The sequence below is a fragment of the Delphinus delphis genome, chromosome 14 (genome assembly GCF_949987515.2).
Source record: "Delphinus delphis chromosome 14, mDelDel1.2, whole genome shotgun sequence".
Taxonomy (NCBI): domain Eukaryota; kingdom Metazoa; phylum Chordata; class Mammalia; order Artiodactyla; family Delphinidae; genus Delphinus; species Delphinus delphis.
In genome coordinates, this window is record NC_082696.1 from 84716032 (window position 1) to 84788120 (window position 72089).

A 72089-nucleotide genomic window follows, 5' to 3' on the forward strand; every position below is an offset into this window, starting at 1 on the left:
AGGTCTTAAGGTCAGAGTTTAGGTTTTATTCATGCCCATATCCCCAGATCCAAAGAGAGTGCATGAAAAAGACAAATGAATGAATGAATAAATGAATGAGATGCTCAAATGAGAGTAGACATTCTTGGTTCTCATAGATTGTTTCTCCAAATTATTGTGTGGCTTTTTCCCCCACATATAAAGTTATTCCAGCTGCTATATGTTGTATTTTACATTTTTCTACAAAATTTATTAAAATAAATTCCCAAAATTTTCAGATGAAAAGATAGCAAAGCAAAAGTTCTTGAGGGGCTTCCATGGTGGGGTAGTGGTTGAGAGTCTGCCTGCCAATGCAGGGGGCATGGGTTCGTGCCCTGGTCCGGGAAGATCCCACATGCCGCGGAGCGGCTGGGCCCGTGAGCCATGGCCACTGAGACTGTGCGTCCAGAGCCTGTGCTCTGCAAAGGGAGAGGCCACAACAGTGAGAGGCCCGCGTACCGCAAGAAAAAAAAAAAATTCTTGAGGATGTTGCTAATACATTGCAGTTGGATGCTTCTATAATGAAAATTTTCAAAAGGTGGTCTGTCTTAATAGAGAAGGTTTATGTATGCAATGAAGCTTAAGTAAATTACCCTATATCAATGTGCACTTAACATGTTGGTGGAATATCATTCTATTTCATAGGTTCCAATTTTATCTGTGTAAATAAAAATGAGTAAGCACAAGTTATGAATGAAAGCCCTTTGTCCTATAGCATTAGCTTTCTTCTGATGTTGGTGTCTTACTCACCTTCCTCCTTTATTAAGGTGACTAAGTTGGTCAATTACAGTGCATTGCAGTCTTTAGTTTTATGTCTCTCCTTGTCCTTGGAATTCTCTTTGCCTCTTTATGGTAATGAGGTTAATTCTCTCTTCAATGGGCTCCTGTGGGTATGTAGCATCAAGACTTTCAATAAAAAGCTGAACAGTTCAATAATTTTTATTGACTATTGATTGAACAGTCCTTAGGGAGCTAAACACAGAAAAGAAGAGGTGGAGAAAGTAGTCGAGAAATGTAATAGCCTCGGTCTAAGTATCTAAAGCACCCATCCATCAGACCTGGCTATGCCTACAATTTAACAGCTTAGCATCACTGCACATCTCCCAGTGCCAAACAAAGAGGCACAGAGAGCTGAAATAAAAGTGACATTGAAGTTACATTTTTCTTTTCTTTTCATTGTGAAACACCTGAAATTACAGAAGAATTGTGAATGGTTAAAAGTCAATGTTTGTTTATTTCTTTTCAGTGAAATATTAATTTTCAAAAAATAAGAAACCATGTGACATAATAGAGATTGGAAAATCTTCTGGTATTGCTGAAGTTTTTTCACCACCTCTTGGCTTTTCTCAGGCCCTTCCAGTCCTGCATACTTCCTCTGTCCAGGTGAATGAGAAAAAAATAACATGGAAATGAAATAGAGTGGTTCCACCCACAGAAGAGGAAAGAAAGCTATAAAGGTGGACATAATTCTCAAAAAAATGTTTCCAGTAGTTATTAGACAGCAGAATCTGGAAACTAGCAATATTCATTATTCCTTGAGGAGTCAAAAGGAAACAGGTTGAGGGCTTTTGTTTGTTTGCTGTTGTTCCCTAAGATATATATGTTGTATAAAGCTGTTAAGTAAAACAGTTCTCTATGGTCGAATAACTTGGTGGAACACTGAGAGGAAAAATATAATACTGAGTGTTATAAAAATTTACATGGTGTTGTAAATTTTTAAGCAAGGAAAAATATAAAACATTTCCCAAATTTTGTGTTTTCTCCTCAAATATTTTAAAGGTAGAGCATTGAAAAATGTAGAGAATGGAAAGTTAGATTTATCTCAAATAACTCATTAAAAAGCACAATATGTTCCTATTATATTATTAACATATATATATATTGTTAACTTAATTTTAATATATCTATATTATTAACATAATTTTAATAATGGTCTTGTGAATGAAATCAGACAATTATTATGCACCCTATGATATAGTATTTATTTCTAAAAGATGAGGAAACTGAGGCTAAGAAAAGTGACCAAATAAATGGTATCATTGTATCAAAAACAAAAGTATAAACATATTTAGATTTCTTCCTTTGATTTCAAGTTTCCAGGAGAAACAACTCTTAGAGTTCCATTGGAGGATAAGTCCCCTAGGGATTTATTCTTTTGACAATTCCAGATTGGCGCTGTCTTTCCTCAATATATGTATAAGGTATCACTCAATTCCTCTGCCTAGAGAGTGACACCAATGTCTCTACACCTGGGGATCTACACTCTATTAAATCAGAAATACTGAGTCCGAATGTTAACCTTACACACATATACACACACATACACTCACACACATTTTATATATATATATGCTGGCAGGAACTTGGGTCACCTTGTTCAGATATCAGAGTTAAGGCAGCACACAGAATAAGTTGGCAGGGCAGGTCCCCCATGACAAACACCCTGCAGGTGGTGTGATGAGAGCTGGATATCATTAACTACAGGTACCGTATGGAAGGATCACACACTCTAGGAGAGTGACATAGAAATATGAATGTCTTCACATACATGGGAGTGGAAATGTCACCCTCCTAAGAGAGGGGGAAGATACATTTCTGCTCGGGAAAGATGAGACTGTCTCCGAGTTTGCAATTCAAGATGCTCTCCCTTTTGAAATTGTTATGTTCTATATTCTTGAAGGTCTGTGAGCTATTCAGCCATCTTTCCTCTTAACTCAATATTTTAAAAATATATAGGCATGTGAAAAAAAAGAACCCCACATTAAATTAGGTCTTTTTCTCTAGTCATATAGTGAGTCCATACTCACTCTTTCTTATCTGAGGGAAATTGCAAGGGGATAAATATAAAATGTCTAGTTAATAATAGATTGGAAAGTACAAAATAATCCCTGTGGGTGCCATACAGAAAATGCCATGGCATTGACAATCTAATTGAAATAATTATTGATGAATCAGACACAAGATGGCCATGTTGTTTTCAATCAGTTTTGTATCCAACTGAGAGTAAATACAATTTATGTCAATGGCATACCCAGGGGACTCAAAAAGATATTCAGTACTTTCTCCTGTGACACAGGAAGAAGAAGCTGCCAATTGATTTAAAACAATAAAGTGGAACAATTATCCTGTCGTGACTCCCTGGGTTTTGGTGTGTCATTAGGAACAACAATTACAAGCAAATTTAGGTTGACCTGCTGAAGCCTCTCACACAAATTATGGGGTAAGAGAGTCTGCATCTGGTCCTAAGTGCAAGGAAGACACAAAACCATTCTGGATGAGCATGAAGGATGTCATAAAATGCCTTTCACGGAATATACATTGATATGTAAAATAGATCAATAAACTCTAAGATCAGAAAGTAGGATATTTTTCTTTTCTTTTAAAAAAAGCAATATTTTTTTCTATTTTTATAAATTTATTTATTTATTTATTTATTTTTGGCTGTGTTAGGTCTTCGTTGCTCTGTGCGGGCTCTCTCTAGTTGCGGCGAGCGGGGGATACTCTTCGTTGCTGTCCACAGGTTTCTCATTGCTTTGGCTTCTTTTGTTGTGGAGCACAGGCTCTAGGCACATGGGCTTCAGTAGTTATGGCATGCAGGCTCAGTAGTTGTGGCACACGGGCTTAGTTGCTCCACGGCATGTGGGATCTTCTCAGACCAGGGCTCGAACACGTGTCCCCTGCATTGGCAGGCGGATTCTTAACCACTGTGCCACCAGGGAAATCACAGTAGGATATTTTTCAGTTAAGAAAAGGTAAGTTCATGAATAAAGGAGATAAAATGCTAGTTCTTTTGTTTGTTTGATGTGTACCATTTAATTTGATTTTTAAAATTATCAATTGAAAAGTAACTTCACTGCATCTTCTTCTTTATTTCTTCCTATGCAAAGTGAGAGCAAGAGATATTATTAAAAATACAGAAATTGAAAAAAATAAGAGAATAATGAGAAAGGAACATTCATTCATTTTCTTTCACCATTTCAAATTTTCTTACCTTTAGAAATGGAAGAAAATAATTGAATTATTCTTGTCTAAGCTCCTAAACAGTACTTAGACATTTTGTCAGATCTTTACGAAATTACATTAGGGGACTACAAATCCAGGAAAGTCAGTCAGCCAAGCAGGGGATTAAACACTTGAAAGATTCTTGTATATAGTTTTATTACAGTAATATATTGGGTTCAACATTATCCAGACATCCAAGGGTATCAAATGTCCGTTCATCTTTATTTCTTGCTAATGCCACAATGACACGGAGTCTTATATTTTTCTCTCTTTTTTCTCTTGTTGATAATATTTTTCTTGGCTTTTCAGAGAGAGCAATCCAAATTATAAATCTGAAGTCTAGTTTACAACACATGAGATGAAATAGAATAAGTTAAATTATATTTCTGCTTAAATTAGAACAAGGTTATTCCAAAGCATTCATTGTAATCCAAGTAGCTATCTATGAGAAATATATTGATTTATATTGACTTTTAAATCTTTTAAATTAAATTCACAGTTTTGAATTTATGGAGATTCATGTGAGATCAAAATCTAATTCATCTTATGGATGGAAAGCCAAGCAAACTGGAACTAATGAAAACTTGTTACAGGAAGTTCAAACTTGGTACACTTTTTTTCCATTTTGTCTTATTTTACAGATGTTTAACTTTCGTCCTCTCATCTCCTTACAAATCACAATCATGGATATTAAGGTACAAGTTAATGTTTCCACATAAACAATTCTCAAATTTTCGTACCAAAGATGTGAAAGTTTCAATAGTGGTGTTCCATTTCTGAATTTAATTTTAATGTTCAAGAAAATTAAAATTAAGGTAAAAGTTATGAAAAAAAACTTGATATATTTTAAGTGGTTGTGCCTCCTTTACCTGGACATATTTGGGGGCTGGACATTGGATCTGACTGGGGAATTATTCCTGTGAAACAGAAGGCATGTAAACCTGACCTTCAAGCACGAGTATTTGGGCATGCTAAATGGAGACCGGTAAGTTTGTCTTAGATCACACAGTGTGGAATAGAAACTGATGTGGACAAATTCTCTGTTTCATAGCCTTACGTGGACATAGACTGGTGCCTATGAAAAAAGCCCAAGGACACCTCCAAAGACAACAACTGGGATTTGGACTAGAAATTTACCATTTGAGGGGCAATTTCTAGCTTGATATCAGACATTAATTAAAACTGCCCTTATGACTTAAAGTCATAAAACAATTTTGAAAACTAAACCCTCCTGATATCTTGGAAGATAAACATTCAGAAAAACATTCTAATGGGGAAGGCAAGGCCCAGAAGAATTCCCCAATAAAGTGGAAGTAGTTTATGTAAGGTCATGCTACTGCAGGAGTGCAAGGAAAAGATACTTATGAGTATGGAACCTCTTTTCCCCTAGGGCTGACTTTGGAACTGCATGAGGAGTTGCCAGATTCTAGCATCACTTGGAAAGGACCCTATAAACATCTTTCAACTGACTAAGAAAGAGCTATTTGGTTTGTGGACAGCAGCTCTGAGGTAAATGGACAACAAAATTTTTGGAAGGCCACTACTATGATTAAACAACGTGAAAATAAATCAGCTCAGTGGGCTGAACTGAATGTTTCTTGACATGATGTTTCATTTTTTACCAGCTCATGGTAAGTGGCCAAGGACCTGGACATATAGTCAGGCAGAAGGTCAATGGAAACCTTGCCTATTAAACTGATGTCCATGTAGAACACAACTCAATGGAAATCATTATGGAGATTTGAAGGGGGGATTAAAGTAAGATATGTCAACATCCATCAAGAACCCCTTCCAGCATTGGAAGGTGATTGGAATGATACAAATTATAGTTAGTATATAAACAGTTCCCAAATTTATGTACCAAACATATGAAAGTTTTGATAGTAATATTCCATTTCTGAATTTAGTTTCAATATTCAAAAAAATTAAATTATCATGTTTAAGCATTAATTTCGTTCTAAATGTATACCTCTACATTGATTGATTTGTAAGCAATTGGCTATAGAGATATAAATACGGAGACAAGAGACACATCAGAGGGCTAATAAAGTACTTCAGTTATGAGTCTCAAGGTAGCCTCAGGAGGAAAGCAAGGTTTAGGAAAACTAAGCAATTTCATATTATGTACCAGGCACCATTCTTGGCACTAGTGACTCATCATTAAATAAAGAATATTATTTTCCTAGAGCTTACACTGTAGTGAGAAAGATTTTAAAAATTAAGAAATAAGGAAGTGACAAAGAGCTGTATACAGCAAAGGAGTTTTTTTCAGAGATTGGAGAGGGGTTGTAATTTGAATGGCATGGTCAAAAAAGTTCTCATTCAAAATATTTGAGTAAGGACACAAAGAGCCGAGGGAATAAATCCTGCAGATATCTAAAGGGAGAGCATTCCAAACTGAGGAAACAGTGCAAAGGCCCAGAGGCAGAAATATACCTTAGGTTTTCATAAACAGTGGCCAATGTGTGAGCCTGGAGAAGAGTAAAGAAAGAGTAACAGAAGAAGTCAGAAAGGTCACAAAGAGACAGATTGGCTGTGGTAAGTTTTAGATTTTATAATTAGTGATATGGTGTGCAACTGGGGAGACTTCAGTAGAGGGGTTAGTTATGTCTTTTGTAATAAGACCATGCTAGCTACTAGTTTATGAAAAACATATATGAGGAAAGTAAGAGAAGCAAGAGGCTATTCCAATAGTCTTGACACAGGACAATTGGACCACAGTGGTATCCATGGATAGAACAAGTGCTTTGAAGGAATTCCCTGGCAGTCCAGTGGTTAGGACTCCACACTTTACTGCTGAGGGCACGAGTTCCATCCCTGGTCAGGGAACTAACATCCCACAAGCTGTGTGGCATGGCTGAAAAAAAATCAGAAAGGTTTTTTAATCCTGGAATTTAAAAACTAAATAAATAAAGCTGACCCTATTTCCTGACTAATTCACTGTAGGATTGAAGATAAATTTTCATTTTAATTCAACATTTTTTGAGTACCTACATTAAGCATCTTTCTATATCTTACAGATACATTGGTGAATAAAAGAGACCAAATTTCTGCCCTGTTGGAGCTTATATTCTAGAACAAGAGGATCGATTTTAACTTACGAGCTATTTGTCCCGAGTAACAGGATATGGGGAAGCTCTGCTAAGTGAAACTAGGGAGGTTGTAGGTAGAGATCATTTGGAGAAGAAGCTTGGGCTCTTGTTTTCCGATTTAATAATTCTGAGATGCTATGAGATGAGGAAGAGGCAGTTCAGTATAAACGCTAGAATCTTGAGTTCAGGAAAGAAGACTAAGTAAAAGATTTAAAGTCATGGATCATTAACTGTCATCTATGCAAATAAGCCCATCGACCAGACTACAAACACCAAGGAAGTGCATATAGAAAGAGAAAAGAGGTTAATTCACTGAGCCATGAGAAACTGCAAATCAGAAGTCTGGAAATGAGGATTCACTGGTAAAAAGGGAAAGAAAGAAAGAGCAGTGGTAGCAGAAAGAATAGGAGAGTGCTAGTTCCTAGTAGCCAAAGGAAGATAATTTTTCAGGAAGATGAGTGATGAAATGTATGAAATGTATCTGTGAAGTTAAGTAAAATGATGACAATATGGAGTGAATGGGTTTCAGAGAAAATGGGAAGAGAGGAATTACAGCTAATGAGAATAGACAATTCTTTCAAACAGTTTTGTGGTAAAATATATTAGGTGGATTGAAGGGGAAGCAGGAACAAGACAGTCCTTGACTTACCTTTATTTTGTATCATGTTTTAAAGATGAAATGTTAAGATATTGTAAAGGAAATAATCCAGTAAAAAGGGAAAACATGATGATACACAGGAAAGATGGGAGGATTGCTGTCAATCACGTATTATTTGTTGTCCGTTCTAGACTGTTTCTCAGAGTAATCCCCTCTCTCCCTAAGGATGCTGTTTTAATTGAGAGCCTTGCATTTCTCACAAGGGTTGCTAAGAAAGGCTCTTAAATTGTTTAAATGATTCCAATTGTTTAAATGATTCCCTCCAACTCACTGTCTAAACCTCTGCCCTGTTCTCCTGGTCACATGTACACCTCTCCAGGATTTTTCCTCATTTATAATACTCTTCATAACCTCCCTAAATAATTCATTGCCTTCTGGAGCTTATCACAATCCATCCACTGCACATTTCTCTGGTTTCATGTCTTGCTATCCAATCCCACCACACCCCAGGCCACCCTCACCATCAGCATTTCATGTACTACGGTCAACAAAATTATTAGCAAGTGCCTGGTGTTTTCATTCCTCAATGTACTTGCTCATACTGTTTTTTTCAACAAAAATATTATTTCTCTCCCTTTCTGTATTAGACTAACTCAGCTTCAGTTTTTCAGAATAGTTTAAGAACAGGTAATATTCTCAGCCTCTTAATATTAGATTTCTTCTAATGTAAGGTTATAACACCCCATGCATATTTCAAAATAATGAAACTTTCCCTCTGGGTTTAACATCTCTTAGTAAATCATGGATTCATTAATGAACATGACAATAATTGTTTGATGAATGGATGAATGAGGAGAGCTAAAAATTACTGAAGAAATCATTCCAGAAAGAATCTGGACCTCTGACTACCCTAAAACCTTAATGATATGCCCCAGAGCAGGAGAGATGGACTTTGACAGAATTCAAGGTCAGTGAGAATAAGTTATATGAAACAACACATATATGTATATACAGACATACCTATATAATTTTCAACATTCTATGCATATTTTACTAAAGAGTTATGATCAATAGAAGAAAAAGACAATAGATCAGAACTGTAATGTGTACCTTAAAATGTACATAGTAGGAAGACTGGAACAGAACTTAGATTACAAATGTAGTAGTTCAGTGGGAAAAAGTAGGATTTTATTTAAACTGAGACAAAATTTTCCAGACAGATTAATAATCTGGTGATATTCAGAACCAGTATTTTTTCCAGCAAAATTTTGATTTTTGTTTACATAGCTTACTTTTGCTCCTTTTGAAGTTTCCCCAAATGTCAATGCGTTAAATTGCAAAATAAAATATTTAAAAATTTTAAAAGAAAATAAATCACTCATTTACAGTAAACATCATTAACCTATGAAATATTCTATACCTGAATTATGGGGAACTGGGAGCTATAAGCTCTCAAGCTTCTTGGGACTTCTTATAATTACACCAAACTTTAGCATAGGTGATGAGAAATTATTGGGGGCTTTTGTGACTGTTATTATTGTTTTTAATTTTAGAATACATTGCTTCTTTCAGTAGCATCAAGCAAACATAGAAATTTTTAGTCATGTGAGGATCTGTATGTTGTAACCTGAGAGTACCTTAAACTTGCTCCTTGTTCTTATCATTGTTTTTGAGGGCTGTCTCCTATCTCAACACCTCAGGCAACTACCTGTCTTGCCCAGAATGAAATGTTTTAAAAAGGAATTATAATCAAATATTAGACAATAAATAAGTGGAAAGCACAATGTCTGCAGAGCAAAGAGGGCTGAAACGTTGATGAGAAAAAGAAAAGAAAGTTAGAGAAAATCAAAGCGTAAGGGGAAACGGTATACATTTGAAAAAGAGAAAAAGAGTGAGAGTAGATTTCTTTCAAAATGGCCTAGGCCTAGGGCTTCTGGGATTCCATCCCTTTTGTAATAGGTTGTGTTTCAAGTGTGAAGATCCCTGGAAGGACTTGAAACAACTTGGGTGAGATTAAAAGGACTATCAACCTTTTAAGAGGGAATTTTTAATATAAAAATATTGATTTATAAAGCATTATTCAAGTAATACATTTTATTGTAAAATACACAACACTTTAGAGAGGAATAAAGAACAAAATTTACACATTAGCATTTTGATATATAATGTCGAACTACTGTGTTAACTCAGATGAGAAGAAGAAATATGAATACAAATATATTCAGCTTTATTTTTAAAAGATTAAAATAATTAAAAGACTATACACCATATAACCTTGTATTAGATAAAAGTTATTTTCTTCAACTTAATTAAGTTTATCTCTTCAGAATAATATATGAGAAAAAATTCTATCTTCCAATTTAGTGTATGGAATTGGCTTAGAGCAACTGCCCATCTAGTGTTGTAACCCCATCTTTCATCTGAAACAACTGAGAGTAATTAACATGTAGAAATCCATAAGCATGTGTTAGATTATGCAATAGCTGTGTTAACACTGGTATGCTTCTCTTTTCTGGTTAAAGGATATGTCAGGTCTCAGTATGTAGCTCATGATGCACAAAAATAGAGAAAGGAGTGTGTACGGGACCCTTGAACACCCCCTTGTTATCCCCTGGGTGATGAATGCAGTGCTGGCCCGAATATCCCATGTCCTCAATAGCATCTGTAAGCATAATTATCAGTTAATTTTTCAGATCTGTGCAAGCTACACATAAGTAATATGCCATAAATTTATCTTTCTTCTTCAGAAGGATTAATCTCCTTGAGATAAAACCCACAGTGACCCATGGCAAAATAGGCTTTCTGTAGTAAAATAACCCCAAACCATGGCTCTTTTATGCAGTTGCATTCATTCAGAAAAGGCCAGTGTCCTCTGATCATCCATCAGAGGGAAAATAAAGATGTTAAAATTACTTGTATCAACAATGAGCGCATTTGATTTACTGCCTGTGATATGTGTGGCTGAGAGGCTGGGCACTCACTGGTGCTGGACTCAAGACGTTTCCTCAAGTGTGAGGTTCTAAACAGACAGGCAGGAAGGATTCTGAAGACAGGAGGGAACAATCAGTGTCTTTTTTGCGTACATTTATTGTGCCTGTCAGTGAGAGATGAAGAGAGTAATCAGAGAGCAAATTAGCTTGTAACTCTCTCTGCCATTTGTCCATTTGTTCTATATTCTATGTATATCTATCAATAAGCGTCTATCATCATCTATCATCTATCCATCTATCTATCTGTCTATCATCTATTTATCGTCTATTATCTACATATACTATCTAAAAAACCTATAATCATCTATTTATCTATTTATCATCTATTATCTACCATCTATATCTATCTGTCATCTACCTATCTATCATGTATCATCTAGCTATCAACTGTTATCATATGTATCCTGCTGTCTCTTTTTTCCCATCCCAATTTTCTCCCTTTTCATTTTTCCCTTTGTATATATCTTAATATGACATCATACTAAATGTGACTAGGTGGTCTAGGATTCACTATAAGTCCTATTGTAATACATATGTTTCATTGTGTAAGTTACCTAACTTCATTCCCCCTGGTTTTCTTTCCTTTAAATTGGTACTACACTGCTATATTTAAAATAGAAAACCAACAAAGACCAACTGTATAGCATAGAGGACAATGCTCAATACTCTGTAATAACCTAAATGAGAAAAGAATTTTAAAAAAGAATAGATAGGGCTCACAAGTAAAACAGTTAACAAAAAAAAAGTTGTGTAGGGCTTCCCTGGTGGTGCAGTGGTTGAGAGTCCACCTGTCGATGCAGGCGACATGGGTTCTTGCCCCGGACTGGGAAGATACCACATGCCACAGAGCAGCTGGGCCTGTGAGCAATGGCTGCTGAGCCTGTGCATCGAGAGCCTGTGCTCCGCAACGGGAGAGGTCACAGCAGTGAGAGACCCACATACAGAAAAAAAAAAAAAAGTGTGTAAATTGTGCAGCAGCTCTTTGAATGAAGGAACCATGAGAGGCTGGAAGCTCATAATTTGAGTTTGTTGATGCACAACTGCAGAAACACAGCTAATCATTTATTAAGACTGCATTGACCTTTCTTTCAGCTCAGTGATAAACCCTGGTTATACAAAGTCCCACCTGATGCCCTTGACACACATCTCACTGGACAGAGGAACTAGGAACCATGCCTTTGAAATATAATCATCAAGGAAGGTAGCACCCATATTTCCCAGTTTCTGTGACAGACCAACCATGACCAAGTTGGAAAACTACCACCTGTCCTAGAGCCATGTGGATTACAGGCTCTTGGTTCTGCAGCCAGGCATCAGGGCTGTGCCTCTGAGGTGGGAGAGCCAAGTTCAGGACATTGGCCCAACAGAGACCTCCCAGCTCCACATAATATCAAATGGTGAAAATCTTTCAGAGATCTCCATCTCATTGTCAAGACCCAGCTCTGCTCAACAACCAGCAAGATACAGTGCTGGACACCCTACACCAAACAACTAGCAAGACAGGAACACAACCTAATCCTTTAGTAGAGAGGTTGCATAAAATCATAATAAGGTCACAGATACCCCAAAACACACCACCAGACATGGACCTGCCCACCAGAAAGACAAGATCTAAGATCATCCACCAGAACAGAGGCACTAGTCCCCACTACCAGAAAGCCTACACAACACACTGAACCAACCTTAATCACTGAGGGCAGACACCAAAAACAACGGGAACTACGAACCTGCATCCTGAAAAAGGATACCCCAAACATAGTAAGTAAAGCAAAATGAAAAGACAAAGAAACACACAGCAGATGAAGGAGCAAGGTAAAAACACACCAGACCTAACAAATGAAGAGGAAATAGGCAGTCTATCTGAAAAACAATTCAGAATAATGATAGTAAAGATGATCCAAAATCTTGGAAAGAGAATGGAGAAAATACAAGAAACTTTTAACAAGGACCTAGAAAAACTAAAGAGCAAACAAACAATGATGAGAAACACAATAAATGAAAATAAAAATTCTCTAGAAGTAATCAATAACAGAATAACTGAGGCAGAAAACGGATAAGTGACCTGGAAGGTAAAAATAGTAGAAATAATTATTGCAGAGAAGAATAAAGAAAAAAGAATGAAAAGAATTGAAGACAGTCTCAGAAATCTCTGGGACAATATTAAACACACCAACATTCGAATTGTAGGGGTTCCTGAAAAAGGAGAGAAAAAAAAAAGGACTGAGAAAATATCTGAACAGATTATATTTGAAAACTTCCTTAATATGGGTAAGGAAATAGTTAATCAAGTCCAGGAAGCACAGAGAGTCCCATACAGGATAAGTCCAAGGAGAAACATACCAAGACACATATTAATCAAACTAACAAAAATTAAATACAAAGAAAAATTATTAAAAGCAACAAATACAACAACAAATAACATACAAGGGAGTCCCCATAAGGTTAAGAGATGATCTTTCAGCAGAAACTCTGCAAGCCAGAAGAGAGTGGCAGGACATATTTAAAGTTATGAAAGGGAAAAACCTACAACCAAGATTACTCTATCCAGCAAAGATCTAATTCAGATTTGACAGAGAAATTAAAATCTTTACAGACAAACAAAAGCTAAGAGAATTCAGCACAAATAACCAGCTTTACAACAAATGCTAAAGGAAAATCTCTAGGCAAGAAACACAAGAGAAGGAAAAGACTTACAATAACAAAACAAAAACAATTAAGAAAATGGTAATAGGAACATACATATCAATAATTACCTTAAATGTAAATGGTATAAATGTTCCAACCAAAAGACATAGACTGGCTGAATGGTTACAAAAACAAGACCTGTATATATGTTGTCTACAAGAGACCCACTTCAGACCTAGGAACACAACAAACTGAAAGTGAGGGGATGGAAAAAGATATTCCATGCAAATAGAAATAAAAAAAAGCTAGAGTAGCAATTCTCATATCAGACAAAATAGACTTTAAAATAAAGACTATTACAAGAGACAGACACTACATAATGTTCAAGGGATAAATCCAAGAAGAAGATATAACATTCTAAATATTTATGCACCCAACATAGGAGCACCTCAATATATAAGGCAAATCCTAACAGCCATAAAAGGGGAAATCAACAGTAACAAAATCAGAGTAGGGGACTTTAAAACCCCAATTTCACCAATGGACAGATCATTAAAAATGAAAATAAATAAGGAAACACAAGCTTTAAATGATACATTAAACAAGATGGACTTAATTGATATTAATAGGACATTCCATCCAAAACCAACAGAATAAACGTTTTTCTCAAGTGTTCTTGGAACATTCTCCAGGATAGATCAAATCATGGGTCACAAGTCAAGCCTTGGTAAATTTAAGAAAATTGAAATCATATCAAATATCTTTTCTGACCACAATGTTATGAAACTAGACATCAATTACAGGAAAAAAATCTGTAAAAAATACAAACACATGGAGGCTAAACTATACACTACTTAATAACCAAGATATCACTGAGGAAGTCAAATAGGAAATCAAAAAATACCTAGAAAAAATTGACAATGAAAACACCATGACCCAAAACCTATGAGATTCAGCAAAATCAGTTCCAAGAGGGAAGTTTATAGCAATACAGTGCTACCTTAAGGAACAAGAAACATCTCAAATAAAGACGCTAACCTTACATCTAAAGCAATTAGAGAAAGAAGAAGAAAAATACTCCAAAGTTAGCAGAAGGAAAGAAATAAAGATCAGATCAGAAATAAATGAAAAAGAAATGAAGGAAATGATAGCAAAGATCAATAAAACTAAAAGCTGGTTCTTTGAGAAGATAAACAAACTTGATAAATGTTTAGCCAGACTCATCAAGAAAAAAGGGAGAAGACTCAAATCAACAGAATTAGAAATGAAAAAGGGGAAGTAACAACTGACACTGCAGAAATACAAAGGATCATGAGAGATTATGACAAGCAATTATATGCCAATAAAATGGACAACCTGGAAGAAATGGACAAATTCTTAGAAATGTAAAACCTTCTGAAACAGAAGCAGGAAGAAATAGACAATATGAACAGACCGATCACAAGCACTGAAATTGAAACTGTGATTAAAAATCTTCAACAAACAAAGGCCCAGGACAAGATGGCTTCGCAGGCGAATACTATCAAACATTTAGAGAATAGGTAACACCTATATATTTCCAAAATATAGAAGAGGGAGGAATACTCCCAACCTCAATCTATGAGGCCACAATTATCCTAATACCAAAACCATACAAAGATGCCACAAAAAAAGAAAACCAGAGACCAATACCACTGATGCATATAGAGGCAAAAATCCTCAACTACTAGCAAACAGAACCCAACAGCACATAAAAAGGATCATAGACCATGATCAAGTGGAGTTAATCCCAGGAATGCAAAGACTCTTCAACATATGCAAATCAATCAGTGTGACTCACCATATTAACAAATTGAAGGAGAAAAACCATATGATCATTTCAATAGATGCAGAGAAAACTTTCGACAAATTTCAACACCCATTTAGGATAAAAAAAAACCAGAAAGTAGACATAGAGGGAACTTATCTCAACATAATAAAGGCCATATATGACAAACCCCCAGCCAGCATCATCCTCAATTGTGAAAAACTGAAATCATTTCCACTAATATCAGGAACAAGACAAGGTTGCCACTCTCACCACTATTATTCAACATAGTTTTGGAAGTTTTAGCCACAGCAATCAGAGAAGAAAAAGAAATAAAAGGAATCCAAATTGGAAAAGAAGAAGTAAAGCTGACACTGTTTGCAGATGACATGATACTATACATAGAGAATCCTAAAGATGCTACCAGAAAACTACTAGAGCTAATCAATGAATTTGGTAAAGTAGCAGGATGCAAAATTAAGGCACAGAAATCTCTGGCATTCCTATACACTAATGATGAGAAATCTGAAAGTGAAATCAAAAAAACACTCCCATTTACCATTACAACAAAAAGAATAAAATATCTAGAATAAACCTACCTAGAGACAAAAGACCTGTATGCAGAAAATTATAAGACACTGATGAAAGAAATTAAAGATGATACAAATAGATGAAGAGATATACCATGATCTTGGATTGGAAGAATCAACATTGTGAAAATGACTCTACTACCCAAAGCAATCTACAGATTCAATGCAATCCCTATCATACTACCACTGGCATTTTTCACAGAACTAGAACAAAAAAATTCTCAATTTCTATGGAAACACAAATAACCCAAAATAGCTAAAGCAATCTTGAGAACGAAAAAAGGAGCTGGAGGAATCAGGTTTCATGACTTTGGACTATACTATAAAGCTACAGTAATCAAGACAGTATGGTACTGGCACAAAAACAGAAATATAGATCAATGGAACAGTATAGAAAGCCCAGAGATGAACCCACGCACATATGGTCACAGTGGAGAAAAGACAGCCTCTTCAATTAGTGGTGCTGGGAAAACTGGACAGGTACATGTAAAAGTATGAAATTAGAACACTCTTTAATGCCATACACAAAAATAAACTCAAAATGGATTAAAGACATAAACATAAGGCCAGACACTATCAAACTCTTAGAGGAAAACATAGGCAGAACACTCTATGACATAAATCACAGCAAGATCCTTATTGACCCACTTCCTAGAGAAATGGAAATAAAAACAAAAATAAACAAATGAGACCTAATGAAAGTTAAAAGCTTTTACACAGCAAAGGAAACCATAAACAAGACTAAAAGACAACCCTAAGAATGGTAGAAAATACTTGCAAATGAAGCAACTAACAAAGGATTAATCTCCAAAATTTACAAACAACACATGCAGCTCAATATCAAAAAAACAAACAAACCAATCCAAAAATGGACAGAAGACATAAATAGATATTTCTCCAAAGAAGATATACAGATTGCCAACAAACACATGAAAGAATGCTCGATATCATTAAACATTAGTCAAATGCAAATCAAAACTACAATGAGATATCATCTCACACCAGTCAGAATGGCCATCATCAAAAAATCTAGAAACAATAAATGCTGGAGAGGGTGTGGAGAAAAGGGAACCGTCTTGCACTGTTGGTGGGAATATAAATTGATAAAGTCACTTTGGAGTACAGTATGGAGGTTCTTTAAAAAACTAAAAATAGAATTACCATATGACCCAGCAATCCCACTACTGGGCATATACCCTGAGAAAACCATAATTCAAAAAGAGTCATGTACCACAATGTTCTTTGCAGCTCTATTTACAATAGCCAGGACATGGAAGCAACATAAGTGTCCATCATCAGATGAATGGATAAAGAAGATATGACACATATATACAATGGAAGATTACTCAGCCATAAAAGGAAACGAAATTGAGTTATTTGTAGTGAGGTGAATGGACCTAGAGTCTGTCATACAGAGTGAAGTAAGTCAGAAAAAGAAAAAATACCGTATGCTAACACATATATATGGAATCTAAGAAAAAATAAAAAAGGTCTTGAAGAACCTAGGGGTAAGATGGAAATAAAGACACAGACCTACTAGAGAATGGACTTGAGGATATGGGGAGTGGGAAGGGTAAGCTGTGACAAAGTGAGAGAGTGGCATGGACATATATACACTACCAAACATAAAATAGATAGCTAGTGGGAAGAAGCCACATAGCACAGGGAGACCAGCTCAGTGGTTTGTGATCACCTAGAGGGGTGGGATAGGGAGGGTAGGAGGGAGGGAGACGCAATAGGGAAGAGATATGGGAACATATGTATATGTATAACTGATTCAGTTTGTTATAAAGCAGAAACAACAGACCATTGAAAAGCAAGTATACTCTAATAAAGATGTTTAAAAAACTAAAAGACATTATGGTCCTGGCACAAAAACAGAAATATAGATAAACGGAACAGGATAGAAAACCCAGAGATAAATCCATGCACATATGGTCACCTTACCTTTAATAAAGGAGGCAAGAATATACAATGGAGAAAAGACAGCCTCTTCAATAATAGTTCTGGGAAAACTGGACAGCTACATGTAAAAGAATGAAATTAGAACATTCTATAAAAGCATACACAAAAATAAACTCAAAATGGATTGAAGACCTAAGTGTAAGGCCAGACACTATCAAACTCTTAGAGGAAAACATAGGCAGAACACTCTATGACATAAATCACAGCAAGATCCTTTTTGACCCATCTCCTAGAGAAATGGAAGTAAAAATAAACAAATGAGACCTAATGAAACTTAAAAGCTTTTGCACAGCAAAGAAAACAGTAAACAAGACAAAAAGACAACCCTCAGAATGGGAGAAAATACTTGCAAATGAAGCAACTGACAAAGGATTAATCTCCAAAATTTACAAGCAGCTCATGCAGCTCAATATTAAAAAGACAAACAACCCAATCCAAAAATGGGCAATAGACCTAAATAGACATTTCTCCAAAGAAGATATACAGATTTCCAACAAACACATGAAAGAATGTTCAACATCACTAATCATTAGGGAAATGTAAATTAAAACTACAATGCAATATCATCTCACTGTGATCAGAATGGTCATCATCAAAAAATTTACAAACAACAAATGATGGAGAGAGTGTGGAGAAAAGGGAACCCTCTTGCACTGTTGGTGGTATGTAAATTGATAAGAGCCACTATGGAGAACAGTATGGAGGTTCCTTAAAAAACTAAAAATAGAACTACCATACAACCCAGCAATCCCACTACTGGGCATATACCCTGAGAAAACCATAATTCAAAAAGAGTCATGTACCACAATGTTCACTGCAGCTCTATTTACAATATCCAGGACATGGAAGCAACCTCATTGTCCATCAACAGATGAATGGAGAAAGAAGATGTGGCACATATATACAATGGAATATTACTCAGCCATAAAAAGAAATGATATTGAGTTATTTGTAGTGAGTTGGAATGGCCTAGATTCTGTCATACAGAGTGAAATAAGTCAGAAAGAGAAAAACAAGTACTGTATGCTAACACATATATATGGAATCTAAAAAAGAAAAAAAAAAAGAAAAATTTCATTAAGAACCCAGGGGCAAGATGGGAGTATAGACACAGACGTACAAGAGAATGGACTTGAGGACACGAGGAGGGGGAAGGGTAAGCTGGGACAAAGTGAGAGAGTGGTAGTGTATATATGGACATATAAACACTGCCAAATGTAAAATAGCTAGCTAGCAGGAAGCAGCTGCATAGCACAGGGAGGTCAGCTCAGTGCTTTGTGACCAGCTAGAAGGGTGGGATAGAGAGGGTGGGAGGAAGGGAGACACAAGAGGGAAGAGATATGGGAATACATGTTTATGTGTAACTGATTCACTTTGTTATAAAGCAGGAACTAACACACCATAGTAAAGCAATTATACTCCAATAAAAACGTTAAAAAATAATATATACATGTATATGTATAATTGAATCACTTTACTGTACACCTGAAACTAACACAACATTGTTAATCAACTGTACTCCAGTGTAAAATAAAAATTAAAAAACAATAAATTGGTACTAATTAAGAGATTTAAGTAAACACATTAGATGCTTAGAGTTTTGTTAAGAGCTATAGAAGCATTTGCTAAAATAAAGAGATATAGAAGTGCAAACTAAACTCCAGTACTCATTGATACACCATAAATTATTAGTTCTCTTGTCATTTTGCTATAGTATTATTACAGTAAATTCAACCATTACATATGGAACAAATAATATCAAAATTATTATTAAATATTGAGGACTACAATTTGCAAGTAAAATGATGTATCACTAATAACTTATTTAATTATATGTGAGTTATTATTAGATGTGGATAATTTTGTTTCCATAAAAGACTGTAACCTTTTTTACAAAATTTTAAAAAGAACTTTTTAAGTACAAGAAATAGAATTTAGGAACATAGTAGGATCCACAGTCCTTTTCTTTCTACCCAATTCAATCCGTGGATCCCCAAACCTTGATTTTGCCCCTAGGTAGTCAGTCATCTTTATTGATCTAGTACAAAATTAGGAAGGTTATAAGGAAGGCATATTGAAAAGAAAGGGCAGATATGGAAACAGGTAGAACATCAGGTTCTGCTCTAAATTGCAATTATCAGTGAGTCCATGTAATTAACTCTATCTTTCTCATTCTGTGGTTTATCACCATATATAACACATTCTCTTTTTTTTCTTTTTACTCAAAATTGTTTTTCCCTTAAGCAATTTTATTTTCCGTATATATTTTGTCTTTCTTTAATTATTATGGTATCCCAGATGCATTGAAAAAATATAAAGATGATAACAATAAAGATTATCATAAAATACACTTTTTAAAGAATAAATACATAAAAGGTATATTTTATTATGTTACTCTCTCAATATTTACCTTTAAAATTCCATTGGTAATGTGAGACAGAAACTATTAGAGAAATTTTGATCATCTTTATCTAGGATTTTATTGTTATTATTCCTTTTGTTAAAAACAAGTTACCAAATGGTTTTAGATGTCTTTTACTGTACGAAATAAATAGTTATTTTAATTTATTCTGAAATGTATGACTTCTTGAAAGCAACAATCATATATTAATCACACTTTATGTTTTACATCTGTTACATTTAATTCATCTACTCTATACATACACTAAAGACTGATATGAGAATTCCAGTGTTTACTTAATAGTAATATGTGGTTTAGGATATGTCAAATAAAATTCTGGGGACAAGACATAGAAACAAGCCATGACCTAACACTTTCAAGTTTTGTGCCCTGTTTTGTATTTTCTTTTCTTCCTTCTGCATTACACAGAGATGTAACAAATTCTTCAGCTGTAAACATTAAAGAATCTTGGAAATAAAAACAAGTCAACAAAAATGAAGAAAAGCATGATCAAGCAATGTAATTTTATTCAACATTCATTGCACAATCCAAAGACTATGTATGCACTCGTTTTTTTGTTTATTTCAGTGTCAGAATATATTTGACCAGAGCTGAAAAAGTAAGAACCGGTTATTGAAGCATTAACTAAAAGTGTTTTTTCTTCTTGTTCTTTTATTTGATGATTTGTACTTTAAAAACAGTGATTTTTCCACCAAAGTGAATAAGAAATTTTAGATAAATGATTCTTATTCCTACTCAGAATACTAAAAAAATATAGTTTTTGTTTTTGGTGTTTTTGCAACAGTTTTAGTACATATAAGTTTAGAATATTTATACTTTCTCAGTGAAAAAATTGACTATTGCCATCTGAAAGTGACACCACTGCTTTCATATATAACATACAAGTATGACAGTTTAGATATGCCCTTATTAGATATTCTTTGCTACACAATGAGAATTTGAAACTGAAAATGATTTTTGTTGAAAGGAAAATAAAAATTGTAACTATAGTAACCACCAATGAGATGGCTTTATCCTTTCAGTAGAAAGCCCACTGTGAAGTTAGTAGAGGTAGCTTTTGCTACTTAAGTAGCTCAGACTTTGCTCTTTAAAAACACCTTTTGGCAGAGAATTGTGTAATATTAAGATAAGCTCTAGGTGCTCGTCAACTTTTCTTTTATTCTTTTTTTTTTTTTTTGCAGTACGTGGGCCTCTCACTTTTGTGGCCTCTCCTGTTGCAGAGCACAGGCTCCAGATGCTCAGGCTCAGCAGCCACAGCTCACGGGCCCAGCCGCTCCATGGCAGGTGGGCTCTTCCTGGACTGGGGCATGAACCCCCGTCCCCTGTATCAGCAGGCGGACTCTCAACCACTGAGCCACCAGGGAAGCCCAACTTTTCTTTTTTTTAACTTACTATTCATCTTCTAAAACTATAACTCTGTTATAAGCACATTTTTAATATATATTTTAAAACAACATTGAGTGAAAACTGCTGACATATCAGTTTAGCATATATGATTTATTAGAGTCTGTATATTAGCCCTTAATTAACATATGTGATTTTATTAAGACTATTTCTTATAATTAAATCATCACAACATGATTTTTGAATAAATTTTACTTTATTTTAAAATTTACAACACAATGGCTACACTTTGTAGGCTAACAAATATTGTTTTCTGAATGATAATTTAATAAACTATGTAATCCCTGCATATATTTTAAAAAATCATTAACATTAATCTGTAGCCCCATTAATTAGAAAGATAAGAAATGTAAAGAACTAAAAGTTTTTTTCATGAAATTTTAGTTTATGTGTTATTATGCACATGGATGGAAATAAATAACAATACCAACGTCTTTAGCCAAATCTTTATTAAATCATTGCAACCTGACAACAACTCTGAAATCACTATTTTGTAGACAGCAAAGAATGTAAAAATTTTGTCACACAGATAGGGCAAGCTCAATCAGAATACATCTTGTTCTGAAAACTGTTTGCTGTTGAATTTCTCAGAAGATGGAAGATGAGGTTGTATCTGGCGTGAGACAGAACATAGAGACATCAAGACGAGGGTCTCAGTTTAGTAGACATTGCTCAGACAGTATGAGGTTAACACAGTGTTATGGATGAATAGCTGAGAGATGCTATATACTGAATATTTGTATCTCTCTCCAAATTCATATGTTGAAAGCTAATCAGTAAGATGGTATTCGGAGGTGGACATTTTGGAGGTGATTTGGCCATGAGGTGAGCCTTCCTGATGGGATTAGTGCTCTTATCTTTGAGACCCCAGGGAGCTGGAGTTCTCCCTCTGCCCTCCTCCCTGTGAGGAAACAAGGAGGCCATATGTGGATCAGGAAGTTAGTTCTTATCAGACACCACATCTGACAGCACCTTGATCTTGGACTTTCCAGTCTCCAGAACTTTGAAAAATAAATCCCTGTTATTTAAGCCTCCAAGTCAATGCTACTTTCGTGATAACCGACCAAACTGACTAAGACGGAGCTAAGACTTTCCAAGGCTCAGTGGGGAATTGTTTTTCCTTCAAGGTCTTTCTCAGTCCTGCTTTTTATCCAGCAATGGCTTTAGGGCCAACAAGCTTAAGCAAAGGTCGGAGTCCAGACTTACACTGCTGTAGGATAGTTCTTGGACTGAAAAAGTAATGGGGTCCATAACTTAGGAGACAGTTGAGTTACGAGTGGGATCATTATTTTCTTGTGTGATTTTGTGTGTATGTGTGTGTGTGTTGACTTCATTTATTGAGTTAGTGGGTTTATAAAAGCTTCTAACAGAATACAATATAGGACTAAGATGCCAAAGATAGCAGAAAGGTGATTTGCTAAAAGGCTCTAAAATGCTTCTCTCAGTCACCCACCTACATAATGTGTTCCTAACAAAGAAAATCAAGTCCATCTTTCATATGAATTTCCTAAGCCCAATGACCTAGAGACTGACACAGTGGCCAGTTTTTCCAAGCTTAATTATATTTTTCATCTCAGTCTTCATCCTGTCAGATGTTGACAAAACATCAAGGATTAAACCTTGAAAACCAGATTAAAAGAATTAAAGGTTAAGAAAAAAATCTGAAAGTTTCTATTTTATTCTTGAAAATTAATAGTCTATACATGTAAACAATAGAAAAATTTAAAGATACCTATAGAAGGAAGGAGATAGAGACAAAGAAATCATGTGACACATACTGGCTCTTAATATTGAAGCATCTCTGTCTGGGAATCTTAGATGGAAGCTGGCTGCATATGGGAAACTGCTGCTTAATTTGAAGTTCTTGGGAATGTGTCTTCTTCCTAATGCCATCTGTTTTTGAGAGATCTTCAGTAGTAAATTTTTAAGAAGTGGAGACATTACATCATTGGATCATGTGTGGATCCAGGGATCTATGTTTTTTATAACTCAAACACTTAATACTTGAGAGTTCCTGATATGGTTTATTCCAATACAGTTCAACAGCTGTCTCTCATTAGAGTCATCTCACAAGTCAGTGCTAAGAGCTGATGGCATGCAGGTAGTTTCTGTACTTAAACATGGAACAAGGTGCTTACATCTGCAAAAGAAAAAATTGTGTATGTTGCCTTAATACTTTTTAATAACTCTTTAAATAAACTTGTAATTTGATTTTATGGAATCATTTGTTCTTTCAATTTTTATTAATGACCTACAGTGATAAAAGCAATTCATTTTTGCATGGTGAGTGGTATCTTACAAAGCTTATTGATCATAGTCTCTATCAATAGGCAACTCTCTTACATGATAAGTTAGTTGGTACTGTAGACCTAAATGAAGTAAACTGAAGCAAGCTCAAAGAGATCAGTTTACTCGAGAATTGCAGAGGAATTGAAACCTGGGACATGCAAACTGTAGCCGACTGCAAACGAGTCCACTAAGGTTTTGAGGTAGGCTATATATATGGGCAGAGGATGTAAAGAAGGGAAATTTCAGTTAGAGTCTGTTAAAACAAAACAGGGACCTGCTTTGAAAATTCCTCAAGCACAGAAAACCAGGCAGTCACACAAACAAATCTGAATTCAGGTCACTTTGCAAGATCAACATGACCTAGGTCAATTCTTGCTCACATCTCTAGAAACCATAACCAAAATTTCCAAGGTTGATATGAGGCAACTTCTGGCCACCTCCGCATCACGTAAGAAATTCCAACATTATCAGTTTTCTATAAATCAGGCATTTATGGGAAATCAGTCTCTCGGTCCTTAAGTTTTATTTTCCTGAGGGCACATGCATGAAATTTTCCATTTTGTACCTCCCTGCTTGATTTTAGATTGAAATTATTTCATGGTATAATAAAAATTGGAGACACAAATTCTAGAATATTTTTTAAAATTTTGTTTGCCATGTTTAGTTGTTTCTTTTTCTACTAATTATACAGTTGCTATTTGACAGGGAAAATCTTCTAGCCATTGAGAATATAGACAGACAATGGCAAGAACATTCATGTACATTCGAAGAGGTAACTGTAAAAAAATCCACCTTCAAATGTTTACATAGATTTTAAGGCTTTAGTTCTTACCCATGTCCCACTTATATAGTTTGGTCAGGGTTATGAGTTTGGCACATGGAACTTGAGCTAGAAACATCCTTAGCAAACTTGGGTAAAGTGGGTTTAAATTTGATGTCAATTAATCTCTTCTATAGAGATAAAACTTAACAGTCCTGGACAATAAATTATTTAATCCAAAATTATTAGTATGCAAGTGAGTGGAATGCCCTCATGAGGCCTAACACAGTCAATGTGTAAGGATTGAGTTAATGATTACCTAGAGAGGATATTAGTAATTTTTCAGTTACACCTGATTTATATTGTAAAGCATACCACAATTTTCTCTTATTAATTTACAAGTGCATTAAAATAAAGAAACAGAGACAATATGTAAACAGTTATTGTACTTGCAATTATTTCTTACCTTAATATAAGTATGTATTTTAAATTTAGAAATAGGAAATTATATCTATATGCATAAATTTATTATATATGTATACTGAAACTATGAAGACTGAACTTCCAATATGTCATTTTTATAATTTTTATTTTATTTTGATAAACAAAGAATATTTACAATAGTGACAAATTAATTATAATTTGGTGAATACCACAAAATAATTATTTATTGTCCTTTCTTCTAAAAAATGAAGCTGCAATTATTGTGTTGATTGGTAGCCATTCCATGAAGCACAAAGGCAGTCAGCAAAAAAGACATCTTAATTTTATGATTAGAACTGGAAAAATTAATTTTAGCTTTTTATTTGGAGCTAATTTTAGACTTACAGTAAAGTAACAAAAATAGAGCACAGTGTTCCCGTATAATATTCACCCAGGTTCCCCTTTAGCACTTTACATAACAATAGACTAATTGCTAAAATCAGGAAATTAACCATACTGCAATAAGTAAAAGTAAACAAAAAAATGTATTCAGATTTTACTGGTTTTTCCACAATTTCCTATTTTTATTCCAAGACTGGGGTCTGGATTTCAGTAAAGCAAAGTCAAGAGAAATTCATAGAAAAGATAAGTATAAATAAAAGTAATTATTATTCCAAGTAAAAAAAAAATTAGTTAATAAAAAACTACAGCAATCAAGAACTATTAGTAGAAATATAACTTTAAAAAAAATGAAACATTTTTTATCTGGGCAGGAAATAATTTGCATATTCCTTGGAAATAATCCAGATTCCAATTTTTTAAAATATTTTTATATTTAAATTTTCTTTGTATTTTTGATACAATACTTTGTAAAAAAAAACTTATAAAGCTTGATCTTTATGAATAAATCAATTGACAGTCTAGTTTTTCAAAGTGTAACATTTTGTTATCTCTGATATGTACTTTATTATTCATAAGCTTCAAAATCGTAAAACAATTTATGAGTATGTTGTTAAGGATACATAAATATATACATATAAAAATAGATGGAAATGAAACTTTTTATTTTACCTTGAAATAGAATTAACTTTATAAGTATATTTCACTAAATTTTATTTAGAAATTCCTATCTTAATAAACTGATTACTGATTTCCTTAAGAAATTAACCATATCCATCATTTCATGTATATTCATATATTTCATATATTATACCTTAAGTAATTTCCATCACTTCTACAAATTTTAAGGTAGCAGAAAAATAAATACTATAAAATTAACCAAAGTTTTTGCACATGCTATTAATCTTACCACAAATGATAATGATAAAAATAATGTAAATTAAAACTAAATACCACAAATGATAATGATAAAAATAATGTAAATTAAAACTAAATGACCACAGTTTCTATAATTTTTATACTTTAAAATTGTCCAGGGGGGCTTCTGGGAAGATGGCAGAAGAGTAAGATGCGGAGATCACCTTCCTCCCCAAGATACACCAGAAATACATCTACATGTGGAACAACTCCTACAGAACACTTACTGAACGCTGGCAGAAGACCTCAGACCTCCCAAAAGGCAAGAAACCCCCCACGTGCCTGGGTAGGGCAAAAGAAAAAAGAATAACAGAGACAAAAGGTTAGGGACGGGACCTGCACCAGTTGGAGGGAGCTATGAAAGAGGAAAGGTTTCCATGCACTAGGAAGCCCCTTCGCGGGCAGAGACTGCGGGTGGCAGAGGGGGAAAGCTTCGGAGCTGCGGAGGAGAGCACAGCAACAGGGGTACAGGGGGCAAAGCGGAGAGATTCCCGCACATGGTATCAGGGCCGACCAGCACTCACCAGCCTGAGAGGCTTGTCTGCTCCACCGCCAGGGCGGGTGGGGCAGGGAGCTGAGGCTTGGGCTTCGATCAGAGCGCAGGGAGAGGACTGGGGTTGGTGGTGTGAACACAGCCTGCAAGGGGTTAGTGCACCACGGATAGCCGGGAGGGAGTCCGGAGAAAAGTCTGGACCTGCCGAAGAGGCAAGAGATTTTTTCTTCCCTTTTTGTTTCCTGGTGTGCGAGGAGAGGGGATTAAGAACGCTGCTTAAAGGAGCTCCAGAGACGGGCACGAGCTGCGGCTAAAAGAGCGGACCCCAGAGACAGGCATGAGATGCTAAGGCTGCTGCTGCCGCCACCAAGAATCCTGTGTGCGAGCACAGGTCACTATCCACACCCCCCTTCCAGGGAGCCTGTGCAGCCCGCCACTGCCAGGGTCCCGGGATCCAGGGACAGCTTCCCCGGGAGAACAGCAAGCCTAAGGCTGGTGCAACGTCACGCCGGCCTTTGCCGCTGCAGGTTCGCCCTGCACTCCGTTCCCCTCCCTCACCCCGGCCTGAGTGAGCCGGAGCCCCCGAATCAGCGGCTCCTTTAACCCAGTCCTGTCTGAGCGAAGAACAGACGCCCTCCTCCGGAGACCTACAATCAGAGGCAGGGCCAAATCCAAAGCTGAGCCCCTGGGAGCTGTGAGAACAAAGAAGAAAAAGGGAAATCTCTCGCAGCAGCCGCAGAAGCAACGGATTAAAGCTCCACAATCAACTTGATGTACCATGCATCTGTGGAATACATGAATAGACAATGAATCATCCCAAATTAAGGAGGTGAACTTTGAGAGCAAGATTTATGATTTTTTCCCCTTTTCCTCTTTTTGTGAGTGTGTATGTGTATGCTTCTGTGTGAGATTTTGTCTGTATAGCTTTGCTTCCACCATTTGTAATACGGTTCTATCCATTCGTTTTTTTTCTTAATAATTACTTTTTATTTTAATAACTTTATTTTATTTTACTTTATCTTCTTTCTTTCTTTCCTTCCTTCCTTCCCTCTTTTAGACAACAAATCATCCCAAATTGAGGAGGTGGACTTTGAGAGCAAGATTTATGATTTTTCCCCTTTTCCTCTTTTTGCGAGTGTGTATGTGTATGCTTCTGTGTGAGATTTTGTCTGTATAGCTTTGCTTCCACCATTTGCCCTAGGGTTCTATACGTCAGTTTTTTTTTTCTCTTAATAAATATATTTTTAATAACTTTATTATATTTTACCTTACTTTATCTTCTTTCCTTCTTTTTTCCTTCCTTCCCTACTTCCTTCCTTCCTTCCTTGCTCCCTCCCTAATTCCCTCCTTTCTTTCTTTCTTTCTTTCTTTCTTTCTTTCTTTCTTTCTTTCTTTCTTTCCCTCTTTCTTTCATTCTACTTATACTAATTTTTCTTTCTACTTTTGCTCACTTTTATTCTGACCTGTGTGGATGAAATGCTCTTGGAGCAGCAACCAGGAGTCAGTGCTGTGCTTCTGAGGTGGGAGAGCCAACTTCAGGACACTGGTCTACAAGAAATCTCCCAGCTCTATATAATATCAAATGGCAAAAATCTCCCAGAGATCTCCATCTCAACACCAGCACCCAGCTTCACTCAACGATCAGCAAGCTACAGTGCTGGACACTCTATGACAAACAACTAGCAAAACAGGAACACAACCACACCCATTAGCAGAGAGGCTGCCTAAAATCATAATAAGTCCACAGACACCCCAAAACACACCAACAGACGTGGACCTACCCACCAGAAAGACAAGATCCAGGCTTATCCACCAGAACACAGGCACTAGTCCCCTCCACCAGGAAGCCTACACAACTCACTGAACCAACCTTAGCCACTGGGGACAGATATCAAAAACAACTGGAACTACAAACTTGCAGCCTGCAAAAAGGAGACCCCAAACACAGTAAGATAAACAAAATGAGAAGACATAAAAACACACAGCAGATGAAGGAGCAAGATAAAAACCCACCAGACCTAACAAATGAAGAGGAAATAGGCAGTCTACCTGAAAAAGAATTCAGAATAATGATAGTAAAGATGATCCAAAATCTTGGAAATAGAATAGATAAAATGCAAGAAATACACAAAAAGGACATAGAAGAACTAAAGATGAAACAAATGATGATGAACAACACAACAAATGAAACGAAAAATACTCCAGATGAGATGAAAAGCAGAAAAACTGAGACAGAAGAATGGTTAAATGACCTGGAAGATAAAAATAGCGGAAATAACTACTGCAGAGCAGAATAAAGGAAAAAGAATGAAAAGAACTGAGGGCAGTCTCAGAGACTTCTGGGAAAACATTAAATACACCAACATTCGAATTATAGGGGTTCCAGAAGAAGAAGAGAAAACGAAAGGGACTGAGAAAATATTTGAAGAGATTATAGTTGAAATGTTCCCTAATATGGGAAAGGAAATAGTTAATCAAGTCTAGGAAGCACAGAGAGTCCCATACGCATAAATCCAAGGAGAAATACACCAAGACACATATTGATCAAACTGTCAAAAATTAAATACAGAGAAAGCATATTAAAAGCAGCAAGGGAAAAACAACAAATAGCACACAAGGGAATCCCTATAAGGTTAACAGCTGATCTTTCAGCAGAAACTCTTCAAGCCAGAAGGGACTGGCATGACATATTTAAAGTGATGAAGGAGAAAAACCTGCAACCAAGATTACTCTACCCAGCAAGGATCTCATACAGATTTGATGGAGAAATTAACACCTTTACAGACAAGCAAAAGCTGAAAGAGTTGAGCACCACCAAACCAGCTTTACAACAACTGCTAAAGGAACTTCTCTAGGCAATAAACACAAGAGAAGGAAAAGACCTACAATAACGAACCCACGAGAATTAAGGAAATAGGCATAGGAACATACATATCAATAATTACCTTAAATGTTAGTGGACTAAATGATCCCACCAAAAGACACAGATTGGCTGAATGGATACAAAAACACGACCCATATACTTGCTGTCTACAAAAGACCCACTTTAGACCTGAGACACATACAGACTGAAAGTGAGGGGTTGGAAAAAGATATTCCATGCAAATGGAAATCAAAAGAAAGCTGGAGTAGCAATTCTCATATCAGACAAAATAGACTTTAAAATAAAGACTGTTAGAAGAGACAAAGAAGGACACTACATAATGATCAAGGGATCGATCCAAGAAGAAGATATAAAAATTGTAAATATTTATGCACCCAACATAGGAGCACCTCAATACATAACACAAATACTAACAGCCATAAAAGGGGAAATCGACAATAACATATTCATAGTAGGGGACTTTAACACCCAACTTTCACCAATGGACAGACCATCCAAAATGAAAATAAATAAGGAAACACAAGCTTTAAATGATACATTAAACAAGATGGACTTAATTGATATTTATAGGACACTCCATCCAAAAACAACAGAATACACATTTTTCTCAAGTGCTCATGGAACATTCTCCAGGATAGATCATATCTTGGGTCACAAATCAAGCCTTGGTAAATTTAAGAAAATTGAAATTGTATCAAGTACCTTTTCTGACCAAAACGCTATGAGACTAGATAGCAATTACAGGAAAAGATCTGTAAAAACTACAAACACATGGAGGCTAAACAATACACTATTTAATAACGAAGTGATCACTGAAGAAATCAAAAAGGAAATCAAAATATACCTAGAAACAAATGACAATGGAGACACGACCACCCAAAATCTATGGGATGCAGCAAAAGCAGTTCTAAGAGGGAAGTTTATAGCAATACAATCCTACCTTAAGAAACTGGAAACATCTTAAATAAACAACATAACCTTGGACCTAAAGCAATTAGAGAAAGAAGAACAAAATAAAACCCAAAGTTAGCAGAAGGAAAGGAATCATAAAAATCTGATCAGAAATAAATGAAAAAGAAATGAAGGAAACAATAGCAAAGATCAATAAAACTAAAAGCTGTTTATTTGAGAAGTTAACAAAATTGATAAACCATTAGCCAGACTCATCAAGAAAAAAATGTAGAAGACTCAAATCCATAGAATTAGAAATGAAAAAGGAGAAGTAACAACTGACACTGCAGAAATAAAAAAGATCATGAGAGATTACTACAAGCAACTCTAGGCCAATAAAATGGACAACATGGAAGAATAGAACAAATTCTTAGAAATGCACAACTGCCAAGAGTGAATCAGGAAGAAATAGAAAATATGAACAGACCAATCACAAGCACTGAAATTGAAACTGTGATTAAAAATCTTCCAACAAGGCTTCCCTGGTGGCGCAGTAGTTGGGAGTCCGCCTGCCGATGCAGGGAACATGGGTTCTTGCCCGGGTCTGGGCAGATCCCACATGCCACGGAGTGGCTGGGCCCGTGGGCCATGGCCGCTGAGTCTGCACATCCAGAGCCTCTGCTCCACAATGGGAGAGGCCACAACAGTGAGAAACATGTGTACCTCAAAAAAACAAACAAACAAACAAAACTTCCAACAAACAAAAACCCAGGACCAAATGGCAAATTCTAGCAAACATTTAGAGAAGAGCTATCACCTATCCTTCTTAAACTCTTCCAAAATATAGCAGAGGGAAGAACACTTCCAAACTCATTCTACGAGGACACCATCACTCTGATACCAAAACCAGACAAAGGTGTCACAAAGAAAGAAAACTACAGGCCCATATCATTGATGAACATAGATGCAAAAATCCTCAACAAAATACTAGCAAACAGAATGCAACAGCACATTAAAAGGATCATACACCATGATCAAGTGGGGTTTATTCCAGGAATGCAAGGATTCTTCAATATACACAAATCAATCAATGTGACACACCATATTAACAAAGTGAAGGAGAAAAACCATATGATCGTCTCAATAGATGCAGAGAAACCTTTCGACAAAATTCAACACCCATTTATGATAAAAACAGTGTAGAAAGTAGGCATAGAGGGAACTTTCCTCAACATAATAAAGACCATATATGAAAAACCAACAGCCAACATCTTCCTCAATGGTGAAAAACTGAAAGCATTTCCACTAAGATCAGGAACAAGACAAGGTTGCCATCTCTCTCCACTCTTATTTGACATAGTTCTGGAAGTTTTAGCTCCAGCAATCAGAGAACAAAAGGTAATAAAAGGAATCCAAATTGGAAATGAAGAAGTAATGCTGTCACTGTTTGCAGATGACATGATAGTATACATAGAGAATCCTAAAGATGCTACCAGAAAACTACTAGAGCTAATCAATGAATTTGGTAAAGTAGCAGAATAAAAAAAAATAATGCACAGAAATCTCTTGCATTCTTATACATTAATGATGAGAAATCTGAAAATGAAATTAAGAAAACACTGCCATTTACCATTGCAACAAAAAGAATAAAATATCTAGGAATAAACCTACCTGAGGTGACAAAAGAACTGTATGTAGAAAATTGTAAGACACTGATGAATGTAATTAAAGATAATACAATAGATTGAGAGATATACCATTTTCTTGGATTGGAAGAATCAACATTGTGAAAATGACTCTATTACCCAAAGCAATCTACAGATTCAATGCAATCCCTATCAAATTACCACTGGTATTTTTCACAGAACTAGAAGAAAAAAAATCACAATTTGTATGGAAACACAAAAGACCCCAAATAGCCAAAGCAATCTTGAGAACGAAAAATGGAGCTGAAGGCATCAGGCTCCCTGACTTCAGACTATACTACAAAGCTACAGCAATGAAGACATTATGGTACTGGCACAAAAACAGAAATATAGATCAATGGAACAGAATAGAAAGCCCAGAGGTAAAGCCACGCACATATGGTCACGGTATCTTTGATACAGTAGGCAAGAATATACAGTGGATAAAAGACAGCCTCTTCAATAAGTGGTACAGGAAAACTGGACAGGTATATGTAAAAGTATGAAATTAGAACACTCCGTAACATCATATACAAAAATAAACTCAAAATTGGTTAAAGACCTATATGTAAGGCTAGACACTATCAAACTATTAAAGGAAAAAATAGGCAAATACTCTATCCATAAATCACAGCAAGATCCTTTTTGAGCCCACTCCTAAAGAAATGGAAATAAAACCAAAAATAAACAAGTGAGACCTAATGAAACTTAAAAGCTTGTGCACAGCAAAAGAAACCATAAACAGGACCAAAAGACAACCCTCAGAATGGGAGAAAATATTTGCAAATGAAGCAATTGACAAAGGATTAATCTCCAAAATTTACAAGCAGTAATGCAGCTCAATATCAAAAAAACAAACAACCCAATCCAAAAATGGGCTGAAGACCTAAATAGACATTTCTCCAAAAAAGATATACCGATTGCCAACAAACACATGAAAGAACGCTCAACATCATTAATCATTAGAGGAATGCAAATCAAAACTACAATGAGATATCATCTCACACCGGTCAGAATGGCCATCATAAAAAAATCTAGAAACAATAAATGCTGGAGATGGTGTGGAGAAAAGGAAACCCTCTTGCACTTTTGGTCGGAATGTAATTTGATACAGCCACTATGGAGAACAGTATGTAGGATCCTTAAAAATCTACAAATAGAACTCCCATACGACCCAGCAATCCTGCTATTGGGTATACACCCTGAGAAATCCATAATTCAAAAAGAGTCATGTAGGGCTTCCGTGGTAGCACAGTGGCTGAGAGTCTGCCTACTGATGCAGGGGACATGGGTTTGTGCTCCAGTCCGGGAAGAGCCCACATGCCACAGAGCGGCTAGGCCCATGAGCCATGGCCACTGAGCCTACACGTCTGGAGCCTGTGCTCCACAACGGGAGAGGCCACAACACTGAGAGGCCCACGTACCACAAAAAAAAAAAAAAAGTCATGTACCAAAATGTTCATTGCAGCTTTATTTACAATAGCCAGGACATGGAAGCAACCTAAATGTACATCAACAGATGAATGGATACAGAAGATGTGGCACATATATATAATGGAATATTACTCAGCCATGAAAAGAAACGAAATTGAGTTATTTGTAGTGAGGTGCATGGACCTAGAGTCTGTCATACAGAGTGAAGTAAGTCATAAAGAGAAAAACAAATACCATATGCTAACACATATATCTGAAATCTAAGGGAATAAAATTTTGAAAAAAGGTCATGAAGAACCTATGGGTAAGACTGGAATAAAGACACAGACCTACTAGAGAATGGAGTTGAGAGTATGGGGAGGGGGAAGGGTTAGGTGTGACAAAGTGACAGAGTGGCATGGACGTATATACACTACCAAACATAAGGTAGATAGCTAGTGGGAAGCAGCCGCATAGCACAGGGAGATCAGCTAGGTGGTTTGTGACCACCTAGAGGGGTGGGATAGGGAGGGTGGGAGGGAGGGAGATGCAAGAGGGAAGAGATATGGGAACACGTGTATATGTGTAACTGATTCACTTTGTTATAAAGCAGAAGCTAACACACCATTGTAAAGCAATTATACTCCAGTAAAGATGTTAAAAAAATCTGTTTCCTTGTATTCATGTATATATTTAACAAACAATTTTTAAGTACCTGAAATGGTGTGAACTTCCCCCCTCTTTGCTAGGGGCCAATGATACAACAATGAAAAAGTCTTAATCTTTGCCTTGAAAACACTCACAGGCTAAATCAAGAGTCAATCAGAACTGTTAACTGCTTTAACAGTTGCAGAGATATTGTGGAATTATTTTTTTCTATAAAAAATTCTATCTTTTTAAAAAATTCTTCAGTGTGTAGTGATTATTTGACAATGTGCCAGAATATATTATGTTTAATAATCTCAAAGACATCAGGGACTATTGTATAAAAAAGAATTAAAGAGAGCTTGAGTAATGTAGTGAAGAATTAGTGAAGCAAAGGTCACATCTACAGTAGAAACCCAGTGACAAATTTATTGATATGCTGGTGGATATATAAATAGTTAAATGACCTTAGTGATGTGTTTTCATAGTATGGAGGAGATAGTTTGAAGATGACTTCTATCAGAAACAAATCTATGCTAACAAAAACTTTGCTACTTTGTGAATAATTCTATTATACACAGGTCCTGCCTTATAAGCATTTTTTCATAACTTTGATATATAATTCACATTCTAGAAATTTCACCCTTTTAAAGTGTATAGTTCAGTGGTTTTTTGCAACTGTCACCACTCTCTGATTTAGAAAATTCTGTTACCCCCAAAAGAAACCCTGCCTGTATCCATTAGCAGTGGTGGCTTATATTGTAAGATTTTGTGACTGATTTCTTATACTTAACACACTGTTTTCAAGTTTTATCCAGGTAGTAACATGTAACAGTATGTCATTCCTTTCATGTTGAATAATATTACATTGTATAGATATACCATATTGTATTTACCCATTCATCAATTGATGGACTTTTGAATTGTTTGCACTTGTTGGCACACAAGTGCCACAGTCTTTTTAATGCATCTTCACCTAGGGGTTTTTCCCTAATGCTTCAAATTTGAAACACTAGATTCTCTCTCTCTCTCTCTCTCTCTCTCTCTCTCTCTCTCTCTCTCTCACACACACACACACACACACACACACACACACACATACACAAATGCAAAATTCCTATAAAACAGTCTGTGAGAGGAGGTGCTGCTGTGATATGGTGCTTGTCTGATGCAGTGGGTTCTGTTTTTCCAATATCTATGATTTAAAAGTTATGTGGTCCTTCCAAGCCTGATTTCCTTTTTAATTGTCATACCACTGTGCATTTTAGATAAGCATGTTTATTTAATTGCATGCACATCTCTACAGGCTGGTACATTATCAAGAAATATGCAGTCTAATCCACACTGAAGAAAAAAATTCTATTTGAAAAATGGAGGTGGCTTCCTCTTTCTTATATGCTTTAAATGCCAAATTTGTGAAGTATGTTTTGATGGCTTTTTGGTATAAATTTGGGACCTCAGGAACAGTACAAAAACACAATTACCTTTTAGTGGCTCTTCCCTTTGTTAGCTCAGGTTAGTCCAAGGAAGCCCATGCAAAAATGGCAGAAGGAAAGAGTTCGATATGGTCCCAAATACTTCCAGTTACATTTTAATAAAGTGTGCAAGTCTAATTGCTCAATTAATTTTTGAGTTAAAATGATTTTGTTTTGAGTTTGTTTTATTCAATCTTTATCCAATAATTAAACTTGCACTATTGTATGTCTGATGATATATTTATTTACTCATTTAATTTTTTTTTTTTGCTACATAAATATACACTCACCTGATATAGGTAATAAGGTGGCAACACAAATATGGTTCTTGCCTTCACAAAATGTGCATTTATGTGGGGAAAAATTAATTAAGTTAATAAATAAATTGCTGGTTTTGATAAATGCTTTTAAGGAATGGAGAATGACAGCATGACCAGGAAATGCACAAGGAGGGAATTTTTAAGCTGATATCGAACGATGAGTAGGAATATCCAGGTGAAAAGAACAGCTGACAGCAGGTCACCTCAGTGGCCTACACCAGGAGGAAATGGGCACATTGATGGTACAGAGAAGTTCAGGGTGGCAGGTAGAAAAGGAGAGTGTGGTGCAGGATGAAGATGTGGAAATGGGAGACCATCACACGGGGAGTCCGGGTTTCCTTCTAAGTGCACTTGAAAGCACTGAATTATTTTAAAGAGGGATAAAAATGACCCAACAACTTTGTAAAAGGCCATTCTTGCTGCTATGTGGTGCACTGTTTAGATGATGGGATGTGTTTCATGGCTCTCAGAGTCTTCCAAGAAGAAGGTAATAATGGTTAGGGGTAGGGGAGATGGAAAGTAATGACTGCCAGCCCTACTTGAATACTCCTGGAAACAGTGCCTCCAAAGTTTTCCTTTCCATTTTGAGGTGGTTGGATTCTTAAAAGGTTTTTCCAGAGAATGCCAGTTGTTTGCTTTATAATAAACACTTTCAAAATCTCAGTGGCAAATCTTTATTTCCTTCTTACTGGTAAGTAGGTCAGCTGTGACTTTGCTGCATTTGGATGGATTTGGCTCAAGACTTTGGGCTGGGACCAGGTATGCTCACTGTGTATCCCAGTCTTTTTGGAGCACTGGCTACTCAAGGAATGTTCTTCTTATTGCAGTTGAAGAAAGTGTTATAGGCAAAGGCAAATGATGCAAATGTGTTTGAACGTCTTCTTGGAACTGGTAACCTGTCCCTTCAAACCACATATTTTCCAAAGCAAGTCAAAAGGACACACACACATCAGTGTATCAGGGAATATACCATCTATTTTAGGTGGAAGGGCCGCACGGACACACAGCTAGGGGTATGGATGTATAATTCTAATACAGAGAGAAAGTAAAGAATTGGGAACATTATCCATACCTACCATATCTAAGTGCTCTAACTTTTACCTACTAGCTCCTAAATTTTCCTCTACAGCGACACAAAAAGGTCTATTTCTTTAAGACAATATTTAAACATTTACAGTCAGCTATCCATACACAACCCCCTACATATTTGAACCATTCCTCCTCTGGTGTAAGAATAATATTAACATAGTTGATGCCCTGGCCCCAATTATCCTTTCAAGTCTTATCTCCTGCAACACCCAAGATTTTGCCCAGTTCTTCAATCAGACAACAGGTTTGTGACTTCTTAAATACATCATGAACTTTCAACTTGCCATGCATTTATTCTAGCTATTTCTTTTTTCTTTTTTAAAAACATCTTTATGGGTGTATAATTGCTTTACAATGGTGTTACTTTCAGCGAGCTGATCTCCCTGTGCTATGTGGCTGCTTCCCACTAGCTATCTATTTTACATTTGGTAGTGAATATATGTCCATGCCATTCTCTCACTTCGTCCCAGCTTACACTTCCACCTTCTACTGTCCTCAAGTCCATTCTCTACGTCTGGGTCTTTACTCCAGTCCTGCCCCTAGGTTCTTCACAACCATTTTTTTCCCTTTTTTATACAGTATTTGTTTTTCTCTTTCTGACTTACTTTACTCTGCATGACAGTCTCTAGGTCCATCCACCTGACTACAAATAAATGAATTTCCTTTCTTTTTATGGCTGAGGAATATTCCATTGTATATGTGTGCCATATCTTCTTTATCCATTCATCTGTCAATGGATACATAGGTTGCTTCCATGTCCTGGCTATTGTAAATAGAGCTGCAATGAACATTGTGGTACATGACTCTTTTTGAATTATGGTTTTCTCAGGGTATATGCTCAGTAGTGGGATTGCTGGGTCTTATGGTAGTTCTATTTTTCCTTTCTAAAGGAAGTCCCATACTGTTCTCCCATAGTGGCTGTATCAATTTACGTTCCCACCAACAGTGCAAGAGGGTTCCTTTTTCTCCAAACCCTCTCCAACATTTATTGCTTGTAGATATTTTGATGATGGCCATTCTGACCAGTGTGAGGTGATAACTCATTGTAGTTTTGATTTGCATTTCTCTAATGATTAGTGATGTTGAGCATCCTTTCATGTGTTTGTTCGCAATCTCTATATCTTCTTTGGAGAAATGTCTATTTAGATCTTCTGTGCATTTGGGGATTGGGTTTGTTTTTGTTGTTTTTTGATATTGAGCTGCATGAGCTATCTGTATATTTTGGAGATTAATCTTTTGTCAGTTGCTTCATTTCAAAATATTTTCTCCCATTCTAAAGGTTGTCTTTTTGTCTTGTTTATGGTTTCCTTTGCTGTGCAAAAGCTTTTAAGTTTCATTAGGTCCCATTTGTTTATTTTTGTTTTTATTTCCATTTCTCTAGGAGGTGGGTCAAAAAGGATGTTGCTGTGATGTATGTCATAGAGTGTTCTGCCTATGCTTTCCTCTAAGAGTTTGATAGTGTCTGGCCTTATATTTAGGTCTTTAATCCATTTTGAATTTATTTTTGTATACAGTGTTAAGGAGTGTTCTAATTTCATTCTTTTACATGGACCTGTCCAGTTTTCCCAGCACCACTTATTGAAGAGGTTGTCTTTTCTCCATTGAATATACTTGACTCCTTTATCAAAGATAAGGTGACCATATATGTGTAGGTTTATCTCTGGGCTTTCTATCCTGTTCAATTGATCTACATTTCTGTTTTTGTGCTAGTACAATACTATCTTGATTACTGTAGGTTTGTAGTATAATCTGAAGTCCAGGAGCCTGATTCCTCCAGCTCTGTTTTTCTTTCTCAAGATTGCTTTGACTATTCGGGGTCATTTCTGTTTCCACAGAAACTGTGAAATTTTTTGTTCTAGTTCTGTGAAAAATGACAGTAGTAATTTGATAGGGATTGCATTGAATCTGTAGATTACTTTGGCAGTATAGTCATTTTCACAAGGTTTATTCTTCAAATCCAAGTACTTGGTATATCTCGCCATCTGTTTGTATCATTTTTAATTTTTTTCAACAGTGTCTTATAGTTTTCTGCATACCTTTTCAGGTAGGTTTATTCCCAGGTATTTTATTCTTTTTGTTGCAATGGTAAATGTGAGTGTTTTCTTATTTTCTCCTTCAGATTTTTCATCATTAGTGTATAGGAATGCAAGAGATTTCTGTCCATTAATTTTTTTATCCTGTTACTTTACCAAATTCATTGACTACCTCTAGTAGTTTTCTGGTAGCATCTTTAGGATTCTCTGTCAAGGATTCTTGACATTGACTATAAGGTTACCTTACTACCTAGTTCATCAAATTATCAATTCCTTTAATTATGTGCATTCACTTCACATCCTTCAACCTATCTTACAAGGATGTCATGATATCATTTGTTTTATAATTTGAAAAAAATAAAAATGTAATTGACATAAAATACAGCTATCTTCCTGTTTGAAGGAAAGAAAAAAAAACTATAACATCTTAATCAACAGAATACTGATTTGAATTTTTTATTCACATAGCTTGCATTTGTTGAGGTAGTAGAGCTTGCATCTTCATGAGCCAACTATAATGATGTAGAGTTTTCCCCTTGATACATATTGTGCTTCCAGAATTGAAGTATTCAGCTGCTATCTTTTGACTTTTTGATGTAACTCAGGCTATTAATTAGGTAGAGCCACTTTTGTCATTAGTTATCATTATTTGAAATTTACTCAGTTATATTAAACTTAGAAGGCCTTGGATTTTTAAAGTTAAACAAAGTAAAATATTTACCAAAAGTAGTTTGCTACCAATACTTAATCCTGTATAACAGTACGGAGAAAATCAATAATGATTTAAAGTAAAATGTAAATTTCCTAATCAATTTTAAATTAACCTAATTTTATACTATAAGTCCAAGTTTAGTCTACTGATCAAATTCAAACTTCATAATGTATATTTGATGAACTTTGGGTACAAGTTAATCATGAAATATCTATTTCAGTAAATTAATTGTAAGATTTTAAAAGTCTGTGCCCTGGGAAAAGTAAAGAGAAAGGCAGAGATTGTTTATCACATTTGTCACATCCCAAACCCAGCCCTAAGACTCATAACAGCCTCAGGAGAATGAACTATCCACTTGAAATAGTTTTTGCCACATTACACCCTTTTGGTTGCTCTGCTACTTTACCATGTGAGTATATGAGGATAGTCTGTCTACTTTCGAACAGACCCAGCAGAGATTGAAAATACTGAGTACTCCAAAAAAAGGCAGTGACAATCTGGTACTTTCAGAGGTACCAACCTTATGTGCATGGAGACACACCACATTTGTGTACCCATCCCTGTTTATAAAATTGACAAAAGTTGCCATTAAAGAGGCGAAGACATTCCAGGCAATGAACTTAAATGAAGGACTGGAGCAAGAGATTAAGACTACATTATACACTGTGTTATAATCAGAATTGTTCTCTGTGTGCACAAGAGAAAACATTAGAGAATGTTCAGAAATAAGTAGGTAAGATTTTGAGGATATCTGGAGATAATATTTAAGTAGCTGCAGCCAGAAACCAGTGACATTTTGAATATATCTGTTAACATGATCTATTATTTATCCACAGCAAGAGCAGGGGAAACCAGATTTCAATTGTAAATTATTATTTACTCTAAAATAAAATTGCTATACTGTTTGTTTTTCCTTTTATGTTATATCTTCTTGTTCAGCCTCCACTGCACATAAAATACTTAACACATTTTGAATAAATGTAATGCAGGCTGACATTCATTTTTGATCTTCTTCAGGGCAGGGGCCATATTTTGTTCACATTTGTTCCAGCCCTTATCATATTGTGAAATATAATATATGTTCAATAGCAGTGTTTCAATTGTAAATATTGAATTTATGACATAAAGTGTTTGAATTCAAACTATTGTGCTTTGGTTGAATTTCAGTAAATAACTCCATCCAGAAAAAGCTAGTGCCTCTTTTCTCTGAGCCTATTTTGTGAGAGACTACATTTGAAATATTAGACAGAGAATTTAACACATAGGCAACAAAAGAGCAGAAATCCAAGCTTTTTCATATCACATAATTATCATATTTTAGAGATTATAAATGTGTTTAGTCAAAACTCATTTAGGAACAAGTCTATGGAAACTGACTTGTCAATAACACACAGCTCAATTTTGAAGGTTTACATTTCATAAAATAATTTTTATGCTATAAAAACAAATGTGAGTCTATTATGTTGAAATAAAGATACAGACAAAAAATACTGGAGATAAATAAAAGCAGAAGGCCTTAGCATTTAATAATAGATTTTTAGTCTGATGGATATATTAGTAGTGAAAATTAGAATGGCTCCTATTTGGGAATGTTCTGGTATGCTGGGTCAATTCCTATGATCCTTTGCCTAGATGTCTAGAAACAGATAATTCCTCATGTTCGTACATGCCTACCTTCCTCCATTGATGTCTTTATTGGTTTCCTCTTTTTCTTACCAAATCAAAACACACAAACAAACATGCTTCTTCTAATTCTTTGCTTGTTTCTTCTGTTACTTATTAAATCACATATACTGTCATTTTGCTGAGCAACATTTTCCCAACTGGGAAAAACATAGTAAGTCTAGACTAAATGACAAAAAATCACAAATCCTTTATTTCCTTTTCCTACAGTTTTGCAAGCCAGGTGACTAACCGAAAACAAAAACTAAAAACTTAATATCCCAGATAGATGATGCTTTCTCAATGTAATTTCTGCTTCGAATAACCCTTTTAAAAATAAACATCTTCTTACATAATTTCAAACCATTTAAAATATATCTTAGTCATAACAATAGATTTTAAATGATACTTCAGCTATTTCAATTAAATTTCTTGATTAAAAAAATTTAAAAAATGGTTTCTGAAAGCTACTCTTTCAAGCCAGAGAGGGCTCTGAAGAAATTAAAGTTCTGACAGTGAGTCTAGTTAATGAAATATACTATTAGTGAAGCAACAATGAGCAAAAGGAATTAAAGAGAGAAAAGATTTGGAAATCAAGACAGCAGTTGAGAGTATGTCTTTGGTTCACCTCTTAGGTCTGTAAACACTTTATATGTGTGAGGATGATGTGTCCAAACAATCAATGCATGCTTTTATATGTAATTTCACCATTTAGTGAGGAATATGAAATTTTAAATTAGTCCTAATTTATCTAATTGAATTTTAATATTGTTATAGAAATTCTCTAGGAGATACAGTTTTTAAGAGTAAAAGCCAATCCCTTCTAAAGTATGATAAATTATGCAATTGTTATAATCAATACTGTGATGTCGATAGAAAAATATGATGCAAGGAGATGTCCTTATAGATGGAGTTTGCAATCATGAAGAAACATATTAATGGTTTAATTTGTTGCTTAAGCAGTTCAAACTGCCCAGAGGCTTAATTAATAGAGAAAACAAAAAAAGTAAAAAAAAAAAAAAAAAAAGAATATTTTTCCTGTCATTTAAAAAATTATACATTGAATTCTGTCTATATCTCCAAGTCAAAAGAATATTTTTGTAAAACATGCATGCCAGCAAGTAATAGTTTTGAATGTTCCACATGCTTAATTTTTATTTAAACAGGATCCAAATTATTCAAATTGATCCAATATACTTTTTTGATATAAATATTACAAGACCACCACTTTTTATTTATTTATTTATTTATTTTTGGCTGTGTTCAGTCTTAGTTTCTGTGAGAGAGCTTTCTTTAGTTGCGGCAAGCGGGTGCCACTCTTCATTGTGGTGCATGGGCCTCTCACTATCGTGACCTCTCTTGTTGTGGAGTACAGGCTTCAGATGCACAGGCTCAGTAGTTGTGGCTCATGGGCCCAGTTGCTCCACGGCATGTGGGATCTTCCCAGACCAGGGCTCAAACCCATGTCCCCTGCATTGGCAGGCAGATTTTCAACCACTGTGCCACCAGAGAAGCCCAAGACCACTAATTTTTAATGTCTTGAAGCTATATTTAAGATATATGGAAAAGGATTAAAACATGAAAATGTTGCCATTTATATGGCACCTAAGGTGGCTGCCAGAAATTGTGAAGCCCAACTTCTAAAAAAGTATTAAGAGCTGTAAGGGAAAAAATTACATAAATATTTGAATCAGGTATAAGCCTTAAGACAAATGGTTCTTGATGTTTTAATGCCAATACACTTTATCAATGTTGTCTCACAAATGTGCTGTGCTTCAAAGGTGACACAGACAGATTTGTAAATGAATTTAAGGAAAGCCAAAAATGACTTTGCTGCTTGGAAATCTAATAAGGTAAATGTGTTCCTAACTTTTCATAATTGCCAGTGATTCATGACTTACAGAGTGTACTCAATGAAAAACTAACAATAATGAAAGTTTTAAGAAATAATAACTAAGAAACTAACAGAAAAGATGTGCAAAAGCAGAAATTTTTATCTGGCTTAAAAGTACTTGTTTCAGAAACTAGTCTTTCAGGGCAATGGATGCTGACTCATGCCCTCCCCAGATTCATGGGGCCACCATTTTCTGCTCAATGCTACTGGTGACCCTTGTCAAACATAAACAAAGCTTGTCAAACAAAACATAAACAAAGACACTAGTTAGAGTGATCAGGACAGATTTTAGTCTGCAATATATTATTGTGTTATGGAATGCAAGTTTGTGTGCCCTATGCACAGTGATACCAAATAACATAATGTTGGAGTTTGGAGCAGAGAAAGGTTTATCACAGGACTATGCAAGGAGACAGGTGGCTCATGTCCCCCAAACCCCAAACTCCTCAAAGGGTATAAACAAAGCACTTTTAAAGGTAAGGTGGGGGAGGGGCACCGTTAGTTGTTGCAAACTTCTGAGTGTCGAACCCTTTTTTCTTGCAGCTGTTCACATAGGTCAGGTCAGGATGTTCCTGCAAACCTCCAAGATAAATGTTATTTCCTGTTCTGCAACTTTCTGTCTCTATATGGATGGACTCTTAAAGGTCAGAGCCCTGAGGATATGCTATCTCTGTGTATTTCAGTCTACAGGCAACATTCTTTTACAGAAGGTGCAGAGCCAGCATGACTCAGCAAAGGCAACGGAGCACAAGGGTGAAAATAAAAAGAACAGATCTAATATGGAGTCAGATTTCTTCTTCTCTATTACAATTTTAATAGGGAACAAAGTTCAGCATGAAGTGAATTCAACTTTGATTTGTACAGAAGTGACTGGGCATTATAAAGAAAGGATGAAGGACTGACTAGGGAAGCAGGAGAGTGGGGTCTCTGTGGAGTCAAGGAAGTGAAAATTTAAAAAAAGCAGGAAGTGAGGGTTGGTCATGGGAAACCCAACGGGGTTTGTCAAGTGGCACTTATGGAAGTTAGGCTCCTCCCTTCCCAGAGAAGCTGGAGCCAGGCCCCATCTCCTGGCATGGGCTGGAACAAACAATAAATTCTTCTGGCAGCCCTGAATTTTCTCCAGCAGGCACTTTAAGGGGGTGTAGGGTGATCCCCGGGATGTAGCTGTAAATAAACGTTTAATCTTCATAGCTCAAGTTTAAGGCCTAGGGGAGTAATTTCTAATTACTAGTACTACTACTTGGCTAAGATAACAAGCCAAGTATTTGTTTGTGGGTTAATTGGGACCACTCAGTATCTTTAAACCTCAGCTCTTTTCAGAGATGTTCCTTTTGGACATACTATACTTGATATTTCTAACCATTTAAATAAAGTTAACAAAAAATAAATATTAATTCTATTTCATAATTTGTTATTTTCAATAGATTATATAACATTTTGATTAATATTTTAAAAATATTAAGTAATTTAACAATTTAGATGTGTGTAAAATATTCAGTTAATGGGCCAAAATCTATTTATGTTAACATCAAAAGGGTAGGTTATTTACCTTATGAAAGGTGTAAAAATATATCTTTCTGGAAAAAAGATAATAGAGAAATGCCCATTTGGGCATTTCTGTAAGAAAGTAAAAAAAAGGTTTCAAAATTTGCACTAAGTTACTTAAATATATACATATATACTATGGTTAGCCTTGATTCTCTTGATGCTCAAGGCTCTGTCAATATGAAAGACATATTTTACAAATGAATTCTTTTTAGCCAAAAGCAAGTGAATGTGTAAAAGCAATGGGTAAATAATAAGGTTATGTGATGAACTGGCTGCATAATTTCTCCATCCTTGTTGGTTAAGGAACCTCTAGCTAGAGCACCATGTTTTCAGAATTTTACCTCTACTCTCATCCTCTTGCTCAAGATCATTCTTGCTATACCAGTTTCAATTTCTAAGTGTATAATTTATGATTCTATAATCAGAGTCTGGGATGGGAATTTAAAAAAGACAGTCTTTAAAAATTATCTGCACATTATTTCTTGCATTCAAAATACATCCTATATAAAATGTTGCTAATATCCTTCTTTCCTAGCTTGTTTTAAAGACACACTTCTTACTTTTTTTCTAACCAACATTGTGGTGCCAAGAAATATTAGCATGTCATTTAGTGATTTAAAATTAGTGGATTGTATTTGTTTTGTTAGGACCTGGTATAACTCAGGAAAAATGAGCTCTAATATCAGTCACCAATAAATAGGTTGCACCTTGAGCTAGTGCCTTAACTTCCATGGGCTTTGGTTTTCTATTAATTTAAACCATGGAGATCTTATTATTGTGATACTATTTTGTAATCAGATGATCAAAATTCCTGATAAACTAAGCAAATCTTTTCCTTCATAAAAGATATATTATTAAGTGAACAGAATATTTTAAAGAAAAATAAACTAACAAAACTCAAATTTTATCTGGGTCACCCAAATTTAATACTCAAATTACCTGGCAAGAGCCTTCTGCTTAATACATAGTTTTTAAGTGAAATGTATACTTCTCCAGTCAGTATGTAGAATAAATCTTACAGAGAATTGGAGATTTATATAAATGTCGAAGGGCTAGAAGTGACAGGATTACAGATGTTGCCTTTAATGGATTTAGTACTTACAGGACTAAGAAGGGTGATTCTCAGCAGATTTAAAAGCCACAAGCAAAACTCCAGATTTTCATGTATACACTTCCAGTTTATAGCAGATAGCCAGAATCCTGATTCCGAGTGGATTCTGAGAAATCTAATTTCTAGATTTTTGCACCTGAGGTCCAGGGTAGAATATGGAGGAAAAAAAAATCCAGTAGGTTCCATAACTTTGGATATTCATTGTTCATGTGTTCTTTTCTCTACCTATTTACCTTCCAGGCAATCACAAAAATAGTGTTATCTTTTCTCTCTGGTTAACATTATGCATCCATCCTTCTTCCAAATACTTTCTCAATTTCTCCTCCAAAATGGAAGAGTCAAAGTTCTTTAGTTAAATTATTTTTTAAAAAATATATTGGAGTATAGTTGATTTACCATATTGAGTTAGTTTCAGGTGTACAGAAAAATGAATCAGTTATACATATACATACGTTCACTCTTTTTAAAATTATTTTCCCATATAGGCCATTACATAGTATTGAGTAGAATTCCCTGTGCTATACAGCAGGTCCTTATTAGTTATCTATTGTACATATAATAGTGTGTATATGTCAATCCCAATCTCCCAATTTATCCCTCCCCCCCTTACTTACTGGTAACTATAATTTTATTTTCTACATCTGTAACTCAATTTCTGTTTTGTAGATAAGTTCATTTGTACCCTTTTTTAAGAATCCACATATAAGTGATATCATATAATATTTGTCTTTCTCTGTCTGACTTACTTCACTCAGTATGACAATCTCTAGGTCCATCCATGCTGCTGCAAATGGTATTATTTCATTCCTTTTATGGCTGAGTAATATTCCATTGTGTATTTATACTACATCTTCTTTATCCATTCCTCTGTTGATGGACATTTTGGTTACTTCCATGTTTTGGCTATTGTAAATAGTGCTGCAATGAACATTAGAGTGCATGTATCTTTTTGAATTATGGTTATATGCCCAGGAGTGGGATTACTGGATAATATGATAGCTCTATTTTTAGCTTTTAAAGGAACATCTATATTGTTCTCCATAGTGGCCACACCAGTTTACATCCCCACCAACAGTGTAGGAGGGTTCCCTTTTCTCCAAACCCTCTATAGCAGTTATTGTTTGCAGATTTTTTGATGATGGCCATTCTGACCAGTGTGAAGTGATACCTCATTGGAGTTTTGATTTTTGTTTATCTAATAATTAGTGAAGTTGAGCACATTTTCATGTGCTTTGTAACTGTCTTTATGTCTTCTTTGGAGAAATGTCTATTTAGACTTTCTGCACATTTTTGTATTTGGTTGTTTGTTTTTTGGACATTGAGTCACATGAGCTGTTTGTATATTTTGGAGGTTAATCCCTTGTTGGTTGCTTCATTTGCAAACATTTTCTCCCATTCTGAGTGTTGTCTTTTTGTTTGGTTTATGGCTTTGTTGTGCAAAAGCTCATATTAAAAGGATCATACACCATGATCAAGTGGAATTGATCCCAGGGATGCAAAGATGCTTCAATATATGCAAATCAATCAATTTGATACACCATATTAATGGATTGAAGAATAAAGACCATATGATTATCTCAATAGATGCAGAAAAAAGCTTTTGACAAAATTCAACACCAATTTATCATAAAAACTCTCTAGAAAGTGAGTATATAGGGAACCTACTTCAACATAATAAAGGCCATAAATGTCAAACCCACAGCAAACATAATTTTCAACGGTGAAAAATTTCTTCTAAGGTCAGGAACAAGACAAGGATGTCCACTCTTGCCACTTTTATTCAACATAGATTTGGAAGTCATAACCATAGCAATCAGTGAAGAAAAAAAAATAAAGGAATCTAAATCGGAAAAGAAGTAAACTATCACTATTTGCAGATGATATGATGTTATACATAGAAAATCCTACAGAGGCTACCAGAAAACTACTAGAGCTCATCAATGAATCTAGTAAAGCTGCAGGATACAAAATTAATATAGAGAAATCTCTTGCTTTCTTATCCACTAACAATGAAAGATTAGAAAGGGAGATACCATCACATCAAAAAGAATAAAATACCCAGGAATAAACCTACCTAAGGAGGCAAAAGAACTGTACTCAGAAAACTATAAGATATTTATCAAAGAAGTCAAATATGACACAAACAGATGGAGAGATATGCCATGTTCTTGGATTGGAAGAATCAATATTGTCAAAATGACTATATTACCCAAAGCAATCTACAGATTCAATGCAATCCCTATCAAATTACTAATGGCATTTTTCACAGAATTAGAACAAAAAATTTACAATTTGTATGGAAACACAGAAGACACTGAATATCAAAAGCAATCTTGAGAAACAAAAACAGAGCTAGAGGAATCAGGAGCCCTGATTTCAGACTATACTACAAAGCTTCAGTCATCAAAACATTATGGTACTGGCACAAAAACAGAAATATAGATCAATGGAACAGGATAGAAAGTCCAGAAATAAACTCATGCACCTATGGTCACCTAATCTATGACAAAGGAGGCAAGAATACACAATGGAGAAAAGCCATCTCTTCAGTAAGTGGTGCTGGGAAAACTGGACAGCTACAAACAAACAAATGAAAATAGAATACTCCCTAACACCATACACAAAAATAAACTCAAAATGGATTAAAGATCTAAATGTAAGGCCAGGCACTATAAAACTCTTAGAGGAAAACATAGGCAGAACACTCTTACACATAAATTACAGCAAGGTCTTTTTTGGATCCATCTCCTAGAGTAATGAAAATTAAAACAACAATTAAAAAATGGGAGTTAATCAAAGTTCTATATCCATATATATTTATCTCTGAGTGATAGCTGTTGCTCTTCTAATTTGCACTTTTCCTTTGATATCTTATAATTTAAGGACTAAGTCAGTATCACCACCATCAGTCTACTTTATATAATATTCTGGGAAATAATAGAGAGAAAAGGAGTTAACATACCAAAATACATTCATAAAAGCATTCATAACCATTACACTCTTATTTCTGCAACTTGACAAGAATCTTTAATAATTGTTAAGTGAAATGTTCTTCCAGTTCCTAGTCCATATTTCCTTTGGTTTCAGTCAACATCACAGCTAGACATGGTTCTTGTGCCTAATTAATGACAAATTTTCATTCCTGTAAGATCTCATCCATAAGTTATCTTTCTCACTCATGTTGCCATAATCTTTTTTAGGATTTACCTGCAAACATAGAAGTACTGATAAGCAACCCAGAAAATCCTCTGAGTTCCAGACATATTCCATCTTATTATTATGTTGTAACACTGTAGACAGGAAATATATATCTAGATTCTGAGAAAATGTTCGTTCAGTGATGGAAGATTCTGATGTAATCAACCTACCAAAAAAGATGCCTGGTTTGCCAGAGAATGGTGTCAGAGCAGAGGTACAGTACCCATCTCTTAAGTTCACAGGTTAGGAACACAGCCCTGGAGATAGACTGGTCAGACATGTTCAAGAGAAACCTTTGTTTGTTGAGCTCTTCCATAACATTCATCTCATAATTCCATTATTATTTAGTCCATGATTCCCTTTTCAAGCATTGGGGTGGCCCAGAGAAAAGACTGACTGGCAGTCACATAATGAATCACCTTATCCATCTGATAATTATAAGCTTCCTTTGCTGTGGATGCCCTTTATTGAATATTCATGTGAGTCATAGATATTTTTATATGTTGTGCCATTCTTTTCTCCAGAACTCCTTGTCATTAATCCTGTAAATCCTGCTTCTCTTATTCTACACTCTTTGCCTTTGTATTCATCATTCTCACCCAGAGATTCTAGTGCAAGAATCACATAGTGTTGCTTTCTATAGGAACTTTATAACAGATATTTACAGCAGATAATTTACTTAACAATTTTTCCATTTGCATACACAAGATGTCCAGGGTTCCATTTTCCATAATCAGTATGACCATTACATTCTTTAAATCTGACCATCTTAGAACAAATTCCATTAAGTAATACGGCACTGGCTGGTCAGGAAAACAGAAGGCACTTAAGCTATTAAAATAGGAAAAGGTTTAACTCAGAGAAATATAGGCTCACACAGAAGTCAAAAGGCTGAGATGTAAATATCATGGGATTCTGTTTTCAGGGAATACTGGGTACCGAGGGAGATCATCTCCTAGGTTCTCACATGCCCAGAAGTAACAAAGTGGTACTTAAGTGGTGCTCAGAAATGGATTGAAATCACTTCCAGAGAATAATGGCATCTCTTTTTCCTCTACCTTCCATATGTAACATGTATGATATATATATATATATATATATATATATATATATATATATATAAGTATACATGAATGACTTTTATTGGAGGATATCAAGTTAATCCTGCTGGCGATGAGTATATGAGAATTGTAGTTTCCAGAATGCACTTCCCTGGGTTACAGGGGAAAACACAGAATGGCAGAGATGAATCCAAACATTTGCAAACTGTATCTGACAACCATGATAAATCTAGCCCAACTACCTCACCGTCCTCAACGTGTATTTATCAGGATCTTAGGCAAATATCTATTTGAAAATTATTTTTCATATTAAAATCCTACTTTACTGGTCTTTAAACTAAATATTAAAAAAATATATTTCAAAATTAAACCATGATGAAAATATACTAAAATTGTGTCCATGAAAATTTCTATTTTCATTTCTTTATTAAATTCTAACACTCTCAGAAAAAAATCTTCTTATTTTCTTCTATACATTATATACCCAAAATACATTGCCAACTAAAGAAAGGAATTATTTTTCCTTTTCTTTAAATTATTTTTAATTTTTAATGTACAATATAATAAAATATTTAAATATACCACATTCCTTGCTTTAAAAAAAAGTTGAAAATTAGGATAGTTTGTGAATAGAGTAACATTACTCTTCCTGTGATATAATATAATTTTAAGATGATTAAGATAATATTTACAGCAGTGTTTCACTATTATTGATGCTAGGTTTTATGATGTGCTTTAGGAGTTGTCTGCCTGATTTCTCAATTTCAATAATTTATTTCCCTTTGTAATTAATGATAAATTTTGTTATATGCTTTGAGACTATGTGACTATCATTTTCCCAGACAACTCTTTATCTGGTGATTTTGGCATCAGATGATGTTTCTTGACTGGAGAGTCAATTGACAATTCTTGGTAGATTCAATTGACATTTCTTTGTTTTCTGAAACAATAAGATGTGGCAGGCTCATCTTGAACTTTCCCTGCTGCAAAAGTGGGGTCATTTAATAGGGAGTATTGTTTAAAAACCAAATTTTGGCCATTGATGCACCTGAGGCAGTTTGAATTTCATGGCTTTTAATTCCTTTCAGTAGATAGAGTTGAATTATATGTATATTTGTCATGAAATAAATCTGATAATTCTGCTAAAACCCATTATCACATGGATCTTCCTCACCATTCTTTATTTCATATTGATGTCTCTTCAACATATCTTGCTCTTTGAAGTAATGCAATGGGAAGAACAATATATATTTTAGTATCTTTACCTATAATTTGAATCTAGTCCTTAGGATATAATACAGATATGTGGCCTGAACTCTATTACATCAATAGCAAAAAGCCCCAAAAAGAAAACAAAAAACAGTGAGTTTGTTCTATATTAAAGGAATCTAAAGAGGTATGATATCAAATGCAGTAAAGAATCCTTGAGAGAAACATGGATTGCAAAATATAAAAATTAAAGAAACAGATTTGATTGTGATAGAAAACAAATTTCAAATATGAGTCTATACCAGAAAATATTAGTTTATCTTTGTAGTAATAATGGTATAAGATTATATAGAAAAATTCCCTTTTTCCTGATACTTCATAATACACATGCTTAAGTAATTGGGAGTAAAGTGTCATGATGTCTACAACTTTCATTCAAATTGTTCAGCAAACACACACATACACACATATTTTATAAGAAGAAATAAACAAATGTAACAAATGTCAACAATTGTTAAATATAGGTTATAGTTATGCTGCTGATCTTTGTTCTAAGCTTTCAAGTTTTCTGTAGGTGTTATTTTTTTCAAAATAAAAAGTTGGATAAAAAATGACTCATTGCTTTATGTACTAAGGTAAAAAGATACACAATATATATAATTTAGTGAAAGATACATGGTTTAGAAGAGAATGTACAATATGCCACTATTAGTTTAGCAACTTGAAATTTGTTAATAAGTATATGTTTTCCATATGAATTAGGTATAATCCCTGCCTTCAAAGAACATATACATAAGCTGAGGGAAAAGTAAATATATCAAAATCACAAGGCGGCACATTTATTTAGAATTGAATTAGTAATATAGTTGGTAAATTTAAGAAAAAAATGTCATTCCAGTGTTAGGTTGAAAGAGGTAAGCAAGGCTTTAATTCTAGAAATTAAATTGAAAGAGGTAAGCAAGGCTTTAATTCTAGAAATTAAATTGTTTGGGGGAAATAAAACAGAGTTATTATATTCTAAATCTAGAATAATAATAATAAAAGCAAAATCATAGGAGTTAAGTATTATATGCTCACTCATTTCAGATGAGGAAACTGAGCACATGGAGTTAAATAACTTGTTCAAAATCACACAGAAGCATGATGATTCTGGTTCAAGAATTTGCCTATGAAGTAAGTTCTAAACCAGTAATCTTAAATGGCTACATTAACTATTTGCTTTACAACCAACTCACAAATTATATATGATTCAATAGATTCCATTTAAACTATTCTTTTAAAGATAAATCTAAGATTGATATAACTCCAGTGAATGAGAACATTTGCTACAATTGGCACACAAAAGTGAAATAAGACATGTGAAGATCTTAGGTGTCTATTGGAAATTATATATATAATGTAGAATGAACTAGATAATATGTTTCAAATTATGTGTCTTTCATCCTTCAAAGATGTCAGTTTTTATAATGTAAATGTCATGTACACAGTGAGTTCAGTATCTCTCCCTGATGCTTCTATTGTTGAAATTACATGAGTGTGAAAGAAGACATTTATCACATAAAACCTGCTTCTTTTACAATACTATCTTTAAATTATCATGTTAAACAACTTTCTTTATCATTTTGACCACTAATTAATTAATGGCCAAAGTTTAGAAGAAAACTCAAAATCTGAGCAGCAGTATGTATAGCTACTAAGAAAGGAAATCTTCAAAATAGATCCACCCAATATAAACAAACTCTAGGGTGTGAAGCTTGAATGTTTATGACAATTGAAATTATGACAGTTGCTAATTGTTTACTCAAAACCCAGCCTCCCTTTCTTCCTGCATGCAAGGTAGAGACCACATCTATGAGTCTCTCTTGAATTTTGATGTGTTCATAATAATACATTTTGTCAATGTTCAGGGTATCAGGAACACTAAACTAGCACTTAGTTGGAGTCAGGGCAAAAGTTGCCTTGGTGTGAAGCTTGAATCTGTGCTTTAAACAGTCTTCAGTCTTCCTTACATAAACTTTGAAACCAGATGCTGAGATGAGACATGTTTTTTTAGTGGTGCATTGTATGGAATGATGGTAAATTCAACCTCACATATATTCCATAGGTTTGCTGAGAGAAAGTTCTATGGATTGTGAATAAATATTAGGAAGATCATGAGATACTCCAGAGCTGTGAACATCAAGTTAAAAGATCCAGCAAAGAAATTCTAATAGAGGGAATGTAGAATATAAAGCAGTTGATTTAATATCACCCAAAGAGATAAAGAGAAAAATACATTTAAGAGGTCATGAAATAAATATGTGAAAATGAGAAAAAGAATAAATATGAATTTTTAAGAATTAAAATATGGACATGACATTTTTCAGTACATTGAATGGTTTATCGAAAACTATAGACTGGATGAAGCTGAAGAGAGAATATCTAACTATAAGACAAGATCATGGAAAATTTCTCAAACTTGGTAGAGAAAAAAGAGATAAAAGATTTGACTGTTAATAAAATAAATCATTGATAAAGGATCTCCAATATATGTATAATTGGTCTCCATAAGGATAGCAGATAGAAAATCTTTCTATAAAAACTCTGATATGAATAGCATTGATGAATGTCCTTAATTTTCCAAAGTTTCAGTTTTATTAACTTTACAATGTATCTTGAATGACAGATACCTCACTAGTTACTAAAGGTTTTATACAATGACTGACGATCTTACTAACTCTTCCATTTCTGACATCAGAGAATATTTTCAGAAGTAACAAAATTCTCTTTATCCACACTTAACCTATGTAAAATGGAAATTTAAATTTAAAAATTTTGGTGTAGTTAGAAACATGTATGTTTATCTTCAGGTTGTTACAATTCTAAATCAAGACATTTGACTAATAGTTCATAATTCTTATGTTGTTGTTTTACAAACATTAAAATATAGTACTCCTTTTTCTCCCCCTGCCCCTAACTCTTACACTCAGGAATGTAGGCATGTATTAGGATACACTCAAATCCTGCAAATTTTACCACTTATGGTCCTAACTACTGGGAGGACACTGACAATTTGGGTTTACATTGTGGGTGTTTCAGAGATATAGACTAAGCAGAGTCTCTTCAAATTATTTCAGAAAACTCAAAACCACAAGCATCCTTAGAATGTGTCAAGTGGATTGTGTCTGGCTTTTGTGAATGAGGTAGGTGGTTTACAAACTATTGTTCTTATTTAAGAATTGAAAAGTAACTGAACTTTAGCTACAAAATTTAGCTGAGAGAATAGTTTTTTAAAAAGTAAAAACATTATGCTCTTGATATATCATTTAGTACAAAATAATTAACATGTAAACTACAATGTAATCTTTATTTTAAGATATCTTTTTTGAATTATTGAATTTGCATTAATCAATTGCCTAATACATTTTGAGATATTGGAAAAAATACTTAAATTTCATGATAGGTCAGCATCCCTTACAGATGTGCCAGAGTAAATCATAAAATTATATTCTTTCTGGAAAACTCACAGGGAGCCCCTTAGTCTCCCCATTTCTCTCCATCTGCCTTTCTAGCCATATTACTCTTGCTGCTGTCTGTTCACCAGCATTTATGGAATTTCTGTCCACCTGCTGCTAAGTCCACCCTGACTGCTTCCTCTACTTGGCCCATGGGGGTCTATGCAATGTGTTCCACAAGCATGCAGGACACATTCCACAGTGCTTAGAGTGTCTGCTTTTGCTCTTTTGTGTGTGTTTATCTGTTTTTCTTTGTTTTGGAGTGACTGTGATATTATTGAGGTAAAGTCTTCACCTCATGGACAATTCTCTGTGACTTCTCAGAAAATATTTAAGTTTTTAATGAGGAGCATGTGGCTGGGCTTACTTGGCTTTACTGTTTTTTCTTTCTATGCCTTGTTTGTTTGATATCATGTTTCTTTGATCTGACATTCTTGTTTAACTTTTGTTCTCAATTAAATAGAAAGATTGAACAGATAATACTCTAGGTCACATATGTGACTCATTTAGCACATGTGTATAGTAAATAATACTCCCATGAATGACAGTAAAAATAGAATTGAGTTTTCACTTTATTACAATTAATAAGACTAATTAGGTCATTCATAAATCTCCTTCCAAATTGAACGCTATGTCTGTTGTCTGTGAATATGAAATATCATGTGATCTGCCTTTGGGGAAAAAATAGAAATGTGTCAAGAATAAGAATATTTTGGAAGAAAGAATAGTCTTAAAAAAATCGTGTGTCAAAGTTGTTGACATTCTCATAAAGGAAAGAGTGGCATGAAACTGATCACTGAGGTCAACAAGAGAGATTCTTGACAGATTAAAGAGTTCTGATTGATTAAACTCCAGACTTTCTAATACAAGTATATTTTATAATCCTTACTGTGTATGCCAGAAGATTTATGATTAAAATATTCTTCCACTTAACTGACTTTGATTTTCAGAGTCATTTATTTGTCAAAAGAAGTAGAATGTACTTACTTACCTATCTTTAATACATTTCTATGCTAGAACCTGAATTTTTTTTCTGTTGGAACCACATCAAAATTTACCATCCTCTAACATAAATTTTCTTTCTCTCTTTTTATTTTATAATACATAAATTGAGATACTAATGGAATCTTTGTTCCCAAAATAGACTCATGAGATTATATAAAATGAAACAATTTTCCCTTCCTATCCCCAATACTGCTACCAAGTGTTTCCAGTTTAAAGAAGTGTGAGTTTCCTTGACTATTGGGTGTCAGGTAGATCTTTACATTTGGCAGGTGTATCTGGTGCAAAACTTGGCTGTACATTCAAAAATGTTAATCAAATATTTTACATGTTTTATTGGCTAATTATGCAATTATAAAATTCACAGCTCATTTTTAGTCTTACATTTAAAAAATGAAGTAAACTGAAAGATAGAAAAGGTAGGGTGGTAAACAAGGCCTGTGCTCTCAACATTGTTGGATCTTTGCACACAGAGTGTTTTTAGTGGGTAAACTTTCATTAATGAGGAAAATTTACCACAAGAATTTATTCATTTTTTAAAATTAATTAATTAATTAATTAATTTTGGCTGTGTTGGGTCTTTGTTGCTGTGCACAGGTTATCTCTAGCTGTGGCAAGTGGGAGCCACCCTTCATTGTGGTGCATGGGTTTCTCATTGCAGTGGCTTATCTTGTTGCAGAGCACGGTCTCTAGGCATGCGGGCTTCAGAAGTTGTGGCATGTGGGCTCAGTAGTTGTGGCTCACGGGCTCTAGAGCACAGGCTCAGTAGTCGTGGTGTACAGGCTTAGTCACTCTGTGGCATGTGGGATCCTCCAGGACCAGGGCTCGAACCCATGTCCCCTGCATTGGCAGGCAGACTCTTAACCACTGCACTATGAGGGAAGTCCCTATTCATTTTTTAAAGCATACACATTTTCTTAGAAAAAATGTTTGTCGTACTTCGCTAAAAATATGCACTCAATGTATCCTGCAATGAGCAACAATGCTATTGAACTTGACAGAGTTCACAATTAATTAACAAAATTTTCCATTCTCCTCCTTGGAGATTGTGTTGGTATTAAACAGTTTTCACTGACATTGGAGGAATTTTTCAATACCTAATATTTTTGAAAAGCAAGTGAAATTCAATCAGGAAAAATTAGCAAGCTAAAAATCAGCATATATTTCTTATTAACTTTTGCTCTGGAAGGAAAGCATATGGTTGGAAAATAAAGGACTTATTCATATCTGTTCACTGGAAGAGCTCAAAGCAAATTCTGAGTAAATGTACCAGCATCCACATCGTTCAGTGTAATAAAAACTTTAGGAGAATGATTCGGAGACCTGAGGGAGGTGAACCAAAGATCCTTTTGACTTTTATTTATTGAACAGCAGAGAATGACCACAGATGGAAAAGGGAAACATGTCTTTCTTGCAGGGTAAAGAATGAAAAAGCCAGAGAATTTATTAGTATTCCATAAGACCAAGAGCTAGCAATTAAATTTGGCCAAAGTGAAAATGAAAATCTTAATATAAGAAATAAACAGTTCACTTAACAAACACACACACACACACACACACACACACACACAAAACTGAGCAAGTCTAAAAGCTTTCCATTTAATCAGAAAGTTCCATGTTTTGATGAAGTAAAGTTTTGTGTTTTTTTTTTTGAGTTAACAAACTTTGAGTACATAACTGCATTTATAAATTGAAAGTAAGATGCTTATGGTACAAAATATCCAGCTTTCCTTTCAGAGACACAGTGTAATCATTTTGTACCTCAGTTTCCAAATGCAAGCATGTTCAACAATTTTTAATACATTAAAAAAAACCAACTCATGGCTTACCCTGTGTTCCCAATGTACATGTTTATAAAGGTTTAAAAATCAGATATTTTTAGACATTGGCATCCTAGGGGTCTGGCATGGTTTGGGTCTTAATGAAGCTGTGAAGCAGCTGGTAAACCCATTGTTCTATTTCATTGCTTCACCCTCTTCTTATCTGAAATGGCTATTCTTCTGCATCATGTGTCCCTTCAGACAGAAGCTCTGTGCTTATTTGGAGTCGTCATAGGGGCATAAGACTCAGTTGTGAGTTTGAGACATTCAGTGCCTAGAATACATTTTTCTTGGGTGTTAAATTTAGCTAGTACCCTCTGAGAACTTGGCATCTCCCAAGACACTGTCTAGATGTGCTGCCTGGTCTTCTGGAGCTTATGGGACTCACTGTCTTCTGTCTTCTGGTTTGGGAGTCCTCTAAACAGCATCAACGCTTCAGAACATCTTCTAAATCAAGATGCTTAGCCTTTTGTGTGCCATAGACCTGTGTGACATTCTGATGATGCCCATGGATCCATTCGCTTAATATTGTTATAAATTTATTTAAAGAAAAACAAAAAGACCTATTATATTAAAATGCATTATTAAATAGTATAAACAAATTTGTGATATGATAACATCTGTGTTGTACAATATATCCTTGTCGTTTATTTTATACATACGGGGAGGTTTTTAGAAGTAAAAATCTGTAATTTCTACTGGTAAAAACTCCCATGTACTGTTACTCCTGTTGAGATTTGTTTTTACATTCATATTGAAAAGATGCTAAAGTGTAGTTAGGGCTTATTGAGAAAAAATGATGTAATGTTTTGCATTTATGCTCACAGAGCTCCTAAATTCTCACCTGTGGCCTCCAAGTTAAGAATTTCCTATTATGATTTAGGCTTTTACAAAATGCAAGAAGTATCAGAAAGCTCCTCTTACTTCATTTTGTCACCCTGAAAATACTACCTGAGGCAAAATATCACAAAGCCTGATTTTCTGATTAATCTGTAAAAAGAGAGAATTTCAATGAAGACAAAAGCCATTTAATAGTTCACTATATATATTTTCATTGGAATAATATCCAATCCACATTTACCCCCACAAAAAAATAATCCTTCTGCTGTGTAACACTAAATTCTGAAAAACGCCAGACACATAGAGAAAAATATGTCTTTAGAAATGGTCTAAGAAACAAACAATATTAAACAATCTTCAATCAGCACAGCACTGTTGCATAATCCTCAAAAGTCTCATGGGTCTCCAATTTCTTTAAGTTCTTATTTTTCACATGGCTTCACACATAGCTTTTGTAAGCTAGACTTTGTCTCTGCTGTCAGAATCCTTGTCACCTGCTCCATCATATTCTTTCTGTACCTGTATGCCTCTCTGACCATAGACAAGTACCAACGGAGGAAGACTACAACTCCCACTAGGGGTTTGGCATTAGCAAGACCCGGATATACAATCAGGGAGGCCCTTGCATTTTAGTCTTCTCCTTCTGGTTGCACCTCAACTGCCTGCAAATTCAGACTAGGTTCTAAAATGCATTGCAAGGTCCTACAATAAAAATGGCCTTTGGAGTTCAATTTTTGGCTTGCATTATAAGCATGGTAATAGCTTTGAATGTTCAGAAGCCTGATTTCCATCTTGGTATTCTACATTCCCTATAATCATCAATGTGACTCTTCTTCCCCACTTAGCAGCATGGAAGGACAGCATCATCACCATCTGGCTTTAAATTTGTAGAGTTCTCACTGAGAGTTCTACACATCCACCTTCTAACCTAGATTAAATGTTATTCTAATTTTCTGTTTAAATTAGCATTCCATGAAAGCCTGTATGACTTTCTCTGAAATGTAGATGGGAGTTGGGCTTGCTGTGCAGTGGAGTGAAGTGTGAGCTATGGATTAGGGTCAGAAAGAGAGAATAAAGATGTCAGAAATAAGAATTCTCAAGCCAAGATCACTTCTCTCCACTGAATATTAATGTGAAGAAATAGAGAATTGATGTTGGGGATATTTTTTAGTGATTAGATATTGACTCATTTCTTGTCATATTAATTGGTTTGAAATCATCACAGAATTAACAGTGGAGGGATTTTTAAAGAACATTTTAAGTACTTTGCCCAATAGACAATGGAAAGTTTTTCCAAAGATAAAAGTAGAACCAAAGAATGTTCATGTCACTGTCACTGAACTAAGTGTCATTGAATGAGGAATATGGTTTTGATTATAGAAGTACTAAATAAGAAAAAATAAATAAATGGAGATCATTTTACACAGTACTAATTGTTTTACACAAAGTAAGCCAAGTCCAATACCTTAGTCTTTAGTCACTTTCTTTTTATTTTCTATAGAATAATTATCTTTTTCACCCTCAGACTTTTACCAGTTTTTAACCCAAGGATAAAGGAACTTCCTTTTACATACAAACTTCATTAACTCTAGCCCAAACCACAAAGAGGTGATGCTGAGCCTATCACAGATGTATTTCATGGTTGATTAAATAGTGTTTCCATGATATATGTGAAATGCTACAAGCTAACCTGCCAATGGGGCATAAAACAGTCTTCACTTTTGCTTCATAAAAGCAGACATGATGGATGTGGACAATTTCATTTTCAAATTGTGGCTTTGAATTTTTTAATACCAAAAAAATGGAAATAGGATGAAGGGAAATGCAACAGAGCACTATTTTCAGGCAAATGTGAGATGTTCTGAGGTGATTATTGATTCAGCAGTCATAAAGCAAGGTGTTCAAGAAACTACAACAACTAATAACAGAATCATATGGAAATAGGTCTCTAGAGTTCAAAGTCACATCCTCTGTCCCCAAGTAGTTTCTCCACTCAGCTGGCAATTGTTCCCCCAATCAGTATGTGACTAAACAAAGCTAAAGAATGAAAGTTTTAAAAGGCTCAATTTATAGCTATTTAAATTGCTAGAAGTAATAACATTTAAAAATTATGGCAATGATACTGCAACATTTTTAAAAATTTGTTATTTCTTCTTAGATAAAACAACCAGAGCTAACACAAGGATATTAAGAACAATTTCATCATCAATCAATGCATTTTGAAAGATAAGAAAATTAAAGAGAGTTATCACTGTGAGTGAAAAATGAAATACTTCATAAGTCCTACATAGATTCTATTGAATTAAATCAAAAAGAAAAATAGAGTGGATTAAAATTTCTATCAGTAATTTTTTAATAAGTTCTGGAAATCACACCTAACAATAATTAATAAATGGCTATAGTACATCTGAAATGGACATTTGTAGTAGCAGAGAAAGCATAAAAAGATTTCACTGATATTAAAATAATTTTCATCAGTTATATTCACCAGTAACATTGTCAAGTGTGATAATTTTCAAAATATAGTCATGATATCTTGCAAATAAATCTGTGAGAGGTGCAATGTAAGAACTAAGCACATATTAAAGATATGATAGTATACAATCCAACATGCATTCTGTTTCTTTCCATTCCTTCTTCCTTCTTTCCTTCCTTCCTCTCTCATTTTATTTTCTTCCATTCTCCCCATTGCTTCTCTCTCTCTCTTTTTCTATTTAATCCAGAGCTGCTCAATCAGTTTTATTAGGCTAGGCTCAGTTTTCTGGACTAGCGGTTCAGTATAAGATAGAGTCTCTACCCGTGAAGAATTCAATATTGTGGTGGAGAAAGACTTACAGAAGAATATTTCTAAAATTCTGTGTGCTATATCATGACAGTCTACAGGAAGCTCTTAGACACAGAAAATGGAAGACTGATAAGGTCTGAAGGGCTAAGCAGATGATTATTTTAGGTAATGATTAAAACACTGGTTTGAGATGCTTCTAGGTAGGCAGAGGTTTGAAGTAAGACTACTTTATTCAGAGAATTACCAGGAGTTCAGCAATTCCAAAATATCATGTAAATAAGGACTGATGTTCAACAAAGATGAAAAAGGAGAGAAGCTGCAGAGTATCTGGAAGACAATGGAATAACTCTGATGTGTTTTAGAAAGAGAAATGCATCCACTGACTGAATTAAGTAAAGGATTCCAGTGGAAAATCAACTTATTCAAGATGATTATGAGTCCCTGTTACATCCTTTCCTGTTCTTTTCTTTTATAAAATGTGGTTATTTGTGCAATACCCATCTGCTTGTTAAATGATAGACTGTAAACTCAAAAAAAATGGAAATAATATACCTATATTATGATCATTGTATCACCAATGAAAATCACAGTGCCTGTCACAGGGTAGGTGCTCCATAATTATTTACTAAATGAATAAACAGATTATTTTAGTCTGAGCATATGAGGAATCTATAGTTAAATACTATATAGTTATTTTCATAAGGCCTATTGCGTCTAAAGTGTTGGCTATCTGGTTGACAATAATTACGCTGAAGGCAGAGTCATAAAGATAACCTCCCAACAGTCTCTTCTCCTGGTTATTCAGTCAAACACAAATCTAGAAAATTCTGTAAAAGGACTTTGCAGATATAATTAGGTAACTAATTAGCTGACCTTAAGATAGGGAGATTTTTCGGCGTTATACAATGGAGATAAATTTAACACGTGGAACCTTAAAAACACAAGAGGAAAGCAGCAGAGTCAATCAGAGACATGCAGCAGAAGGAAAAATCTGGGAGATTCAAAGCTTGAAGGGGACTTGACCTAAAGGTGTTAGAGCTAGGCCACATGGAAAACATGAGAAATAACATGGCCACTGCCCAGGAGCAGAGCCTGGCCCTGGTGGATGGCCTACAGGGAAACTGAGATCTCAATCCTATAATTGCAAGGCACGCAATAGGGCCATCAACACAAATGTGCCTGAAAGAAGATTCATTTCCAGAGTCTCCAGAAAGGAACACAGCCCTGCAAACATTTTGATTTTGGTCTTGTGAAATCCAGAGCAGAGGAGCCGGCTAAGCTATGCTATGCCAGACTTGTGACTCACAGAAACTGTGAGATAATAAATGGGTGTTATTTTACGCTGTTAAATGTGTGGTAATTTGTTATAGCGGCAATAGAAAACTAAAACAAGTAGTTGTAATACTTGTTGCTTAAAAATATATGGAAAAGCAAGTTTCTAATGAAGTCCCAGATATTCAAATGTTATTCTATTGCAACACATATTAAATAAAGACCTAATATATTTCTGACAAGACACTTTCAAAAGTGAGAGAAGAGAAAATATTGGAGTGAGAGTTATACTCTGTCAGAAATGCAGGGTCATTTCTACCATCCCCTTTAAGCATCCTGAGCTCCACATTGGATCACAGCTTAACAAGCAAGATGACTATTGAAAAAGAAAGGGTGGGGGGTTATCTCTCCAGTTTGGAGAGGCGTGTGAAGGAAGGGATTTCTGTCTGTGAGTCTCAGTGGTAATGGTGAAGTGTAAGACTTTCTGCTGAGCATGAAATGGTCAGGAATTAAGTGTGGAATTTGAGCTGAATCTGTGGAAATAATTGAACAGTGACAAGAAATAAAGGTTGTTGAGAGTTCCAGAGAACAAGATTGTGACAAAGATTTACCTGTATACATGCTGGACCTCTATTCACCCAGAAGATTCAGGTAGGGTCATTTAAAGAATCTTCTGTAAAACGTAAGTATTTTTTTTTGAAATTTGTTTTTGTTTTGTTTTGCTTAGGCAAGAGAAAAAGAATATTACTTAGATCTTTTTTTGGTAATTCAAATTATCTAGATCAATAAATAGCCTGAACAGTCCTGAAACTAGGATTCAGTTCCTAATGCTTAACATATTAAAAAGTATGGAACCAGATCAAATTTCTAAAAGTCTATAAGAATTATATAAAACAAATAAAATGTACACTAATGGCAACACTTTAATGTGACTGATCATGTTGTTTGCTGAATGAAGTAATGTATTGAAAGACGACCCCAGCACCTTTGCTCCCTGACTGGAGTTTTGGTGTTGTTCTGCCTGTGTGCCAGGCACCTGCATGTGTGAACTCTTCCACAGCTCTTTCCAAACTGTGCACAAGCTCTGTGGTCCTACACTTGACTAACATATACCACTTACAAGTTATCTTATCCTCTTATTCTTCTTTTTTAATTTTTACTTATATTTATTTACTTATTTTTAGTTTTTATTAGAATATAGTTGATTTACAATGTTGTGTTAGTTTCAGGTATACAGCAAAGTGAATCTGTTATACATGTGCATATATCCACTCTTTTTTAGATTCTTTTCCCATATAGGCCATTACAGAGCACTGAGTAGTATTCCCTGTGCTATACAGTAGGTCCTTATTGGTTATCTATTTTATATATAGTAGCATGTGTATGTCAATCCCAATCTTCCAATTTATCCTTTCCCCTCCCTTACTTCCTGGTAAGATACATGCACCCCAATGTTCATTGCAGCACTAATCACAATAGCTGGGACATGGAAGCAACCAAAATGTCCATCAGCAGAGGAATGGATAAAGAAGATGTGATACAGTGGAATATTACTCAGCCCTAAAAAAGAATGAAATAATACCATTTGCAGCAACATAGATGAATCTAGAGATTGTCATACTGAGTGAGGTAAGTCAGACAGAGAAAGACAAATACCACATGATATCACCTATATGTGGAATCTTAAACAAAAATGGGTACAAATCAACTGATCTACAAAACAGAAATAGAGTTACAGATGTAGAAAATAAACCTCTTACTCTTCTCTTATTATCCTATCATAATTAAATTCAGACTATGCTATACCAACATGTTTGTTAAGGCACAGGCATTGTATCATTCACATATTCTAAATATGCTTATATTAATTTTTAATCAAATGCTATATACTTTTATTTTTAAAATATGAGTACATGTGGGTCTTCCCTGGTGGCGCAGTGGTTAAGAATCTGCCTGCTGATGCAGGGGACATGGGTTTGTACCCCAGTCCGGGAAGATCCCACATGCCGCGGAGTGGCTGGGCCCGTGAGCCATGGCCGCTGAGCCTGCGCGTCCGGAGCCTGTGCTCCGCAACGGGAGAGGCCACAGCAGTGAGAGGCCCGCGTACTGGAAAAAAAAAAAAAAAAAAAAAGAGTACATGATTAAACAAGCATGAAAAACAAACGAACATCGCAAAGACTATAGCCTTCCTCCTGAGGCTGATCCCTTTGTCCCTCATCCCCTGCACAGCCAACCATGCTTACCATTTCTTGTGTTGCTTATGTATGTGTAGGTGAGCACATGCATGTATAATTACACTTACACATTCTTTTAGCATTCCTGTGAAAGCTGTCTTGTGCCTTGCTGGCTCCACATAATGTCTTGAATTTTTTTCTTATTCCTTTATTGTTTTAGTGACTACACAGTATTCCATTTTTAAGGATATGTCATAATTTCTTTAATCCCCTATTGATAATCATTAGCTGTTTATCACTACAAGCAGTGCTGCATTGTATATTTAAGTATATATATATTTAATATTTCACATTTTCCTTTACCCAATAATACTTTTTAAAATAGAATTTGTTTTTTGAATAATTTTAACTTCAGGCAAAATTTACTGCAAAGTATAGAGATTTCCCATATACTCCTAGCCTGACTCATGCACAGTCTCCCCCATTATCAGCATTTTCCACCAAAGTGGTACATTTCTTACAATTGATGAACCTACTTTCACGCATTATTATCACCCAAAGTCCATGGTTTACATTACAGTTCACTTTTAATGTACATTCTATGCGTTCGGACAAATGTATAATGATGTATCTCCTGTTATAGTATCATACAGAGTATTTTTACTGCCCTAAAAGTACTTGGTGCTCCATGTATTCATTCTGTATTAATTTTTAGTTCATCCATAGAATGCAAAAAAGTATAGAACATTAAGGTAGTATCCTGGGAAGGGGTTTGTGAAATACCTTTGTACAGGTTCTTCAAAGAGTGAGGTGAAATCTCAGTTTCGATTTAGCAGATTCAGGTTGCTACCGAACAAAGTAACATTGCTGACAATCACTTTGATTGCTTACTCAGCTGTGAGAAAGCTGAGAGAAATGGAAATGTAAAATTGGCACTAGGACCCTGGGCTTCCCCACAGACTGATGGACCCTGGTTAGATGCCACAGTCCACAATAGTCAAGAAGAAGAAAAGGCAGTATGTAAAACTTCTCCTTCCTGGAAAGCACCACTGAAGACAGAAAAATATTTATTTAGAGGCTTTTATTTAATGTAAAAGATGAAAAAAAGAGATGGAAGAAGACTAATGAATAGAGGATAAAGAGCGCTGATTTTTTTTAATGGCTAGTGGTAGGAGAAATGTGGAAATTAAAAAAGAAATAAGAGTAGGACCACAAAAACTGGATAAGAACATTATATTCAAAGCAGTCTTAGAATCGGATGGTAATGAAAAAAGCAATAGGAAAACACTGGCCAGAGTTTAATATTCAGACAGTATCAAGACAGTTTCGACTTACACTTTTCATAAAAGTTATAGTTTGAATTCAATATCTTCTATAATTTGTCTGCAACAGTTTCGAGTTCTTAAATTTCCATTTAATCTACAGGTTTTTAAAGTTGGCTGCTAAACTCTGTTCCCAAACAAAACTCAGACCTACCGAAAGAATTAAACAAATTTTATGTACTGTCAAGACAGTTTTATCTCTCTTCAAAAAAAGTAAATAGAAAAAAAAGTAGAGTATTACCAACCTCCTACATGCTTAAGACGGAAAAAAATATTTTGAATTCAAGTGTCATGGATGCCAGTTGCCCTTCAGTAAAAATAAAGTAAGCCTTTAACCAGATTGGGATACTGATGTTTCTAAAGAATTTCATATATACTGATATTTTAGGTGTTTTTTATGATGTATTCATAAATAATGGTTCTATAACCTGCAAATATACTGTTGAAGAGTATTTCTAACATGCTTGGAAAGGGATGCTGTGCTTTTAAAATATGTGCTGTGAATTGTATTAACAATATCTAACATATGGCTAACCATTTATTTTGTTTGTAGAGAGCACTTCCTAGAGATATTTTATATTCACATAAAAATTAACAGTTTGTGCACATGAAAGAGTGTAGCACAGCATCCTATATTATTAATGCTGAATTAAACTTAAAATTGATAATATTTAAGAAAAAAATAAAAATAAGTATAGGTAGATAGCAGGTAGACAAAAGACATAGATTTATGTAAGTATTGATCAATATATACAGTATATGGTTCAAATTAAACAAAATATACTGCAGTTGATCATGTTTAGCAATGAACATTCAAATAAATACTGTGATTCAACAGTTTTATTAAAACAATTATGATTAACTTGTAATTACCTTTACAATAGGGATTTTACAAGTCTGTATCTTTGCAAAGCTTCTGAAGTAGGAACTCAATAAATAAATTCCTAAAAATTGAAATTTATAGTTTAAAAATATAGTTTAAAAATAAACTGTATTCTAATAGTTAACTCTCTCATTATATCATCCTTGCTAATGCAATAGAGCCTAACAACCTGACAAATGAAGTTTTCACTGTTGGAGAAATAGATAATTATAAAATACAAATATCATTGTCAAGATGTCCTTAATACATAGATTCAATATAATTAATATTCTTTACTATTTTCATTATGTATAATATCTGTTAAATTATAACATATAAATTAATTAAATAAATAAACTTCATATTTTAATTAATGTTTTGTATTGTACTTCATCAACTGGGACAATATTTTATAGGTACATTTAGCTCACTGATTTTAGCTAACCATAGTAACTATATGACTTGATTTATATGTGATTAAATGCACAGATTCAAAAAATGCAGTGAAATAACAGAAAATTAGGAATCCTTTTCAGCTACTTTTCATTGATTTTAAAGTATGCTTGTCTCCTCTCCCTTTGGTTTATTTAAGCAAGGGAGTATTTACTCCTCCAAAAAATGAGGAGTTTGAGTTACCTCAGCTAGGGTAACTCTTCCACCCCTGCTGGCTTACATGCACTAATTCAGTATTTACCAGGTACAGTGTTCTTTTGTTTTTGTTTTTCTTTGGGGTACACGGACCTCTCACTGTTGTGGTGTCTCCCATTGCACAGCACAGACTCCGGACGCGCAGGCTCAGCGGCCATGGTTTACGGGCCTAGCCGCTCCGCGGCATGTGGGATCTTCCTGGACCAGGACACGAACCCGTGTCCCCCGCATTGGCAGGCAGACTCTCAACCACTGCGCCACCAGGGAAGCCCCCAAGTACAGTTTTGTATCCTCTTTGGTAAACAAACAAAAAAATTTATAAGGATAAATATTCTTTGTTATGAATAACTATGTATACATTTATAGATTTAAAATCTATATTGACCAAATTGACCAAATTTCGAAAAGCTCTGTTTTAATAATTCAAAGCAAAATAATGTCCTATGTGATCTTTAAACAGAGGTGTTTTCCTTTATTTTAAAAAGTCCATTCATAATCAAGTCCAATTCAAATATAAGCAGTTGTATATTTCAAAGATTATTTTTATTTATTTTTATTACAAAAATATGCATAAATAGCATATAAACTATGTAAAATCCAAAAATAAAAATTTAGAAAGAAAAAAAGAAAGTCACAGCCTACCAAAACCCAAATACTATTAACATTTTGGTCATATGTACTTCCTGTTTATGTGTTTCTGCATGGTTTTTCATAAGGTTGAAATGACTGTTTTTGACAATGTATAATTCTTTTGATTTCACATAATGAAAGTGGAGGAACTTTTTCAATGACATAAAATTAACAAAATATTTTTATTTTAGAATATTAGTAGAGATACCTAAAATTAGAATATCTCAAACAATGATTATATACTAAAGTTTTATATGTGACATCTCCAGAATTAAGTAAACTTGCATATTTTAAGGTTTTCTGATTTGATTAATTAGGGAAAACTGTACCTTACTGCAATTTCAAAGCAGTTTTTTAATTTGAATGACATGAATAATTGCCTATGGTCTTTAACCAGAGGTATTTATCCTGTGTGACTTGCTTACACAGTTTTTGCCAAATTAATTTTGGAAAAAAAATATGGACAAAGGAATACACATAAAAAAGTGCTCAATATCACTAATAATCAGGGAAATGTGAATCAAAATCAAAATAAGTGGTCACCTCATACCTGTTAGGTGGCTATGATCTGAATAAAGCTGAAAGAGCAAGTATTGGTGAGGATGTGGAAAACTGAACCCTTGTGCCCTGTTTGTGGGAAAGTAAATTAGTGTGGCCACTATGGAAAACAGTAAGGCAGACCCTCAAAAAAAGAAAAAATAGAACTATTATATGATCTAGCAATCCCACTTCTGGGGGTATATACTTTTTAGATTATATTTCTTTATTTATAATATTTTTTTTAATTTTCCAGGGAACACATATTAATTGAAGAAAAATACTATCTTATATAAGATTAATAATTAAAACATAGCTTATCCATAATATAATTCTAAAGACAAAATTATGATTTTTTATTGAGGCCTTAGACTAATTCCAATTGTTGGCAGGATATACCTGTATCATTATGCTCCTTTTTAAAAGTTGAGTTAGAGATACTTGTTACATAATAAGTAATTAGGTGAAAATAAATTTATGGTTATTTTTGTTTATATTAATTTTTATAATTATTTGGAGTTCATAACATAATCAACACTTTATTAAATTAGAGTTGTTTCTTTGAAAAAAATGTTATTTGATGTTTTCTCATCAATCTTGATTGAAAGTTTTCTAAAGTCTCTCAGTAATATTGCGTTCTTAATTTTACATATATAATAATTTTGCTGTTTTGTGATCCTTTTTATTTTTATAAGTTCTATTTGATTATCATCATACAGAAATATAATTGATTTTGTATACTTGTTTCTTAACCAGCCACTTATTGAACTTACTTACTAATTTCAATATATTTTGTTTTTCTACTAGAAAATCATGTCATTACCAAAAATGATAAAATTAGCTCTCATTTTACATTATTTTATAATTCACCAGTATATATCTTAACTTACTGAATTATCTAGAACTCTATCAAATCGTGAAATAGTAATATTGATAAGAAATTTTCATATTCTCATTTTATCTGATGCTGACTACATCTAGGTGTTCAACATTAAATATGACCCCAGAGTGTGATTTTTAAATAATATATATCATGTCGAAGACATATATATTTCAATTATTAATTTTCTAAAAAAAAATCCTTTTTCAAATCAGGAGAGAATAAAACTTTTTTATTAAATACATTTTATCATCTATTACAAATGGCCAATTTGTTTCATTCATTTAACCAGTACATGTAAGGTATTATGTTATTAGATTGCCCAGTGCTTATTTTAGGGGTGAAATGTCATATCTGTGGTATTACTCCTGGTGTCTTACACTTGCTGTTATTGCTGGTACAGTATTGTATTGTTATTTTTCACATGTGATTTTATAATATTTTATTTGTTTTGCTCATCTATATTAATAAAGATTTCCTCATAAATGTATTTCCTCACATTCTTCATATGCCATGATATATGTGTCATGAATTTTTAATATATAGTATTCAAATTACTTATTTCATTGTGATTTCTAAGTATTTTAGCATATGTTTTATTTAGTTCTTTATCATTTTCTGTTCACATTTGTATAATACCTATGTGGTTCTTAATTTAGGTCTTTATGTTTTCTCAATTTTTTCACTTTCTATGAATCTGGTGTATGTTTATTAGTATTATCTAAGAACAATCACACTCTATGATTCATATTCACATGATCTCTTTTTTTTTTAAGTGGGAAAGGAATTGTCTAGAATATAATTTTAAATTTACTTGTTATTACATAAGCATAGTTAAGCAGGCATGCAGTTCTCCTAATAACATGTGTAGCTCTCATTAAGATACAGGACAGAGGTGACATTTCTAAGACATGTGCTGAAATCAGAATATGAACTTAGATCCCCTGGGTCCACTGGGTCACATACTTCTGAATCCATGTACTTCAACAATCCTTCTCTCCTTTTAAATGAGCCACTAAAACTGAATTTCATAGTCTCTTCTATTATGTCTTCAAAATTGCCCTCATGTTTATTTAAAATTCCTGTTTATATTAAATTTAATATTTTGGAACAATTTCCTTCTTTCCTCAGGTTTTGATACCTAGATAAATGGAGGGAAATAAGAGAGAACCTTTTCAGTAACAGAAAGTATTTCTTGAACCTCTGTGAGATGGGAGGAGCACTATTCTCAGATGGTGGTTGAATCCATCCATTTCTGTGAAGGATTTGCTTTTCTTGGAGTCTAGGGACAGAAAGGCCCACACACCTATGCCAGTGCCAGGGAAACCCGGCCAGTGACCCCAGTGCCCTGGAAGATGACTTTATGTGGCATAAATAGGACCAAGAAAAAGCTGAGTAGTCTGGTGACATCCAGATTCCTGATTGTCTTTGCAGAAAGAGCTGCCAGATCCTTAAGCTGTCTTTCAGGCATTTTCAGTTCTTTCTCCTGTAAGTTTTTCCACATGAATAATACATGAATATGTTTAGTAAACATTTAGGGAGCCCAAATACTTGGTGCCATTGTGCATTTGACCAAGTCTAAACCCAAGTTTTCGTATTTTCCTTTGCCTTATAATTGTAGGTCTTGGCTCTAGTTCTAGCCCATAAGAAATAAATAGTTCAATCCAGAATTTAAGAATTGAAGAGCAAGCTTGACGGCGGTAGGTAGCCTTTCCTGAAGAGAGATGCTTTTCTCAGTGGGCTGGGCAAAGATATATTGCTGATATTCAGCAGAAAAAAAAAAAAAAAAAGCTCCAATTTCCTATTTCAAACATCTTATTAGATACCTCCACCTGGAACAGAACAGAGACTCCAGAAACAGGCCCACATGTATATGGTCAACTGATTTTCAACAAGGATAGTAAGACAATTCAGTGGGGGAAAGGAAAATATTTTCAACAAATTCTGCTGAAACAACTACAAACCCACTGGGGAAAAAATGAACACTGACCCTTACTTCACATAATACACAAGGATTAACTCAAAATGAATGATAAACCTAAATGCAAAACGTAAAACTAGAAAAGGTCTAGAGTTAATAAGATGAAAAAAAATCTATTCAATATTGAAGGAGGCAAAAGTGTCTTACAAGGGACACAAAAACAAAATTTCATGCAAAAGAAGATTGATAAATTGAACTTTATCAAAACTTATAATTTGCTCTTAGAAAGATATTGTTA